This window comes from Lactuca serriola, chromosome 5 (assembly GCF_051521515.1).
Source record: "Lactuca serriola cultivar US96UC23 chromosome 5, Lser_US96UC23_V15, whole genome shotgun sequence".
In the NCBI taxonomy this organism is placed as follows: Eukaryota; Viridiplantae; Streptophyta; class Magnoliopsida; order Asterales; family Asteraceae; genus Lactuca; species Lactuca serriola.
In genome coordinates, this window is record NC_136412.1 from 283,312,970 (window position 1) to 283,385,058 (window position 72,089).

General features: G+C 36.8%; 2 protein-coding genes across 4 annotated transcripts; both read left to right on the plus strand.

Moving 5' to 3' along the window:
- The first annotated feature begins 20,021 nt into the window (after nucleotides 1-20,021).
- Nucleotides 20,022-26,412, plus strand: LOC145054487 (beta-galactosidase-like). Of its 2 annotated transcripts, XM_079002697.1 has the most exons (19): nucleotides 20,023-20,494; nucleotides 20,647-20,742; nucleotides 20,829-20,941; nucleotides 21,038-21,104; nucleotides 21,184-21,276; nucleotides 21,368-21,511; nucleotides 21,641-21,729; nucleotides 21,822-21,927; nucleotides 22,027-22,114; nucleotides 23,084-23,202; nucleotides 23,291-23,455; nucleotides 23,607-23,779; nucleotides 23,871-23,980; nucleotides 24,068-24,177; nucleotides 24,335-24,445; nucleotides 24,576-24,686; nucleotides 24,840-25,045; nucleotides 25,119-25,455; nucleotides 25,904-26,412. In XM_079002697.1, exons 1-19 carry the CDS (start codon nucleotides 20,318-20,320, stop codon nucleotides 26,012-26,014), a joined length of 2,526 nt encoding a protein of 841 aa, XP_078858823.1. In that variant the 5' UTR covers nucleotides 20,023-20,317; the 3' UTR covers nucleotides 26,015-26,412. The 2 variants fall into 2 exon arrangements, with proteins under 2 accessions (XP_078858822.1, XP_078858823.1); XM_079002696.1 differs by having other exon boundaries at nucleotides 20,022-20,494; nucleotides 23,871-24,177.
- A 5,283-nt stretch (nucleotides 26,413-31,695) lies between these two features.
- Nucleotides 31,696-36,178, plus strand: LOC145054488 (transmembrane 9 superfamily member 7). Of its 2 annotated transcripts, XM_079002698.1 has the most exons (7): nucleotides 31,696-31,864; nucleotides 32,719-32,883; nucleotides 33,005-33,114; nucleotides 33,217-33,325; nucleotides 33,418-33,530; nucleotides 33,631-33,781; nucleotides 34,663-36,178. In XM_079002698.1, exons 1-7 carry the CDS (start codon nucleotides 31,751-31,753, stop codon nucleotides 35,818-35,820), a joined length of 1,920 nt encoding a protein of 639 aa, XP_078858824.1. In that variant the 5' UTR covers nucleotides 31,696-31,750; the 3' UTR covers nucleotides 35,821-36,178. The 2 variants fall into 2 exon arrangements, with proteins under 2 accessions (XP_078858824.1, XP_078858825.1); XM_079002699.1 differs by lacking the exon at nucleotides 31,696-31,864 and having other exon boundaries at nucleotides 32,778-32,915.
- Nucleotides 36,179-72,089: the final 35,911 nt, after the last annotated feature.

The window sequence follows — 72,089 nt, forward strand, 5'->3', positions numbered from 1 at the left end:
TTTTTGCTAAAATATCTTTATTTTTTTTGTTGAAATATAATTATTTTTTGCTTAAATATCATAATTTTTTACTGAAATGTCATATATTATTAAATTTTCGGTATTAAAAAAAGATTTTTTGTTTATAAAATTAGTTTATTTTAATTTTTTTAATATCTGCAGCAACATGCATATGTTAAAAAAACAAACATGTTTCTTATTACAGTCTACAACCGTTTTGTCCACCTCTTCTACTGTAGAGGATTGCAGAGGTGGTCTGCAGACTTTATGAATTTTTGTTTCATAAAAACAAACAACACCTAAATCATTCCAAATCGAAAAGAAAGTTAGGAAGGAAAGTCATTCTTCCATTTCATTTCACTTCCTTCGTATAATGAAACTCGGGAATGAGGTGTTAATTTAGTTAGTTAAAAAGTTATTTATTTAATTGAAAAAATTAAAAATAACTTGTTTTGATTGGTCAACATGGTGTAAATCTCCGTATTTTTTACGATGTTATTTCCCCTCCTCTAGTCACTTGCTAGAGGTTGGTCTTATTTATATATGGGTGTTGCTAATAAGACACCCCTTAAACATCTCATTGACCATTTTTTAAAAAGTCAACCAATAATTAACTGCTTATAATCAACTTTTCCGGAAAACAATGCAATTCCAGCCAATAAAAATATTTAAAAAAATTAATTAGGGTGTCCATATTACAATATGAGATGTCTTTTTAGCCAACCCCTTTATATATTTGCCGGTTCTAAAAAAAGTATACCAAATACAAAGCGACAAGATAGTAATGATGACTAGATATTTAAATGACACTATTTTTTTATGACAAATATATAGATACACCTCGTAGCTTTATACACATTACCATATTTATCATAAACGTTTGTTGCGAGTTGCATGATATTTTGAATTTTAATTTCATAATTTAAATATGAATTATAGTATATATTAAAATATTATAATCTAATGAAAGCAGAATTATATAAAAGAACGGACAATGATCGGAGCAGAGAATCTTATTGGACAATTGGACAATGAATAGTGAAAAGTGGCCGTAAAAACTAAAAAGTGTTTTCCCCGTAACAAAGGGACAACTTTATAGCTTGTACGGTACTATCCATCAATTTATTATGAATAATCAAATCAATTATTTCGTATTTATATCTATAACTAATAATAAAGTTTCCAAAGAGTCGATAAATGTTATAACTTAAAACTATTAATATATTATTCTTTTATTACTTTTAACTATTAAATTATATATATATATATATATATATATATATATATATATATATATATATATATATATATATTCTGATGGTTAAATTTTTATAATAACTTTTAAAAATTTAACTATTTATCTAAGTTTTTTTTGTAGAACTTACTCATTTTAACTGGCTTTTATAACATCCATCATATTTAATAAAATTGGTAGACATTAGAATTTACCTTCTATAAATAAAAATTATTAAATATTTCATAAATAAATTAATTAGTAATAAACGATTTATCTATTATATATCTAACCTAAAAGTAAAGTTTTCAAATAGTTGATTTTATGTTATAACTTAAAACTATTGATATATTATTTTTTATTAATTTTATCTGTTGAATTAGAAATATTCTCATATGGTTACCTTTTTATAATAACTTTTTAAAATTTAACTAATTATAATTATTTATCACTTCTTTTATAAAAATTATTCATTTCAATTGTTTTTTTATAACATACATCTTATTTAAAAAAAAATGGTAGACGTTAATATCTACCTTTTATAAATAAAATATTATTAAATATTTGATAAATAAATTAATTAGTAACAGATGATTTATCTATTTTATATTTATAACTAACAATAAAGTTTTTCCATTTTATGTTACATCTTAAAGCTATTGATATATTTTTTTTTTATTAATTTTGACTATTAAATTAGATATCTTCTCTTGTGGTTAATTTATTATAACAATTTCTAAAAGTTTAATTGATTATAATTATTTATCTATTTATTTTATAAAACTTATTTATTTTAACTGTCTTTTTATAACATACATTATAAATAGTATTGGTAGACATTAAGATTTACCTTTTATAAATGAAAAATTATTAAATATGTGATAAATAAGTTACTTAGTAAAATAAAATAAATCTCTCAAATTTAAATAAAGTTAATGGTAAAATAAATGGTTATTGACATAAAACTCCTTTAAGGTTGTCAAGTTTTGTTTATATGACGTTTTTTTGTTCGTTTATGTTCTTGTGTTTTCAAAGTTTTATATTTTGGTGATTTTTACATGTAATAGTAGGTTTCCACGTTATCATGAAATATTATTTGTAAAAAGCCATTAGGTTTATAAATATTTTACGTTTTTACTCTAAGTATGTTTTTTTCTTCATATTATATGAATTAAGGTTTTTTTGAACGACTCAATGCATTAAAAAATCATACTCTAACAAAGAGCTAGGGCAAAAACGAACCAATTACTTCAAATTTAAAAGTGGATTTTAAAGCAAATCATTCCATTTAACTTTGAACTTATGCTTCCTATGAACTAAACTAAAAACAATTGAAACTATGTCATTAAAAATTCTATCATTTCTCGGTTTTTTGTATCAAAGACGCATCAATTTCTAAAATTCCAAACTAACTACCATGTGATGATTATGATCACCTCTAAAAATGTTTTACGGGCCACAAACATATGTAACAAATCCAAAAAATATGGTAAATCATGAATAAAAATAAGATTAGATAAATCTATATTACACCAACAACTTATCTTGAGAAGAATCTGGGTCACCACTTTACACTCCACGAGCACATGTCGGATCTCTTATGTAGAGTTGATATAAATCAGGCATAAAGAACAATGAATGCCAATACCATGCTAGATAAGTTTGTTTTGGTAGACAAGCGGTCTAACGCAGCTCTTCATCGAAATATATTAACTTTACTAGTAAAGATTATATTGAATTCGATCTTTATAGGAAGCGATGTCACTACGTGTTTGTCAATACAAATTTGAGAATCTTTAACAACATATTCTTGACCATTACTAAGATTTATAAACTTAAATGTTATATTTTTTTTGCAAAAGATTTGTAAGCTTAAGGGTTTTTTGCAAATTATATTTCATGATACCCTGAAAACTTGTTATTACATGTAAAGAACAAAAAAAAACGTGGAAAGCTTAAGGCTATAAACGAACAAAAAATTGTCATAGAGACCAAACCAACAAAACTTGACAAACCTAAGGACTTTTATATCAATAAACCGTAAAATAAATATCATGGGAATAATGTAGCATCCGGGATTTTCCAGGTATTATTACTATTCATTATAATTGAGGTGTGGTGTGGTGTGGTGTGGGTTGGGCTTGATCTTTGGGCCTTGCTAGTGGGCTGAGGGAGTTGCGTATGCGGGGCGTACAATGCCGGGTACGCCCATCGTACTCATAGAAAGGAAGCGCGGAGGTCAAGCACGTACGCCCCGCGTACGTGTGCAGATCCTTAAACCCAAAAAATCATAGTTGCTCCATATATAAAGAGCATAGCCCCTGTTGGTTCAGCCTCCCTTCACTCTTACCCAGCCACCACGAAAACCCTAGCTCCCTTTGTATGTCATTGTGTTCTAAAAGCCATTTGAGAGTGTTTGTGTGTTATTCTAGTGATTAAAGAAGAAATGAGCTTGAAGAAGGAGCAAGGATCCACCAAGAGCTTGTAGATCCAGATGATTGACACCATTTATGACTCTTTTGAGGTATCAAGCTTCATACTTGACTATTGTATGCTTATATTTGATTATTTGGGGGTTTTATGCCCTTTTTGGACCCCATACTTGGGAGTGTTTGAGTATTGTTGGTTCCAGAGCTTAAGAGCTGTCCTTTTGGACTCTTGGAAGCACCTAGAGTCATAAAATCGGATCTTGGTGGTTAAGCCAAAACTATGTAAGGGCTAGATGCTCATAAAGTTGGAACAATAATCCAAAATCATGTTTTTACCCCAACCTTGCATGCAATCACATAAAGTTCGCAACTTTATGGTCCAGGAGGTCTAAGAAGACCTGGATCTACATTTTGGACGTAAAAGCTTAATGGATTAAGTATAGATGAAGGCCCAAGGAAGTTGGCCAGTACGTTGGGCGTACTCCCTGGTACGTCACACGTACTGGGTCAACTTCCCGTATGTCGTCATTTTACCCCAGGTAATGTTATAGAATCTGATTGAGTGTTATGTGTCTCTGATTGTGATGTCCCATTTTCACGGCCAAAAAGAGACCGATTTTGTTTATGCTTTATAAAAATCAGAGTAGTTCTTTGAATAAAAATGTTGCGGAATTTGTTCCCAGAAAAACATGTTAAATACGTTATCAAAGCATTTCCTAAGAAATGTATTTTTATTCATTTAAAACATTTGGGATGTCATTGTCAATACAGAAACATAAACATAAACAGAACTTACATTTATTTACACTAGTGATCTACATCTCTTTTAAATCTCTCAGTGCAAAGTAGCTTCATATCGACACCTGTGATGCAAATAAGCTGGAGTGGGTCAGGTTGGGAAACCTGGTGAGTACATAGGGTTTTCAACCCACAATAATATAATTATTATATTTAAACATCAAACAATCAACCCGATTAGCCATCCCCGTTATCTTCTTTAATATTCCTTGAAGAATTATCTTAAGGGTCATCTCCTATATCATATCTACCTCTCATCTTAAGGGTCATCTCCTAATACGTAGTTACAACGTCACCTGAACTCGTAATTCATAGTAAGGGTTAGAGTATCATCACATGAATATACAGTCACAACATCACCTGGACTCGTAATTCATCACCTACAGGTTATAACTCTGCTGGTGTTTCCACGGGTTGTCTAGAATAGTCCGTGGTCGCCATCTATACTCTAGTAGATGACTACATCTCCAAATTGTCGGACAAGGTTATAGTATCTTTCATCCTACATCACCTATCCATCACCTAATTATCATCACATTCCTATCATCACCTATCTCTCATCATTTTATTTCATCTACCCATTTTTTATCCCAACATATTTGTAGATATAAAATAAATATATATTTAAATCATTTAAAACATGTATAAAATCATTAATTCATCATATACAACAAGTATTCAGATAATATGCACACATAGCACGTAATTTATATAAAATACTTCATATCTATGTTTAAGATGAAAGGGACCATGCACTCACTTGAAAAGGTGGTGATTCCGAACTCAGACAACGCTTCGCTTCTTAAAAATAATTTCCTTCGACGAAACCTAGTATTATTACCACTAGAGTTTAGTCTATTATTTGCCGAGACTAATTAATAGTCTAGATATTATTACTATTATATAAGCATTATACAATACTTATATAACCCATAATAATAGCCCAAGTACTTATTATAAGTTCCTAATAACGTTACGATAATTAAATAAAAGCTATATTAAAAATAGCGTAGGCGTAGCTCACTTACAACGGGTTTATAGAAAACCGGGTTTTGCTTGGAGCAGCATTCCCGAGCCGAAAAGCTCTTCTTATCGGAGCTGTCGAGCACTCTGGGGCTTCCGCCTCATGCTAGGGAGGTTCCCTAGGCTTTTTGGGGGTTTTGGGGCTAGAGAGAGGTTCTAGAGAGAGAGTAAAGAGAAGAAAGAATAGGAAAGGTGTGAATAAAACGAGGGTGGGAGAGGTTCTATTTATAGGGTGAAAATGGCTGAAATTGGTGCCACATGTCACCATCTAGTGGCAAGACTTGGGGAGAAAGCAATGGCCAAGATTGTGCCACATCACCCATTTTCGCACAGCACACTTCCGATTTCTAAAATCCGTAACTTTCACATAAGACCTCCGTTTTGACGTTATTTATTTCCACGCATAGGTAAAAATAAGATCTACAACTTTTATTTTGGCTTCGTCGGCTAATTTTCGACTGATCTTAAATTTAACAGTACGAGGAGATTGTACTGTTAAATGTCCACGTAAAATTCATAACTTCTACATACGGACTCCGTTTTCGTTTGTATTTTTACCGTTGAGTTCCTATTAATGAGATATTTAACTCTCATTTAGGTCACGTAGGTCAAAAACCACTCGAACTAAAATTCGAGTTTCGGGTCGTGTACTACTATGCCAAATGTTAGAAAATTCATAACTTCATCATACGAAGTCAGATTTGGGCGTTTTTTTTATGGACGCTCTCAGTTTAACATATTATACGAATTTTTATTAGATTAATAAGGCTAAAAACTCCTCTATCGTAAATTCACTATTTACATCGCGCCGTGTCGTGCCGGTTTTGCCGTAAAACTTCGACGAGTCATAACTTCTTCGTTATAACTCGGATTTTGGCGTTCGTTATATGTACGGAATCATTGTAATATATGCTACAACTTTTATCAATACTATTCCTTCTAAATAATGTTCCATCAAAAACTCATTTTTGATGCTCATTGTCTCTAAATTGACTAGCCCAGATCTGCGGACGTTACACTGATAGTCGGGAGTCATCGGAGCAGCTGTTAGAGATTTCCTCGGCGAGATTCGACACGTGGTTTACAAGGTGAGTTACCTTCCAGTAGCGGTGGGTCTACGGCCACAATGTCGGCCCACTAGTAGGAGTTGTATCTTAGATGATTTTCTTTGTGATATTCGTCTAGGTTTGCTGCTACCTGTTATGTTTTATGTGCTAGCATGATATGACGTTATGTGATAGTGATAGTAGTATGGGGTGAAATAGTCCCCAGTTACTGGTCGAGAGGACCGAAGGGGCAGGCCAACACCCAGCTATGCTAGGCACGGTCACCGGTCGAGAGGACCGAAGGGGTAGGTTGGGCACCCAGATATGCCTGGCAGTATGTATGTGTTATGATTGTATGGTATGTGGTATGACGGAGGAACTCACTAAACTTTATGCTTACAATTTTCAATTTGTTTCAGGTACCTCTTCAGCGAAGGGGAAGGAGCCGGCGCGGTAGCTGCACATCACATTCACACAGGATTCCACACTTTGAGATCTATGGGATTATACTCTGAGTTTATTACTATTTTATGACATGTTTTTGAGACATGTTATGATGGTTTGTGGATTTATTTTGATATCGACAATGTTTTCAGTAAATGATTTTATAATTTACTTAATTAAAAACGAAATTTTTGGTCTTAAACATCAGGATGTTACAAGTTGATATCAAAGCCAGGTTTGAGGGATTCAGATACACTCTCGGGTGTGTCTAAACTAAAACTGAGGACTTGGTATGATTTTTTTTTGAAAATTCATTTTATGAAAAGAACTTGAAAAGAGAAAAGAACTTTGAAAAAGAACAAGATGTGTGATGTGCGCAACCGGCCGAGCTCAAGTAAGTTTTCCCTAAGATACCCATGCATATTATGTTATGATATGATATGATTATGAAAATTGCATGCTAGATTAGGGCTAAGGGTCTAGGAAGGATGCCTTATATGTCTGTTGTATATGTATGAGAACTACATGCTAGAATAAGGCTAGAGGATCTAGGAAGATGTCTGATATGCATGCTATATGTGTTTATTGAGCTTCAAGATAATACTGATTAGTCAGTTATATGATAGCTTGGATAGAGTATGTCAGATTGTGTTACTCAATGCCCGAATGTTGTTGCTTTGTGCTTCGGGAGTTCTAGTTATCTTTAGCTAACCAGTAAACGAATACATTAAGTTACATTTTGCGAGGGCGAAATAATTCTAGAGGGTTAGGTCTGGCCCTACTACGCAGCTCTTGTTTGAGTCCAACCGCAGTGGGGTAGGACCTTTCATTCGAAGAATTATCTGGTCTTAGTAATATGTAATGGTATTCGTCAGCTAGTTAGGTAAATGTAGCAGGGGTTCCTTATGCAGCTGATGGTGGAGAGTAGGTCGGAGAGCTACCCTAGGGCGAGCCTAGGATGAGTTTAGCAAAGAGTGCAACAATATTCGAAGGGACTTGGTGAAGTCGAAGCAATCCTTGAGGAAGGTACGGATAAATGTGGAAGTTAGTATGGGACCGTACTACTGAAAACAAAGGATCCGTACCCGAGTCCAGGGGCTGAGATGGAATCAGGGAACTGTAGAGTGTATGAGTTTTCCCGAGTGTTATGTATGATTCTGACGATTATGTGTTATGTGCAGAATGGTGGTGATCACACATCACGGAGGAGGAGGTTCAGCGTTAGGATTAGGTTTGGGATCAGGTGTCGAGCCAGTTGATGAGGGGCTACATGAGTTCATTGCTTCTGAGATCACTAAAGGCATCCTTGAGTCGACGTTGGTAATTTTTGGGTCGATGAAGGAGGGGATCATAAAGCTTATGGAGGATCGCCTCAGGGCGTTCAGGAGCGACATGGCACTCAGCCAATCAGGATCACACACACCGTCCTTCAAGGACTTTAGGGGCAGTGGCGCGCCGGATTTCCATGGGGTGAAGGACCCCATTGCTACCAGATGATGGATTGCATACATGAAGTCTGCACAGCTGACGAGCTTCTGCCCTGAGGGGTTGAAGGTTCGTTATGCTGCGGGATGTTTGAGGGACTGAGCTAGATACCGGTGGGAGTCTGTTGGTGATTCCTTGGGAGCCTCAGCCATTGAGGCTATGACCTGGTCTGACTTTATGACTAAGTTTAGGGCGGAGTTTGCACTGCCTGTGGAGCTTTAGTAGTTGGCCAGGGAGTTCATTGACATGAGGCAAACAACTGAGTTAGTGGTGGAGATCACCATCAAATTCTGGGAGAGGGCATTGTTGGTGCCCCAGTATGCAGGGGACGAGGAGATGTGGAGGACCCGCTACCATGACATGTTGAGACCCGACATCTGGGAGCACGTTAGCTTCTCGGCATGCCCGACCCTGGATTCCAGGATTGCCAAGGCAAGGGAGAGGGAGATTGACTTAGAGCACTTCAGGAAGAGGAAGACGAAGGAGGGCATGTGACTGGGGCTTCGGGGAAGAAGCCCAAGGGATCTGACTCTAGGTCGAAGGGTCAGCAGGACTGGGGCCACTGCGGAAAGTGCAACAAGACTCATGAGGGGGTTTGTAGGATGGGATCATCAGGCTGCTACAAGTGCGGCAAATTAGGGCACTTTAGTAGGGATTGCACCGCCCCTGCGCCCACTTACCATACATCGGAGTTGTTGTGTTTCCACTGCAACCAACGAGGCCATAAAAAAGCCAATTGCCCACAGTTGATAGCAGCAGCGCCAGTGAAGGCGCCAACTCCAGCGACCCTGCGGATCACTGATGGTCGGCAGGGCAAGTCTGAGGCTCCAGTGGTGTGGAGCCGAGCCTTCCAGATAACTACTAAGGAGGCACGCGCCACACCCGGTGTGGTGACAGGTATGATTTCTTCTCCCTAACTCTTATTTTGTGTTGCTATGATATTTATGTATGTGTTTTATGTTTGGTCTAGGATCGTTTCATATGAACGATATCCCAGTTCAGGTGTTGTTCGATTCGGGTGCTACTCGATCATTTGTCTCCCTTGCACTTAGCAAGAGGTTCCCTGAGTCTTCGGGCATGTTGGATTGCCCTCTAGAGGTCGAGATTGCCGATGCCCAATCAGTGCGAGCATCATCGGTTTTCAGAGGTTGTGTTCTGAGACTATTTGAGGAGCGCTACCTGGTAGACTTGGTTCTCATTCCGTTGCGTGGGAACAAGGTGATTATAGGCATGGATTGGTTGAGCCCCAACGAGGCAGTGATCGACTGCGCGCAACAGTTGGTTTGGATCAGGACCATGAGTGGAGGAGAGTTGGTGATCCAGGGCGAGAAGCAACAACACGGACCAGCCTTATGTTCAGCAGCGAGGGCTATGCGTTATCTACAACAGGGTTGCACTGGGTATGTCGCCTATATCATGGATACCCGAGAGGCGGGTAAGGCAATGGTGAGCGATGTTCCGGTGATGCGAGATTATGCGGATGTATTCCCAGAGGAGCTGCCTGGGATACCTCCGGAGCGACAGGTGGAGTTCAGGATCGACCTAGTCCCTGCTGCGGCTCCGATAGCCAAGGCACCATATCGGTTGGCTCCTCCTGAGATGTAGGAGTTATCTATGTAGCTACAGGAGATGTTATATAAGGGATTTATCAGGCCAAGTAGTTCGCCTTGGGGAGACCTGATCCTGTTTGTCAAGAAGAAGGACGGGTCGCATCGCATGTGCATAGACTAATGGGAGCTGAACAAGGTAACGGTGAAGAACCTTACCCACTCCCGAGGATAGATGACCTGTTCGACCAGCTTCAGGGAGCATCTTGGTTTTCCAAGATAGAACTGGTGTTAGGTTACCATCAGATGAGGGTCAGGGATGAGGATATCCAGAAGACTGCTTTCCGAACTCGCTATGGCCACTACGAGTTCGTGGGGATGCAATTCGGGCTCACCAACGCCCCTTCCGCGTTCATGGACCTCATGAACCGTATGTGCAGACCGATCCTGGATCGGTCTGTGATAGTTTGCATTGACGACCTCTTAGTTTACTCCAAGATGCAGGAGCAGCATGAGGAGCATCTACGAGAGGTTTTAGATACCTTGAGGAGGGAGAGCTTGTATGCCAAGTTCTCCAAGTGCGAGTTTTGGTTGCGCAAGGTGTAGTTTCTCGGGCACCTTGTCAACCAGAACGGGATATTGGTTGACCCGACCAAAGTGGAGGCCGTGATGAGATGAGAGGTTCCGAAGTCTCCATATGAGATTTGGAATTTCCTCGGATTGGCAAGCTATTATCAGAGATTCATTCAGGACTTCTCCAAGATAGTCACACCTCTGACCCAGCTGACGAAGAAAGCTGTTGTTTTTCGTTAGGGGCCTGAGCAACAAGCAACGTTTAAGACATTGAGACAGAGACTGTGCGAGGCGCCGATCCTCGCCCTACCCAAGGGCATGGAGGATTTCGTGGTGTATTGTGATGCATCCATTTCGGGTTTGGGCGCAATTTTGATGCAAAGAGGGCATGTCATCACCTGCGCCTCGAGGTAGCTGAAGCCTCACGAGGTGAACTACCCAAAGCATGATTTGGAGTTGGGGGCGGTCGTCTTCGCCCTCAAGATTTGGCGACACTACCTCTATGGGGTCCGTTGTACCATCTACATGGATCACAAGAGTTTGAGGTACATCATGGACCAGTCGAATCTGAACATGAGGCAACGTCGGTGGTTAGATGTGGTGAAGGATTATGATTGTGAGGCCCTTTACCACCCGGGGAAAGCCAATGTTGTGGTCGATGCGCTTAGCCGCAAGGCAACGCCGATCAGAGACATCTGCATGAGGATGATAGTGGTAACTCCGCTGTTGGACCGGATTCGAGAGGCCCAACAGGAGGCTATGAAGGAGGAACATCGGAAGAGTGAGCGCATTGTGGGGCAGGTTTCCTCCTTCGATTACGACAACAGATAGTTATTGACACTACATCGTAGGGTATGGGTTCCCTATCATGGGGGTGTACGCCAGGTTTTGATGGAGGAGGCGCACAAATCCTGATTCTCAATTCATCCTGGGGCGACGAAGATGTATAAAGATCTTCGACCCGATTACTGGTGGCCCTGCATGAAGCGGGACATTGCCTGGTACGTGGAGCGGTACTTGACCTGTAAGAAGGTTAAGGCCGAGCACCAGAGGCCACACGTCAAGATGCATCCGTTAGACATTCTCATGTGGAAATGGGAACATATTACTATAGATTTCATCACCAAGCTTCCCAGGACTACACGGGGAGTGGATTCGATTTGGGTCATCGTGGATCGGTTGAACAAGAGTGCCCACTTCATACCGATCCAGGAGAGCATATCGGCCGAGAAGTTGGCCGATATTTATATCCGAGAGGTAGTATCTCGGCACGGAGTGCCAGTTTCGGTGATTTTGGACCGAGACGTACGATTTACTTCCAGGTTCTGGAAGAAGTTTCACGACGAGTTGGGTACTCGTCTGCACTTCAGCACGACGTTCCACCCGCAAAAAGATGGTCAGAGTAAGCGGAGCATCCAGACTCTGGAGGATATGCTGCGGGCATGCGTTCTAGACTTCGGTGGTAGCTGGGATACCTACCTTCCATTAGTTGAGTTCTCCAACAACAACAACTATCACGCGAGTATCGATCACCCCTTTTTCGAGATGTTGTATGGGAGGAAGTGCAGGACCCCAATATGCTGGGGTGAGGTTGGTCAGAGGGTCATGGGGAGTACCGAAGTAGTATTCAAGACTACAGAGAGGCAGGTTCGGAGCAGGCTTCAGACTGCTCAAAGTCGGCAGAAAAGTTATGCCGACAAACGTCGATCAGACCTGGAGTTCCAGGTCGGGGATATGGTACTCCTGAAGGTGTCTCTTAGGAAATGCGTCATTCGATTCAGGAAACGGGGCAAGTTGGGCCATAGGTACATCAATCCTTTTAGGGTTGCGACCCGGGTGGGCAAGGTGGCATATAGGCTGGATTTGCCAGTCGGGCTTAGCCATATTCATAGCACCTTTCACGTCTCCCAGCTGCGAAAATGATTGGTAGATAACTCTGCAGTGGTACCTCTCGAGGATATTCAGGTGGATGATAGCTTGAACAACATTGAGCGACCGATAGCCATTCTAGATAGGAAGACGAAGACGCTGAGGAACAAGGAAGTAGAGCTAGTGAAGGTGCAGTGGCAGCACCGCAAGGGCTCGGAATGGACTTGGGAGCCGGAGGATGAAATGAGAGAGCACTATCCCGAGTTGTTTCCAGCAGCAACAACGGACTTCGAGGACGAAGTCTAATTCAAGTGGGGGAGATTTGTAGCATCCGAGATTTTCCTGATATTATTACTATTCATTATATTTTAGGTGTGGTGTGGTGTGGGATGGGCTTGATCTTTGGGCCTTGCTAGTGGGCTGAGGGAGTTGCGTACGCGGGGCATACAATGTCGGGTACGCCCAACATACTTGTGGAAAGGAAGCACGGAGGTCAAGCATGTACGCCCAACGTACATGTGCATATCCTTAAACACTAAAAATCATAGTTTCTCCCTATATAAACAACATAACCCCTGTTGGTTCAGCTTCCCTTCACTTTTACCCAACCACCACCAAAACCCTAGCTCCCTTTGTGTGTCATTGTGTTCTAAAAGCTATTTGAGAGTGTTTGTGTGTTATTCTAGTGAGAAAAGAAGAAAGGAGCTTGAAAAAAGGAGAAAGGATCCACCAAAAGCTTGTAGATCCAGAGGATTGACACCATTTCTGACTCTTTTGAGGTATTAAGCTCCATACTTGACTATTGTATGCTTAGATTTGAATATTTTGGGTTTTTATGCCCTTTTTGGACCCCATAGTTGGGAGTGTTTGAGTATTGTTGGTTCCAGAGCTTAAGAGTTGTCCTTTTGGACTCTTGGATGCACCTAGAGTCATAAAAATCGGATGTTGGTGGTTAAGCCAAAACTATGTAAGGGCTAGATGGTCATAAAGTTGGAATAATAATCCAAAATTATGTTTTTACCCCAACCTTGCATGCAATCACATAAAGTTTGCGACTTTATGGTCCAGGAGGTCTAAGAGGACCTGGATCTACATTTTGGACGTAAAGGCTTAATGGATTAAGTATGGATGACGGCCCAAGGAAGTTGGCCAGTATGCTGGGCGTACTCCCTGGTACGCCGCACTTACTGGGTCAACTTCCCGTATGTCGTCAAGACCAGCGTACGTTGGGCGTACGTGCCAGGTACGCCGCGCGTACGCATGCAGAGTGGATTCCTTGGGTTTTTGGGCCTTAGAGGGTTGGGTATGGACTTTTGGGCCTTATAGCCCACTATAACACATAATTTTGGACCTGGGAATCTGGAGTTAGAAGCGTTTGGCCATTTAGGATTATTTTGTTTTGGGCTAAAGACTTAGTAGAAATTACGAAAAGGCCCATTTGAAGGGTTGGGCCCAATTTGGATAATTGGGCCATTTGTGGACTTATAGGGAGTCTTGATGGGCCATGGGTGCGTTTGATTTAATGCGCTAGAGTGGGGTCTTTTAAATGTTCTCAAATTGGACTGAGGGGTAAAATGGTCATTTTACCCTAGGTAATGTTATAGACTCTGATTGAGTGTTATGTGTCTCTGATAGCCGGGAGTCATCGGAGAAGTTGTTAGAGATTTCCTCGGCGAGATTCGACACGCAGTTTATGAGGTGAGTTACCTTCCAGTAGCGGTGGGTCTATGACCACAATGTCGGCCCACTAGTAGGAGTTGTATGTTAGATGATTGTCTTTGTGATATTCATCTAGGTTTACTGCTACATGTTATGTTTTGTGTGCTAGCATGATATGATGTTATGTGATAGTGATAGTAGTAGGGGGTGAAATAGTCCCCAGTTACCGATCCAGAGGACCGAAGGGGTAGGCTAGCACCCAGATATGCTAGACAAGGTCACCGGTCGAGAGGACTGAAGGGGTAGGTCGGGCACCCAGATACGCCTGACAGTATGTATGTCTTATGATTGTATAGTATGTGGTATGATGGGGGAACTCACTAAGCTTTATGATTACAATTTTCAGTTTGTTTCAGGTATCTCTTCAGCGAAGGGGAAGGAGCCGGCGTGGTAGCTGCACATCACATTCACACAAGATTCCGCACTTTGAGATCTCTGGGATTGTACTATGATTTTATTACTATTTTATGAAATGTTTTTGAGACATGTTATGATGGTTTATGGATTTATTTTGATATCGACAATGTTTTCAGTAAACGATTATAATTTACTTAATTAAAAACGAAATTTTTGGTCTTAAAGTTCGGGATGTTACAAATAAGTTATAAGTTTTTTTGAACCGACAACTCTAATCTACTTCAAAACTAACAACATTTATTTCACCTATGTCCACAACGAGACTTTAACTCTCGACATCGAAGAGTGAGAACAACATCAGATACCATTGGAATAAGTTAATAAGTACAAAACCAAAAAATTAAACAGTAAATATATATTTCACGAATAATAAAAACAATATACATTTCATTGGTTTGAATGATAAATCAAGTAAATCCCACAATAGAGAACTGTAACAACCCATTATTTCCAGTTAATAAAAGTCAATGAAAGTCAAAACCAAAAATTTAAAATAGTAAACAAAGTCAAACCAAAGTTAAATAATTAAAATTATTTGATTTAATATAATGGAAATAAATTTGTTATTCATGTCTTTTGATTTTTAGAATTTAATCACCTAAAATTGAATCAAATGCAAGGACTGAAATCGCCCCACCGAAAACTCCATGCGAAAGTCTTATCCTCTGACTGAAAACAGGTTTGTGGTCAAGACCGCAAACGTGCAAAGCTACCTCTTATCCAGACCGCAAACAGTAGACCGCAATCATCTTTAGGACCGAAAACCTTGACCGAAATCAAGGTGATTTCGGCCGAGAACTCTCCCATTTTTATCTTCTGGCACACATTTTAAGATGAATTAATTATATTATATCAAGTAACCACCTATCATTTTGCTTTATATTTAAGATACATAATAGAAAACACTTTCATTTTTCACTTACTCTAGTGCCGAAATTCTCTCTCGAATACTAAACCCATTTCATTCATCCTTTTAATTCAAGCTCGAGGAGATCATTCTCCTTCCAAATAAGTTAATCTTTTGGTAAGTATTTAATATAAACAAGTGTTAGTTAACACTAGGGATGAGCAACGGGCCGAACCCGGACCGAACCGGCCCAAAGACCGAAAACCCGAAGACCGAAAATCATGAATTGCCTTACCCGAAAACCGGACCGTTTTTGGGTGTAGCGGGTCCGGGTTTGGTCCGGTCCGGTTTCGGGTACTAAACCGGGTTTTGGGTTTTGGACCGAATTAGACTTTAGTAGTATTGTTTACGGTTTCGGTCCAATCCTGTACCAAACTAGGTTTCGTATGTTTGTTATTTACGGTTTCAAGTTTTGTTTGTCATGTCACTCTCTAGCATAGTATTTCAAATTATAATCTTATTACGTAACATCCATCATTCGTATCTTTGTTGTTTGCACAATTTAACTAAAAAAATACATAAAAGATGATGAATACAATGGTACGATGCGAGACTCTAATTAGAATACGTGCAAATGAGGTGTATGCAAACAAATAAAAACGTTAGTAAAAAGTCACACTATTTTATTAAAAAAAAACCTACACTATTTATATATAAAAAATTTACACTTAACATCACTATTTTTATGTAAAAAACTGCACTATTTTTATTAAAAAAAATACACTTAACAACATTATTTTTATTAAAAAATACTATTTAAAAAAACTGCACTATTTTTATTAAAAAAAATGTAGTAGGAAATAACTTTTGATTTTTCGAGAAAAAAAATCGACACCATAATACGATCAAGAGAAGAGGTCGAAACAAAAAAAATTGACACTATAATGTGATCCACAGGAGAGGCCGAATCAATTCAATCGGACAACATTTTTTTATTTTAGTAATTCTCGCTTACTGTTTGTCGATAAAAAAAAAAAAGAAAATAATTTTTGGTTTTCCGGTCCGGTCCGGTCCAGGTTAAATCCTTTAATTCGGGTACGGTCCGGTCCAAACCCGAAACCCGATTATTGATAAAAACCAAACCCGAAAACCAGTCCATTAATATGATAATCCGGTTCGATCCAGGTCCGGTCCCGGTTTTTTTCCGGTCCGGTTCGGTCCCATAGGTTGTATGCTCATCCCTAGTTAACACTTTAATTTATTAGATTAACTATTTGGAACACAATATTATGTGTTTTTATATTATTAGAATTTCAGTTAGGGAAATCTCCAATAAAGTCTTAAAATTTTGGCTTGGTTTATGTTTTAGTCCTAAACTAATTTTTGTTTACGAAAAAGTCCTAAAAACCGGTAAAAGTTTGTATTTTGACCCCTTTTGACTGGTTGGAACCGGGAACAAATTAATTTGGGACTATTTCATAAATTGACCAAAAATATTGGGACTTTTCTACAAAAAAAAATAAAATATTAGGGCTTTTCTGCAAATAAAAAAACCTTATTATTATTATTATATTAAAAATATAAATAAGTTTCCTATTTTTTAAATTTATTATTATTAATATTATTAATAATACATATAAATACATTTAAATTACAAAAATATTAAAGACATTTTATAAAGGTGAATGTTGAGCGGATGGTAATGCTTTAAGCATTGAAATCATGAATGTCTGTTTGTATATTCTAACTTTGTATATTGTCATTTCACATTTGTTATTATTGTTTTTAATTCAGAATATTAACATTTAACAATTTAAAAGAAGCTACTGATTTTTAAAATTGTTTACAAATAGCGAGTGTGTGATATGCGTGTATGTCTTGTGTGTAAGTATTTGAATTACCAACATGTGTGTTGCACTTTTTCATTACTTTATCATTGTGCTTTTTTTGGACACATAGCAGATATAGTGTGATAAAGCAAAACAAGTCATATTACTTTCTATTAAAGAATATATTGTAATTAATACTTTCAATTTTTGATATGGACCACCAATGTAAATATTTATTGTAGATCTGTTGGATTTGAAAAGAAATCATTCTACATTTAAAACTTTTATATACAAAGTGAGAAATCTTTTTATCTTAAACTATTTGTACACAAATTTTCAAATAAACAACTTCTTTTAAATTGTTAAGTGTTAATATTTTGAATTGAAAACAATAATAAGAAATGTGAAATGATCATATAAAAAGTGAGGACATACAAGCAGATATTCATGATTTCAATGCTTAAAACATTGTCATCACCACCACTTCCACCTTTAAATAATTTCTTTAATATATATTTTTTAGGTGTATTTATATGTATTATTAAAAATATTAATAATAATGAATTTAAAAATCAGTATACTTGTTTATATTTTTAATATAATAATAATAAGGTTTTTGTTTGCAGAAAAGTCATAATATTTGTTTTGCAGAAAAGTCCCAATATTTTGGGTCATTTTGTGAAATAGTCCCAATATTTTGGGTCAGTTTATGAAATAGTCCCAAATTAATTTGTTGCCGGTTCCAACCGGTCAAAAATGGTCAAAATGCATATTTTTGCTGGTTTTTATGACTTTTCGTAAACAAAAATTAGTTTAGGACTAAAACGTAAACTGAACCAAAATTTTAGGACTTTATTGGAGATTTCCCTTTCGGTTAATAATACGTATTCTATCTCAGGAATCATCGCGACCAAGTTGTACCAAACTAAAAACACGCAATCAAGATGGGTTTATACCCTTATGTTTACAATAAATATTGTGTTTAAAAATATAAAATTTCTTATTATGTTTCCTTACTGTTAATAAGAAATTTAATGTGAAATTTACCAAATACGCAAAATATCGTTACTATTAAATTCACAGATGATTTTACTAAACATATTAAGACGCAACGGTTTTCACAACAACACGGAAACAAACATATAAACTATAATAGTTATAGTTTATGGAACAAAGATACTATTTTACAAAATTCATGTTACAATACGGAAACAGGCTTATAAACTATAATATGTATAGTTTATGGAACAAATGATCTATTTTACAAAATACAAGTTAACATATAAACAAAAAAGGTTTTCAGATAACAGATAAACAAAAAAGGTTTTCAGTTATTACTCGTAAAAACGTTTAAGCAATTTGTGAGACGTCTTCGTGTACTTATCTAAGCATTGGTAAAAGTCATGACTTATAACCAGAGTCTCTTGTAGGGAGAGCGAGATATTTGTGTATAGGTCTATTTGGGGCTGACAATCCCACATCCCGACTGTTAACTATAGTCAGCTGATAGGCCTGGGGTGACAAATGTCGTTAACATTCCGACGCCTGAAAAAGGTCGCGATCAGGCCAACTGGGTTAGTATGGTTATAAAAACTCACAATGAGAAAACAACGACTTATTTACGAATAATATATTTTCAAATAATTATTCAAAAAAAGTTTTTTTTACCGATTTTGTATAAAAAGCTTTTTTTATACAAATGTTTTTTTTACCGATTTTGTATAAAAAGCTTTTTTTATACAAATGTTTTTTTACCGATTTTTATACAAATGGTTATAAAAAAAAGTTTTTTTACCGATTTTGTATAAAAAGCTTCGATTTTTTCAAAAAAAGTTTTGTGATCTCTAAGTATTTGTTTTATGCAATTTTATGATTTTTAGGGTTTGTTTTGTTTTCCAAATAACCCTTCCCTATATGGAAAAGTTCAATAGAGAACCATAATCATTGGTTCTTCAAGGAACCAAATCTTTTTTTCAATTTCTAGAGCTTATTCTTTATCGAAAAAAAATCTAAGAATATCTAAATTCATATATTAACATTGTGAATGTGAAAAATATTTTTCGGATTCACCGTGTGAATCCGGATTCACGTTGTGAATTTTCAAAGATTCATATTGTGAATTTGACGTAAAAAAAAATTTGAATTTTATATCATTGGAAAAAGGATAAAAATTTATGAATTTCTGTATTTTTAGTTTTTTTTTTGATAAAAAATAAGTTTTAAAAGCTGAAAAAAAGATTAATTCCTTAGTTAATTATGGTTCTCTATTGAATCTCATCATATATATATATATATATATATATATATATATATATATATATATATATATATATATATATATATATATATATATATATATAGTTCGTTTGGTTTTTTTGCACTAAACCATAACCAAATCCACCAATAAAAATTTGTTTTTCCGAAAACCAAAGAAACCATTCGGTTTGAAATAGTTTTTTGATTTATTAGTTTCGATTTGGCTTTTGTTCAACCATATACCGGTTTTGATGTTTTGATGGAAAATATAATCAGAAAAAAATTTCTTACATTTTTACAAATATTTTATTAAAAAAACGAGTAGTATTATAATAAGATAGATTGTTTAGAACTAGGGCAGCTACCGAATAATTTGTTACTTTGTTTAGACATTTTTAAATTTACAATCTAATGAATCCGCGTTACTACGACCGAAAAGTAGGACCCTCCTTCTTCGCTGCAGACAACCCAATCTTTCTTTGCTTAAATGCAGCTCCAAAGCACTCAAAATTTTCAAATCTTTCACACACCCCTCTCTCATTACTCACCAATCACCACTTCCCTTTTATCCTAAAATATTTATACAAGAACCAAAAGTTCACAAAGAACTAGAATCTTTTCTTTAGTCTCTCCATAAAAACACACACATTTTACACGATTTTTAGTGTATGTTTGTGTGTTTCTTGGTATCTTTCTTTAATTTAATATACAGAAAGCAAGAAAGAGCAAAGTAGAAATCGGCATAAAAGCTAATTTATAAGGGAAAAAACACAGGATTTTTCTCTGTGTCGAAGATTTCTGATGGATATTGGGTTTGTTAAAATGCCGAGGTTTAATTTACTGTTGATGGTGTTATTGTGTTCATGGGTTTGTTTCTGTAACGGGTCTGTTTCATATGACCACAAAGCTATCTCCATTAATGGCCAAAGAAAAATTCTTATTTCTGGATCCATTCACTATCCAAGAAGCACTCCAGAGGTACAACTCATCAATGCACTTCATGTGTTTCCTAAGTATCTTAATTTCCCCCTTTTTGTAATTTCATCTTTCTATCTAGAATCATATTCTGGGGTTTATTATTTACCTTGTTTCTGAATCTTTTTGTTATATTATATACTTTGATGTTTCAGATGTGGCCAGATCTTATCCAGAAGGCAAAAGAAGGAGGATTAGATGTGATTCAAACTTACGTTTTCTGGAATGGACATGAACCACAACCTGGTCAAGTAAGTATTTTTTGAAATAAAATAATATTTTATTTTAATTTACTATATCATTTTCTTAATTTCAAGATTTCTTTTCTTTTTCCCAGTATTATTTTGAAGATAGGTATGATTTGGTGAAGTTCATTAAGCTGATTAAGCAAGCTGGACTCTATGCTCATCTCAGAGTTGGTCCTTATGCTTGTGCTGAATGGAATTTTGGGTAATTAATTTTTTTTTACAGAAATAGTAAAATATTTACTTGTAATTTTTAACAATTTCACAAATAAGTTACACTTTTCTGTCGTTTCAATTTCAGGGGTTTTCCTGTTTGGTTGAAATATGTTCCAGGAATCAGTTTCAGAACAGATAATGGTCCTTTCAAGGTCAAATCCAAGATTTCCCAAATTTTCTTCCAAATGTCCTAAATGATATGATTATATATATTTATATTTACTATTATAGGCTGCTATGGAAAAATTCACCAGACACATAGTGAACATGATGAAAGCAGAAAGATTATACGAGACTCAAGGTGGTCCAATTATTTTATCTCAGGTAGTCAAAGTTATTCATTTGCTTCCGTTTTTACCTTAAAATTTTCGTAAATCTGTGAAACAATCTTAAAATTTTCGAAAATCGGTGACAGATTGAGAATGAATATGGACCGTTGGAGTATGAACTTGGAGCTCCGGCTCGAGCTTATACAAAATGGGCGGCTTCTATGGCGGTGGGTCTAGGAACCGGAGTTCCATGGGTGATGTGCAAGCAAGATGATGCTCCTGATCCAGTTGTAAGTGACCCGACCCGATTGTATTTTCTTTTAAAGCGTAAAAAAAACATATTTATGCAATAAAGATGTACTTTTTCCCTTTTTGGCTTTATAATTCAATAACGATTAGATATTTTTTGTTAACGACAGATCAATACTTGCAATGGATTTTACTGCGACTATTTCTCTCCCAACAAAAATTTCAAGCCCAAAATGTGGACAGAAGCTTGGACAGGATGGTAATTTCACTCAACATGATATTATTTATTATTATTATTATTATTATTATTTTTTCAAATTTATTGGTTAATTTAACTTATATAAAATGTAGGTTCACTGAGTTTGGAGGTGCGGTTCCTTATAGACCAGCTGAAGATTTGGCATATTCAGTTGCTAAATTTATTCAAAGCGGTGGATCTTTTATTAATTACTATATGGTAAATAAAAATGTTTTTCTTGTAATTTATTTCTTAATTCTTCATTACTTGATAATATCACATTGAAATTAATTCTTTTGTTGTATTTTGATTTTACAGTATCATGGAGGAACAAATTTTGGAAGAACTGCAGGTGGTCCATTTATTGCAACAAGTTATGACTATGATGCCCCTCTTGATGAATTTGGTATGTTATAAAGCTATTTTACATTTCATAATTCATATTAGCATGCATGTGGAAATTATCTTACTAATATAAATTTGAATATTAAGTTGGCGGGGTTTCTTTTCGAGTTAAGTATATGGTTTATTTAACATACTTTAAAGCGTTATTCAGTCAAAGGGTAACTTAATAAAAGACTAAAAGTACACACTATCGTTTTCACAGACATTGTATCATTTTTTATATTCATTTTGTCCAAGACAATGACAATAGTTTGTTTCATGGAACGTTTTTTAAAGTTAAAATTACATATTTGCCCATTATCGGTGTTGGATATCAACCGAACCTCTTGATTTTCGCTTGTACGATTCTCTTTTTTTGTCTTTATTTACGATTATTGACATTCAAAATAAGATTAAACATTCTTATTTTATCATTATTCTAAACAGATAGATTGTATTGACTTTGGATCATAAGATTCTTTCGTCTACTCTTTATAAAATGGCATTTTAGATATTTCACAAAACAATTACTATAAGTAGAAACTTTTTTTTTGATGTAATACACAAATTTTCTTTTCATATTCCACTCTTTCCATATAAAAAAGTAGTAGTAAGTTTGATGGTGGACATAGATTTATTCTATGACAGAGTCAAATAGGTGTGACCACAAACATTTTTCTGTCCAGTTGTTTGAATGTATGATTTATGAATAATTATTAAAAACCACAATCTAATGATAATAATCTAATCTTACAAAAGCAATTGAGAAGGTTGTATGCATATGAATGAGTACACTTTGTGCGATTTTTGATCTGTTTTCTATTTAGGTAAAGCTTTTCATTTTAACATTTAACTAATACAATATGCAAGTAAATTATTACAATTATTCAAAGACATGGAGAGAGAGAGAGAGAATAGATAAGTTGTTTCATTACGTAATATTCCTTACTAAATATAGATAGAGTAAGTTCAATGCATGTTCTATTTATAGGACTAAAACGGGAAGCTAAGTGGGGACACCTAAAAGATCTTCATAGAGCAATAAAACTATGTGAGCCCGCTTTAATAAACAGCGACCCCTCTATCATCACCCTTGGAAACTATCAAAAGGTTGGATTTATTTTAAACTTTTAATATTATTTATCCATGTCATCAGTGGACCCCACCTCTTACATTCGATAAACCGTAATCTTTTTAGGCATATGTTTACAAATACAAAACTGGAGGCTGTGCTGCTTTCCTTTCAAATAACAACCGAGCTGCTTACGCGACAGTAAGCTTTCAAAACCAACGGTACAATCTCCCACCATGGTCCGTCAGCATCCTGCCTGACTGCAAGAACACCGTTTACAATACCGCAAGGGTAAGAAAAATTTATATTAATTTTTCGTTATTTTTGTTTCTTGTTATAAAAGAAGTCAAAGGCTTTGGTGTCAAAGTGACCAGATCCAATACACTTGAAGTGTTATTATAGAAGGGTATTTTAGACATTTAACTATGAATGTAACTTATAGGTTGGTGCACAAACCGCGTTGATGAAGATGACATCAGCAGGGAGTGGATTTGCTTGGCAGTCATACAACGATCAAACCGAATCCTATGATGACAACTCGTTTACAACAGTTGGATTATTGGAGCAACTTAATGTCACTAGAGATTCTTCCGATTATTTGTGGTACATGACAGAGTAAGTGTGACGTTTTTCTTTTTCTCATATTAACATTGTACTTTGGATTTATAAGAGTTGACTAACATATTGACTTTTTCTTGTTGTTCAGTGTCAGGGTGGGGTCCAATGAAGGGTTCTTAAGAAGCGGGAAGTGGCCTACTCTTACTGTCCAATCCGCTGGTCATGCTTTGCATGTTTTCATCAATGGTCAACTATCAGGTCAGAAGAGTCAAACAAGGAATAAGATTTTTTTGTCATTACACTTATTGTGTGTGATTTTCGTGACACTTGTTTGTTTTTTTACAGGAACTGTTTATGGAAGTCAAAAAAATCCAAAAGTAACTTTTAATAAACCAGTAAATCTAAGAGCTGGATTGAACAAGATTTCTTTACTAAGCATTGCAGTTGGTCTCCCGGTATGTTCTCTCTCTCTCTCTCTCTCTCTCTATATATATATATATATATATATATATATATATATATATATATATATATATATATATATATATATATATATATATGTTGACTGAGTTTTTGATTATTATAATTTACTGTTTTTATTTAATTTGGTAGAATATTGGTCCACATTTTGAGACATGGAATGCGGGTGTTCTTGGTCCAGTCACACTTTATGGTCTCAATCAAGGGAAGAGAGACTTGACATGGCAAAAATGGTCTTATAAGGTTTGTCTTTTTATGAATATTTCATTTTTGTGAGCCTCAATCACTTCTTTTTGCATTAAATAAATGAGACCCATGATTACATTTTTTGCTACACGCCACTCTCTTACTTGACCTTTGACCTTTTGACCAGGTTGGCCTCAAAGGCGAAATTCTAAGTCTTCACTCACTCTCTGGTAGTTCATCTGTTGAGTGGATTCAAGGTTCATTAGTGACTCAAAGACAACCGTTGACATGGTACAAGGTAGTTCCCATTTCATGTTACACATTTTCTTGAAATCATATTGACTTTTTGTCAAATACCCATATGTTCTTTAATCATGTACACAAATCTTTACACCCAAAACTTGTAACTTTTACATGATAAAATCTAACTTTTTTTTCTTTATGTTAAAAGACTGTTTTCAATGCTCCAAATGGGAACGAGCCTTTGGCTTTGGACATGAGCAGTATGGGAAAAGGTCAAATATGGATAAATGGTCAAAGTGTTGGACGTTATTGGCCTGCATACAAGGCATCTGGTTCTTGTAGTACTTGTAGCTACGCGGGTTATTTTGATGAGAAAAAATGCCTAAGTAAATGTGGTGAATCTTCACAAAAATGGTAAGAAAGTTTCTATCTTTTTTTTTTTCCCTTAGTCAACAATCCCAAATTACCTAACCATGGTTTGTTTTAGGTACCATGTACCCCGATCATGGTTAAAACCAAGAGGAAACTTGTTGGTTGTGTTTGAAGAATTGGGAGGAATTCCTTATGGGATATCATTGGTGAAAAGAGGGGTTTACAGTGTGTGTGCGGATATATACGAATGGCAACCTTCATTGATGAATTATGAAATGCAAGCTTCTGGTAAAGTCACCAAACCATTGAGGCCAAAAGCTCATCTTTCATGTAGCCCTGGTCAGAAGATTTCATCTATAAAGTTTGCTAGCTTTGGAACACCATTAGGGGGTTGTGGTAGTTATAGTGAGGGTAGCTGTCATGCTCATAACTCCTATGATGCCTTCAATAAGGTAACTTATTTTTCTCATTCTTGTTTCTTTTTGTTTCCATTAAATGCTTGGGTAGATAAAGTGATGTTTATATATATTTGGGAAAATCATGGCATGCTTCGGAAATGAAACAAAAAAAATAAAGGGTTAAATGCAGAAAATAACAACGTATTTTCATTGATTTGTTTATTGTAGCATCCTGCTTTCATTTCTTCCTATTACAACATTGTACGTAGCAATGCATTGGTAGATTTTTCAAAATATAATGTTGTAATAAGAAAAAGAAAGTACAAGTCATATAATTATTTTTCATAGGACAATGCCTTGATAATAAAGAAATTGAAAATACAATGTTGTGATAGAAATAAATGAAAGCACAAAGCCATATAAACAAATAAATTAAAGTTCGTTGCTATTTCTCGTGTTTTGACAAAAAATATTGATATTTTTGGTATTGGAATATTTGCAGTTATGCGTTGGACAACAAGCATGCACAGTACCTGTAACACCTGAAATATTTGGAGGTGATCCTTGCCCAAAAGTAATGAAGAAGCTTTCAGTTGAGGCCCTTTGCAGTTGATGATGAAATTATTTCAAATATCTATAGTTATATTATTTATAAAATTTATATGAATATTTGGTAACCAAGAATAGCCGTTATGCGAACAAGGTCGCTACACGGCCATATGACAGGCTTAGGCCAAAGGTGAAGTTGTACAGATATGCAACACACCGTTGTGGTTCAAGAGCCTTGTAATGTATACGGACTTTGAAGATTGGTGTATATATAGTTCGCTTATGTGCGGATGTAATATTAGTAGGAAAGCACGTTGAGACTCGTGATTCGAGTCCATGAGCTTATGTTTTCATTTTGGTTATTTGAAGGGAAATGTAAAAGCCTCTGGCTTTTCGTGTCTTTGTTTATTTTGTGGATGTAAAAACGGTTGAAAATGGTAATTTTTAATTTGGTTTCTTGAATTTATGTTGTTTTTTTTATTTGTGTTTGCATTGTTTAGTTTCTTGATGTTTTATACCAAATCCCAAAAAGGTTGAATCGGTCCCAGGCTCATTGTGTAAGATAAATTAGGTACTCATTGTTTGTTAATTGTTATGGTTAAGGTCGTGGAAATTACCGGAGCCTCACTGAGAAGGGAAACTACAAACTACAACTAAAATATCCCCCCATGTTTGGTTCATATTAGCTTCCCTAAATTATCATCCTGAAACCGGACTTATCTATATCTTAGGGATTCTTTCTAGACGTTAGATATTCCATATCGCTATGTCATTTCTTTCTAACTTTCCTCTCACTTGCCATTAACCAAAAAAAAAAATATTAACTCACTTTCCTCGCCTTTTTTTAATAAATAAAATTATAAAACAATAACTTAAAAAATATATAAATATATGATTTAATTATAATAATATGAATTAGTAAAAGTATTTCAAAATAAAAATTACATAGAGTTTACAAGAAACTAAAACATGACCATAATTAAAATATGATATAACGTTGAAAACAAGTGTAGTCGAGATATATATAAAACAAAAAACATTTTTAAAATGCAAAATAATTGAAAATTTTTGAATTTTTTTTCAAATATTATTTTTGGAATTTATATTTTCCAAAAAAATAAAAATAAAAAATACCAAAAAAATATAAAAAAAATAAAAAAAATACTTTTTTTTTTTTACATATTCTAGTAGAATAAATAGAATATTCTACATATATGAAAAATCTAGTATAATATTCTAACATTTTAAAAATCACATTAGAATATTTACAGTGTAATATTTTATTAGAATATTTCACGTATTAAAAAAAAACGATAATTTTTTAATTTTTTTTAGATAATTAAAGTTCCGAAAATAATAATTAAATTTTTTTTTTGGATTTTTCCTTTTATTTTGCATTTTAAAATTATTTTTAGATTTGGTCGCATGGTCTCATAAAATTAGTATGGTCTCAAATGAACCTATATATATATATATATATATATATATATATATATATATATATATATATATATATATATAATTTCAGCATTCACCCTTTAAAACCATTTCGAGTCTTCTCCCGAAAAGTTGTTGGCGTTTTGTATCAAAAAGTTCATATCTTGGATGCGTTGTTTTTCATCAAGTGTTTTTTTTTTGCATTTATTCATACGTTTTTTTTTGCCAATTTCTTTTTATCGAATTGCAAATGTTCATTGAAATTCAAATTGTATTTTTCGAAGTTAATTGTCATCTTTTGTATTTTCTCTACCCGGTTGAATCCCAATGCACTAGAAAAAAACACATCTTTTTCTCTATCCTACTGGTAGACAAATTTTTCTAGTTCGAGCTCGTCATAATCATTTAAGTCTAATTCGATATCTGCATCCGAGGAAGTTGTGTAGCTTGTCAAAATGTTTTTGTTCTTTTTGATGCATCGTCTTCAACATTTTTCTTCTCTATATCTCGTCATCTTGGACTACGGTTACAACGTTCTAAAACTCAATATATTTGAACGGTGTTATTTTTCAAATGGTGTATTTCTAGCATCGCCTTGGAAACAACTTCATCGGTTTGGCTTCTTTTGTGTTGACTTTTTAGATTATTGTAATCCCGTCGAACTTTGTAACTGTCATATTCACCTCCCGATACTTTGTTGTCAACCAGTGTTTAGAACGGTAGTCACCAAGCCCCATTTCCATATGAAAAATTTCTATAACGCAAATCCAAAAATGTTCAACCGCTTGTGAATTTCCGGTCTTCAGATCTTCCGATATGTCGACCTACGAACGTGACAACATGAATTCTTCCATTGGAGTCAACAAATGAGGAAAGGAAAATTGTTTCTAGTAAGTGTGCTTGAACTGGTACCATGAGATTTATTTTCGACCATATTTTGGGGTGAGGTTGTTGGAAGATTTGTTAGAATCTATTTTGATGAAAAAAGGATTGAAGAAAAGAAAAGTGATAGAAGTTGGTGTGAAATTGAAGGTTAAAATGTTAGTGTTTATAAAGTAGTAATTTTTCTGAATATATAATTTCTTTTTTGAAAATTAGATTTCGAAAGGCAAGAGAAAGAACAAAGATTGAAAGCGACTATGATGTGTTTGTGTTATGCTAAACGGGTCATTGTATTGTTTTCACCATCCGATGTGGTGTTACCGCATATATACAATGTCATGTGGCACTATTGTGTGTGGTTTAACCACACCGCCGCCCTTAGACATTAACGTATACATACCACATGCCATATATATGACTTATGTGGCGTGTGTGGTGATGTGCATATCATTCCCAACTTAATGTGGCACACCACCCGTGGTGAAATGTGGTCGAAACAAACATGAGACCACATCCAATCCATTTATTTATTTTTATTATTTTTTATTTCTCTCAACATTTTAATTAATTTAAAAAATATTTTTCATTAAACAATTAAAAGAATAAGAAGGATATAATGATAAAGAATGATACATATTTTACAATGATATGGTTTAGATATAGCATCGTTTTGATGTTGTGGTGTTGTGGATATAAAAGTATAAAACCCATGAACTTTATAGAAATCCATATCTTCTAAATCATAATGATTTAACCTTTTATAATAGAAATCCATACCTTCACATCGTAATAAATGCACACGTTTTCCATCATAACAACCATTCCTTTTTTCATCAAACATATAATGTCACATAACTTCATATAAAACATTAAATGCATGTATATGCTATGCAATGTAAAACTAAAAGTTATAATTTTGATATGTATTTCCTTTTGAACTTTTCATCAATCATTATCACATTCTGTTTAAATATTAATTAAAACCCAAATTCTACAACTCTTTATATTTATCAAGAACTATATAAAATCATCATAGCATAACTTTAGGATAATATCCCTATATTATTGTTAGCGTATTAACTATATTGTTGTATAGTCGGTCTGTCATATTGATCCGTTTTCCTTAGCCCAATATCTATTTGTAAATAATACTTATATGCTAATCAAGGAGAAATCATTATGGGAAATTAATTTAGATTCCATGTTATTAGTGACAAAATTCTCTCTCATTATCTAACCATACGTGTCGGCTGTCGACTTCCTCATAGCCGACCCTTCTCTGTCCTTCTTTTCTTCTTCTTCGAAGTTACTTAATAGCAAACAATACCGCAGTTAAAAAACCCTATGGGAATACTAGCATAAAACTGTATGTTCCAAACTCACTGAATTGGCTATGGTGTTTCTGTTTGTCTTGATGGATTCTATCGTGAAATTGTGGATTCTATCGATTTCGCAACGTCCTTTACTCTTTTTCAGATAATATTGAAAAATGTTACTACAAGTCAAGTGTGGAAGAATCTTGAAAGTTTATTTGAGACAACAAAGATGCAAAAACGATCAAACTTGACAATGAGCTTCGAAACATCCATTGACGATAACGATTCATTTATCGTGGAGTATTGTACCCGAATTAAATCCATTGCTGACCTCCTTGACAACACAGATAAATCGCCATCTATCTCCTCTTCCGATATTTCTTGAAAATAGTCGATGTTATTTCGAGCAACGAATGAACAAAGTTCAAGATGTGGCGACTATATTATTAAAGTGTTTCATTATTCTATATTTCCCTATTTCTGTTTTATTGGATTCAGTCGGGCCTGAACTACTGAACAGGATCAACGCGTCAAAACACCAATGTGCAACTATCGGTTAAGAAAACCCCAACACTTGGGTGGCAACTTGTGTGGCTATGTCGGTGTTCCAAATAGCAAAAAGGCAAAGACTTGCAAGTAGCAAATGACTATATTACAAAACTAGTACCTTACCTATTTAAAATCATCAATATTAGTCTAATTACTATTTTTTTGTACTTTCGATTCAATCTAAAAGTCAATGTTATGGTTTCCTCCATCGACTATGACGATAAACTATTTCACATGACAGGTGGTAGGCATCGGACCATGATAAATGAAAACGCCAAATGGTTTATCCTCATGTTTTCCCTTTTTCATTTTCTTTAATTTATATTATACATTAATATAAAAATGGGGACAAAGAAGAAGAACATCCTTAACTTACACAAAAATGGTGGAAAACTACAAATGAGGACGCTAGACTTATAAGGTAAATGATGGTAGCTACGAACCAATGATAAGTTATATGTATTTTTGACATGTCAAATGATAAGATAAAAAAAGTTTATAAATAAAACAAATCCGCTTGAATCAAAACAAAATTTATCCTGGTTCATACTATTTTTCTAACTTTTTTATATTATTTTTTTGTAACGATAAATCTAATCTACAAATAAATTATTCATGATTTCACATGTCTTAGACTTATATTTTAAACATAACTTGAACTCTCATGTGAAGGAGGAAAGACAAAAATAGACTTGTGAGACTAAGACTTGTTTCATATAGGAAACAAGATGGAAAAATGAATAGTTATAAACCTTGTTGAATTGGTGACTAACTTTTGAAATTGGACAAAGGTAGGACTAATGGACATAGGTTTGGATTTGAGGCATTGGGTTAGCCAAATTAGGCTTGACTCTTGACTTTTATAAACTAATTAGTTATTGTTTAAATGTCTTGAGTTGTGATAGTAAATTACGGTTTTGACAGTTCATAATTGTCATATTGCAGCCTATATAAAGATAAACACTTGACAAATTTGTGGCCTAATCTTTCGGATATGCTATATCTCATTTTTCCCCTATAATCATGGGAATATAAGATTTTTTCGGACAAATTTAAGATTTGTTTCATGGAATTTAATTATTGTATCTTCAAGAAACTGGCTTAGAACACTACATCCTTAAAATCTCCATGCTTAGTCCTTGTACTTTCATGTTTTATAAAATGCTAACATATTTTATTTTTTTTTGGTTTTTATAATATTATTTATTATTTATAAGAATTGTTTCTATTTTTATTTAATCTGTTGATTGTTGATCGTGATAAATGAGTGATCGACTCTGATAGAATAACTTATCCAAATAAATATTTTTTAACAGATTAAATAAAGTTGTTCAGGTGAGCAAAAACATATTCTGTCTATTTCTTGAAATCATTGTTATATAACCAAAAAAAGGCCAAAACTAATAAAATTCTGTTCAACATGTGGCAAATCTTTTGTTGGACTAAAACAGAAGATCATTAAATAGTCCAGGGAGAACTTTTGTAATTTAGTCCATTTGGAAATAGCAAAAGTAGGTGTGGAGTTAGATTTGGAGCTCGTCTATATTAATTTGACGACACACGAAACACGGATTCGTTCTACCCACATACCACCTCACTGGATCGAGATCTCGAAAATGGAACGGAGCTCCAGTGGAATCTGGTTTACTCTATTCATCTCAATCGTCTTCCTCATCTCATCTTCTGAATCATTCTATCTCCCCGGCGTTGCGCCCCGTGATTTTCAAAGGGTATGTACTCCGGAAGCCCTCGATCTCCTTTCCTTTGGATCTAGCAGTAGCATTTTCGTTTGATTTAATTTAGTTAATGTAACTCAAATCGGCATCTGTGTATAGATTTAACGCGAATGATTTGTCTCTGTTGCTCTGATTTCACTTCAAAATCTCAGTCTATAGCGCATGATCCGGACCAACCGAGCTTAAATCTAGGGTTGTTGCTTTGAGGTTAAATTTCAACTTCCAATGCAAGTCACTGATCTGTTATACACAGATTTGGTGCTGGTGGATAGATCTAGTTAGTTGACTTTTAGCATGCGCAATGCCGAAGAATGATTTTCTTCTTTCTGTTCCTAGACTGTTCGTGTTGCCTGCCTAATGCCGGATTTATATTATTGACAAAAGAAGTCGTCAATGTTCTTTATGTAACATGTGGCATGCTTTAAATGATAATTCTTTCCTCTAGGGTTACAGGGTAGATGCATTTGTAGTGATAGTTAGTCATTGTAAAGTGAAGATCACTTCAGTGTTAAATGATGGTTAAAATTTGTAAAGTACAGATCAATGTCATTGGTGAGTACTGGTTTAGTCAACACGGTTTTTATTGACCATCTCATTTCCAGATCTGATTGACTTGATAGCATTAGGACTCATAAATACGAGGGTTCTATGTTTTTGTGACTAGGATATTTTAGCCTTATGATATAAGGCAATTTGACACTGTTATACTAAAATAGATTCCCCCTTAAAGAAAATAGAGACTTTACCATTCATTAAATGTGCCATTCTACCGGACCTTGGAGATCTGAAATCTTTCCAGCTAGTTGTTTTCTGTACTCGTTTTTCTAAATTGCTGATCATCTTGACAGGGTGATCCTCTTCAAGTTAAAGTCAACAAGCTTTCTTCTACAAAAACACAACTTCCTTATGAGTACTATTACTTGAATTACTGTAAACCTAAGCATGTTGAAAACAGTGCTGAAAATTTGGGGGAGGTGCTAAGAGGTGACCGCATTGAGAATTCAGTCTACACGGTGAGGACCTTCCCATCCAATTCCTGGTCAAGGTTAACATGACCTCTGTAGTCTGTTCTATTATTCAACATCACTTTTACCCCTTGTGTATTTTCACCTAACTTTCTATTTCCTGTTTCAGTTTCTTATGAGAGAGGAACAACCATGCAAAGTTGGTTGCAGAGTAAAGCTTGATGCTGAAACTTCAAAGAAATTCAAAGAAAAAATTGACGATGAGTACCGAGTTAACATGTAAGTGTTAAACTTACTTTTTCAAGGGTTCTTTTTCAAAATCTATTTAAGATTCAACTACTTCTTTTGGTTTTTGTATTTGATTTTTACTCTGCATTGCAGGATTTTGGATAATCTCCCAGTTGCTGTTCTTAGACAAAGACGTGATGGTGTTCAATCAACTACTTATGAACACGGTTTTCGTGTTGGTTTTAAGGGAAACTATGCTGGGGTAAGTTTGATACAAAAAAATAACAACTTTACCACTTGTTTGATTCGTATTAGTATATTACCTTGAATTTTTAACCTTTCATTTACTTACAGAGCAAAGAGGAAAAATATTTTATCAATAATCATTTGAGCTTTAGAGTCATGTTTCACAAGGATCTTGAGACTGATTCTGCTCGAATTGTTGGGTTTGAAGTTACTCCAAACAGGTATTTGCATCTTGTTTCTAATTTATGCATGGCCACTTTAAAAATATTAGTACCATGTTTTATAAAGTTTTACTTATGTTGTTGGGTTTGAATTTAATAGTATCAACCATGAATACAAAGATTGGGATGAAAAGAACCCTCAATTGTCGACATGCAACCAAAACACAAAAAATATAATTCAAGGAAGCACTGTACCTCAAGAAGTTGATACAGATAAGGAGGTCGTATTTACATATGATGTTACTTTCAAGGTACACTATCTATTCAACTTATAGCACTTTTTCCCTTCACTTTTGTAATGTTGGTATGCGGTAATTGAAGAGGGAATGGAATGGAAAAATCTGTTTATTTGCCACATAGGAATGGAATGGAGCATTCCTCATGGAATATGAACCCTTCTCTTGGGCTGATTTTGTTCAAAAGTGGAATGGAATGATATATTATCATTATAATAAGAAGAAGTTTTTATACAAAGTTACAATAATTTAATTAAATTTTTTTATGTTATTTTCCAAAAATAACTAAAAGTATTTTTTGGTTATGATTATATTTTAAGCTTTCATGTTATTTTATTACTTTTTTATTTTATTATAAACATTTTTATAAAGTGATAAATGAACTTTATATAAATTTTGACTTTTGAAATATATATCGTATATATTTTAATCTATATGAAATTTGTTTATATGTAATTTATTTATCGCTATTTCTTTATTAAAGTGTTCTATTATTAAAAATATATATTTTTTTTCCTTTTTATATAAATTTATTTCATCTAGTTTTTTAGTGTACATAAAGATAACGTGTTAGAATGACTCATTCCATTCCTTAAAGTGAATGGCAACGATCTGCTCCAATACCTTTTGCTCATTTCATTACTTTCTTCATTCCATTCCTTTACCAAAAGCACCCTATTGGAAATGTCCAAGACCCTTAGGTAGTGTTTGGTTTGATGGAATTGGAAAAGGAATGGAATCGTTGATTCCATCGGAATGAAAAACAGTTATTTATATTGCCTGATGGAATGGAACGAACCATTCTTAAACACGATTCCTTTCATATTGTTAATTTTCATGTTTGTTTTTATCATTCCATGATTCCATCAAAACTCATCCAATTCTGTTCTTCCCAGGAAAGCGAGATCAAATGGGCATCACGATGGGACACCTACCTCCTCATGAACGACGACCAAATCCACTGGTTCTCAATCATCAACTCCCTAATGATTGTCCTCTTCCTCTCTGGAATGGTAGCCATGATCATGATGCGAACACTCTACCGCGACATTGCAAACTACAACCAACTCGACAACCAAGACGAAGCCCAAGAAGAAACCGGATGGAAACTCGTCCACGGTGACGTATTCCGACCTCCACTCTATTCCGGCCTCCTCTCCGTCTACGTCGGAACCGGTGTCCAACTCTTCGGAATGACACTCGTCACCATGATCTTTGCCTCCCTCGGATTCCTCTCCCCCTCCAACCGCGGTGGCCTAATGACCGCCATGGTCCTCTTATGGGTCTTCATGGGACTCTTCGGCGGTTACACCTCCGCAAGAATCTACAAAATGTTCAAAGGCACCGAATGGAAAAAAAACACTCTAAAAACCTCCTTCATGTTCCCCGGTATTCTATTCGCAATATTCTTCGTCCTCAACGCGCTAATCTGGGGCGAAAAATCATCCGGTGCAGTCCCTTTCGGAACCATGATTGCGCTCGTGTGCTTATGGTTCGGGATTTCCGTCCCGTTGGTATTCGTCGGGAGTTACTTGGGCTTCAAGAAACCCGCAATGGAAGACCCGGTCAAAACAAACAAAATCCCAAGACAAGTCCCGGAGCAAGCTTGGTACATGAAACCAGTGTTTTCAATCCTCATCGGTGGGATTTTGCCATTTGGAGCGGTTTTCATCGAGCTGTTTTTCATCTTGACTTCGATTTGGTTGAACCAGTTTTACTACATATTTGGGTTTTTGTTCATTGTGTTTGTGATATTGATAGTGACATGTGCGGAGATAACAGTGGTGCTGTGTTACTTCCAGTTGTGCAGTGAGGATTATCATTGGTGGTGGAGGGCGTACTTGACGGCTGGTTCGTCTGCCTTGTACCTTTTCCTTTACTCCATCTTTTATTACTTCACTAAGCTGGAAATCACAAAGCTTGTTTCGGGGATTTTGTACTTTGGGTACATGTTGATTGCTTCGTATGCATTCTTTGTGTTGACTGGGACGATTGGGTTTTACGCGTGTCTCTGGTTTGTGCGCAAGATCTACTCCTCTGTGAAGATAGATTGATGAATGTTATGATATAAACAAGAAATAGGAACGGAAATATGGAATGAAATGGGAAAAAAGATAGAAAGAAGTGTAGAGATGAGTTGGGTTATCAGTTATGCTTGAATTGAGAATACACGGTGAATGAAGAAAAAATGTGTACTGTTTTAGAAAATTTTCGAGCCCGTAAAAGGACTTGTATGATTGGCTAGTCTTATTATTTTTTTTTTGGTTGTTTTTGTTTTGAATATTTGTTGTATCTTATTATATGAATTCATCTGATAGCATTGTTGTGTTGTTAGTTTTCTTACTTAAAAGTAGAATTGTATTGGGAAATGCGAAGCTTTAAACTTAAATGCATAAACCTTATTTTGTTGTATATGCTGGGTGATTGATGTGTTTATTTATAGCTTAGTTGTAACGAGAGTTTGATAGATCCCTATTTTAGTTGTAAAAAGCTTAAAACCGTGTTAACTTTGATACTGAACTTGATTTGATCTTTGGGAGGTTATCACAGTTATTATGTGAATATAGTTACGAAAATTTGGTCCTTACAAATTATATATTCATCTAATATCGAAAAGACGTTTAAGTCCTCGTCTATAGGTGTTCTTGGCTAAAGAAACAACGATGCCAGTAAACAGATACCAGTGGGCTTGGTTGTAACTGCAATTGCTTTTTTTTTTTTCCCCTTAATTTATTGAAACATCATGATCGGTTCTGCATGATCTAGCACATACGATTTGTCGAATAGAAAGGGTTCAGTAGGGGTTTAACTAGTTAGTTGATTTCCATGTCATGTTTAAGAAAAATATATAAAGGGCACGTAAACGAGGGTTGCTGGTTCAATTAGGTTAAACGTTTTCAAAAATTTTGAGGTGCCTAAGTCAACAAATATGAAACTTGAACTAATATGCCAATCATGTAGTAAGATAGTATGAGTGTGTAAGTTGTTTTCTTAACAATATGGTAGTTGATAGTTAGTAGTGATACTCATGTCTAACCCAATCTTCATAACTACGTACGTTGATAGTGTTAGGGTTTAATCACTTCAATAAATGATTAAACCATTTCACACACAATGTAATAATGTAAATGAAAAACATAGAACACAGTATAACTTGGTTCATACGATCAGAGTTATCGGTCACGAGGAAACACGAAGAAAGTCTTTATTGATACTGTTGAATTACAATAATACTATCTTAGCTTAGTTAGCTTGCTTAGGTTACATGAATTGTAAGAGAACAATATATTATCATCTCCAACTGCTACCATGATTATCCAACATTGTGTACAATATTTTTTCATCATTGTCAATCAAAATTTTATGCAAATAAATCTCCATTCTAATAAGAAACTGTTAATATCATTAGATTGGTAATTCCAATTGAAAAGAAGGTTTTGTTACACCGAAGGGAACATCCATGCACCATTCGTGTTGGCCAAACTTGTTAAAGGCTATTTTGTGAAATATCTATATACATTCATGAAATAGCAATATAAATGAAAAGTTACAGTCATTTGCAAGTTTTAATTGTATAAATCATTAGATTATTGAAAAATAGGTAAAATGGCAACAAAAAAACCATAGCTTGTAAAATTTGTTAAACACTATCTCACGAAATATCTACACATTTGTTAAAGGTATACAATCTCATGTGTATATTGAGAACATAACCATTTTTTTTGCCTCAACATCAACTGGATTAAATGGTACAGTTAAGTTAACAAATTCAAAGTTTTCCTAATTGCCAAAGGGTTTAATAATGAATATGACATTGACTACTAAGAGACTTTATAGTTGCTCATATCACCGTGGTTCGCAGTTATTGCAGCCCGTTGTAACGTTGTTGGTCTATGTATTAAACAAGCTCCTAATGTTTGGTTCTAGAAATTCATTACCACTTTATTACAGTTTACATACCGTCATCATATGGTCTAATGGTGATCATTTGGTGATTTTAACACTCCAAAATAGAATGGGTTTAATGTTAGAATCTCACACGCTTCATCTTTGAAAAAAATCATTTACAAAACTTTATTATTGATCCTTAATATTATGAATTTTCTATCAGGGAGTATAAATGAGTCATGAACCATCTATTGCTTACAAATTTGAAGACTAGTAATGTTTATATGTTTAAATTTTTGTTGTTTGAGGCAAGTAAAAAGGACAATACAATCAATTATTCCCATGTGCTATCATGATTATCCTTTAGGGTGTAACACCACTTTTTTCATCACCAATTGGTGCATACTCAATTTTAAGCAAATAAATCATTGTTCTTATCAAAATACTAGTAATTACTTTTATTTGGTTAGAAGGAGTGGCTCGACACCACTCATCTACATTGTTGCTTGTTGAATAAATGATTGATTCTCAAAAAAACAATTACATAAGAATATATAGAGAATACCTAAAGACTAATGGCTAAATCCTAAAGGGTTGGGGCCTAAACCCTAATCACTAACATTCCTCACATTTTGATCGGTGGAGACGATTAAACTGAAAAAATAAACAAAAAAAAGAAAACATAAAAACCAGATGAAGATAGCGGCATCGGCGGTGGTAGAGCTCTAACAACGGCGGCTAACATTGACTGGTTGTTAGAGAAGAAAAGAGAAGAAACGACAGCCATAATTGATTCCGTTGTAGAAAAAAAGAAAAAGGGCGGCAACGGTGATGATCATGCAACCAACGGCAGAGGAGTCCGGAGAAAGGTAGCGAGAAAGAAAGAGGGCTCGAGCTGCGGCGGACGGAGCCAACTCTGGTGAGATCGGCAACTGCAATGTTGCCATGTTGATAGAAAAAGAAACGAATACATATCAGAGGTTGTCCGACGGAGAAGGTGCCATCAGAGGGAGGCAACAACAACATCAGAAGGGGCTGAATCGGAAAAGATATATGAAGAAGTGGCCAGCCGAGGAGGCAGAAGGCCCAAAGGCAGGGGTCATCTGAGGAGGAGGTAGAAGTAGACGAGGTAGTGGAAGAAACCGATGAAAGAGCTCTAATTTGGTGTCAGTGGCTATTTTATTATTTAGGCGGAAAAGAATAGAAAATGAAAAATATGGAACATAATAAAGACACCATCGACGACCGACTCATTGTGATAAACATTGTTCCTACCCCTACATTAGGCTTAACTCGACAAGTGGCTACCGAGTCTTATTCTTCGCTAAGCTTTGGTTGATATTTGCTAAGTTGGGAGGACAAAAAATAATGTGGATGAGGAGGTGGCTTTGACACACCTAGACACCACTCCTCCCAGTCTTATAATAGATAATTTAAACAAAAAAACCATCTTAAATTAAAGGTGAACGTTCATGAACCACTCTCGTTGGCCAAACTTGAAATACAAAATCTTTTATACATGCATATCATCTATATGTATGTAGATTATATGTACATATATACATGATTTGCAATAAAAATGGTCGAGTTTGTGTATATCTTTCCGAAAGGGTAGGAATAGTTATGGTGGATGATGTTGTATGTGCGAAGTGTGTTTGTGTGCATGGAGCAAAGTGAGTATGGTTCTCTAGTGGTGGCGTGCCCAGAGTTGTAAAAAACGCTCGACGTTAGCTAGTTGGTAGACTGTGTAACATCCCAAAAGTTACAAAGATATTTTTCATTTGAAACAAGGTTAATCAATTATAAAAAATTAACTTAAAAGCAATAGGTAACATTCATTTGTTTGAAATCATAATGTTATCAAAGTTGATTTACATGACGTGGTGACCTTTTTGCCGCGTTGTGGACATGTACATACAAAATAGTCGAAAGATTGAACCCCACCACGATGTGGTGACCTCTTGGCCACGTCGTGGTTATTGCCAGAAGCCATTTTTTCGCATTAAGGACTTAACACGTTAAGTTCTTTGTTCCAACTTTCCAGAAGAATCCTTTCCCTCAAACGAGTCATAAAAATCCTCACTTTATGGACATGCATGTCCAATGCATGTCTCTCCTAAAACTTAGGTCAAAATCGTAAGAAATGGAGTCAAATCTCCATGCATGGCACCAATCAATATGAAAGACTAGATATGAAGCATATGATGGCCAAGGGACTAGGGGTGTTCATGGTCTATTTTTATTTATTTATTTATTTATTTTTGGTTTTTAGTTCAAAGCGTGGCCAAACCGTTAGTAATGATTTTTTTAATCGAAAAACAAAGCCAGTCCATTGAAAAATAAAACCAAACCAAACCAGATTATCGGACCGTTACTAACGGTTTGGTTTCAAGATTTGGAAACGTGAATGTGCATCGATAACTCATTCAAAATCGGACCAACTCAATCCAAACCATATCAAAACCCGTTGATTTTGTCAAAATCAGAAAAAAAAAGGTTCTGAAAAACCACTATAACCGGATTTTTAAAAGATAATTTATTTTTACTCTCCTCAATAGAATTTAAGAAAAGTGGGTGACTTATTTAAGCAATAAACCTATTTCATAAGAAACCTGTTGAAGGCTCCAGTGTGTTTAAATCACAAAGGCCCATTTCCTATATATAGTGGAGCTTTTTGATTTCCTCTTACCAATGATGTGGGGGGTGGTGTGGGAAATGCAAAGCCAGAGTGTCACAACTAGGAATTCTGATGCTTGTAAACACTTAACAAGGATAACATTGTAACTAAAACTTGAAAGCATGTATGGTGCTTATTCAATGACAACAAAATTCCATCAAACAATCTATACAAACATTCAAATAGTCAACAAAAGGTTGGAAACCCTAAAAATCCTGGTTTAAGTCCATTTTGGACTAGGATTTCCTTATTGGGCCTAATGGACCAATAAGCTTCCAATTTGACTATTTTGGGCTTAGAACTCTTAAATGGGACCTAATTGGACCCATTTGCATGAAACATAACATTTTGGGCCTTATAACCCTAAAATGGACTAGTTTATCTTTGATGGGCCTTATTGGGCCATAACAAATCTAGTTAGCCCTAACGGGCCATAAAACTCATTCTTTGATGTATATTGGGCCGTGAACTACTTTGAAGGCCAATGGGCCGAAAATCATCAAATTAGGCATCATATTTTCGGACTCAAGCACTAAAGGCCCAAACCACCTCTCTCCTTTCCCCCTCTCGGCCCAACATATATATATATATATATATATATATATATATATATATATATATATATATATATATATGAAGGGGAAATGGAGGTTGACTTTGGAGGTGCCACCTCCATATTACACAACAAATAATAAAGCAATTGCATCCCATACTTCCATGCAAGCTTGTATGATCCAACATGCATCAAGGTCTCTTTCCCTCTCTCTTTTTCTCCCTCTCGGCCGAAGCTACCCACACACACATCACCATTGCAAATTACTTCAAACTCTCTCTAGAACACCTTCATCCTTCCTCCAAATTTTCGAGAACCATAAGGGCTTCAAGAAGAATCTCATTCAAAAATCACTTCCAACTACATACTGGTGGTAAGATCTTGCAAACATATTTTCCTTCTACACTTAATCACTCTTCTTACAACCTTAAATTCTTGATCATACTCCATAGAACTCTTCAAATTCGAGGTCTCTTCAAGGAGCTTGCTAGGACCAAATTTTCTTCATTTCTTTCTTCAAAACTGTAAGCAACAAAGAAAGGTGAGTTCATACCCCTCTATTTTCGGTTTTCACAAGTTTTATGGGGGAGAATACAAGTAAAATGTGTATATCTATGTGTATTTGTATGTTATGTGTGATTTCATGTGTTTATGTGGTAAATATGTGCCAAAAATGAAAGAAATCTCGAGATCTATAGTTCAAGGAGGAAAAACACGTGATCTAGGAGGTATTACACTTAACAAGTCAAGAAAAATTATCATATAAGGTTATAATAAGCATGTTACAACATAAAACTCATTTTTGGGTTATTTTTGTCAAATAAACAAAAGTTGGGAAAAAGGTTGTCATTCACGGTTTTTATAATGATCAAAAGGGTCAAAACAGTTAAAATAGAATTTTTTATGAATATTATGCTCTTCAAAGAACTAAAAATGTAAATTGTAACCTATTGGGCCAAAATTTGGGCTTTTCGACCCATAGGCCCAAAATTTGCGAAAAAATGGGTTTTAAGGGGCTGAAATGGTAAGTTTCTCAAAACAGCGGGTAGAAATTTAAATAAAACTATTTCAGTGGTTAAAATGACCTTATTTGCCAAAAAGTATTAAAAATGTAAAGTTTTTGGATTTTGGGTCAAATTTGTAAAAGTTGCGAAAAGTTGGGATTATAAATGAAAATCTTTTATTAAAGGGACTGTAACTGCCAAAAAGTAAAATTTGGGCTGAAAACGTCTTTTAAATAAGTCTTTGGGCCAAAATATCAAGAAAAATAGTTTAAGGACCTAAAATGTCATTTTTTCATAAAAAGGGACTAAAAGTGTCATTTTTCTTAAAGAAGGGCTGAATAGGTCAAACCAATATTTTTGAGTCAACTATTTTATTATTAAGGTATTGGGTCAAAAATACCAAAATCCTAACTAGGAATTTAGAATGGAAAAATGTGCATATATTTTCATTAATTTAAATATCGTTATAAAACAATCGACAAACTTCGTGCTTTTGCGATTTAATAATTGATTAATCAGACCTTCCGACAATTATACCATACTTAAAACAAGTAAATATTCAAACTGTTGGGCTTGAAAGATTCTAATCATGCTTATTGGGCATTCGTGACCCATTAACATGACTTTTGGGCCTAACAATAATAATATATGTTTATTGGGCCTTCTGTGATCCAATTACATGCTTAAGGGACCCTCAATGGCAACTACATGCTGTTGGGCCTTAGTGGCCCACTAGCATTGCTAGTAAGGTCCAAATAAATCATATTGCGAAGTAGGCCAACGCGCCCTTCGTATACTCGACAACCTTGGATAACACACGCGATTAGTGGAACCTCGCAGTCCTCTTCTCCTTGTCTGTTAGGCTTACCTTCTATTTAAGTAAACAAAAATCATGTCGTTAATCAAGGGTAATCAAATTCATTTGGATTAAGTGAGTAATAACGGACGACACCTTTAAGTGTCGGTCGTAGTCTGTAGTTATAATCAAAGTCTCCTGGAGGGAGAACGAGAGTTTGTGTATAGATCTATATGGGGGTGACTCCCCCACACCTCAGTTGTTCGCTACAGTTAGAGTCGGCCAGTCTAGGGTGACAAAATTTTAAGATCAATTACGGTGTTCACTAGAATGTCAAGATAAACGAACTAGTCATTATCATGCATGGTTATAACGACTCGCATAAAAATCCAATACCATCTATGTAATCAAGGGAAATCATATTTAGTCGTTGTGATGATATAATAATACAAAACGATTAGACTACTTATCGGAAAACATCGTTTTTTTCAGGGGAAATCAACATTAGTCACTTGTACTTTCAATAACTATAATGCAAAACTTCTCATTTAAACACGTTTTGAAATCATTCATGCATAAACCTATGGATCTTCACACTTTTTGTATAAACAATTGACGTTTCAGAAAATATCGGATTTTCTGGGTTTTTATAAACTACACAAAACATTTTCATATCAAACCTGCTTATGAACTCACCAACATTCCATATGTTGACGTTTTCAAAATAACTTGTATTCTCAGGTAACAGATAAACTGAAGAACAATACCAAGTGTATTAGGATGTTATGTTTTGAAAAACTCTCAAACAATTTGCTGTGGAAATGTAGTATTTAGACAATGTACTTGATGTGAACAATGTCAGTTGTAATATATTGATGCATGGTGATGTTTATGTTATGTTTCATGTATATACATTGTGATGATATTTCAATTTAAGTCACGCAAACCCTCGGACGTTTCCGCCGTCTGGTTCAGGGGTGTGACACAGAGGGACCTTCTCTAGATCTTTTTGCATACATACACATTCTTACTTTGGTTTTACATACAACCTAACACACACTTTCATGTATATACCATATTTTTAATATAAAAAATAACACATTGCTTAATTGCTCTTTTATTTTCAAGCCATGAAATATAAATTATGTGAGTTTTAAATTATATTATTTATCTATAAACTTAATATATAATAAAACTATATACAATTATTTATATATATATATATATATATATATATATATATATATGCACACACATATATACATGCACATACACAGATATCCTACGGTTCGGTCCGATTTTATACACTTTGAAATTTTTGAAATGCAAGTCCTTGGACGTTTCCGCCGTATGGTTCGGGGGTGTGACACAGAGGGACCTTCTCCAGATCTTTTTGCATACATACACATTCTTACTTTGGTTTTACATACAACCTAACACACACTTTCATGTATATACCATATTTTTAATATAAAAAATAACACATTGCTTAATTGCTATTTTATTTTCAAGCCATGAAATATAAATTATGTGGGTTTTAAATTATATTATTTATCTATAAAATTAATATATAATAAAACTATATACAATTATATATATATATATATATATATATATATATATATATATATATATATATATATATGCACACACATATATACATGCACATACACAGATATCCTACGGTTCGGTCCGATTTTATACACTTTGAAATTTGAAATGCAAGCCAAACTGTATAAGACAATATAAACCACAAAACCAAACCGATGACCGGTTTGGTCAGTTTCTCGGTTTCAAACCAAACCATGAACACCCCTATAAGGGACCTCAAGAAGTGATAAATTGCCTACTTTATCAAAATCATCCATTCATATTAACATATCATGAAGGAAAGGAGCTCAAAACCTAGATCTACAAAAGATGAACAAAAAATATGAGAACTTGGAGGCTTACAAGAGTCCAAAAGATGCACCAAGAGATAGAAATGAACTTGCTAGCTAATCCTTAGATCAACATAGCCTTCCTTCAACCTTCAAGTGACCAAACACTATTGAAGAGCTCCCAATAAAAGATGAGAGGCTTGGGTTTTGAAAAGGAGGAATGAAGGCGGAAAAGGATTCCTTAATCTCGGAGTTAGTGGCCTTAAATATGAGGAGAAATCCTAAAAATTATGGACTTGGGTTGCAACAGCCACCATGTTGTGGTCTCCCTCTTGCCACGTCGTGGTGTTCATCAGAACATGCGATCCAGAAGTGTCATGCCACATCGTGGTATTCCATACACCACAGCATGGAATAAGATTTTCTACAAAAATATTATCTTTGTCCCCTTTAAATCTTCGACTGATCCATTCTGGGAAACGGGTGTTACAACTCCCCCCACTTAAATTAGATTTCGTCATCGAAATCTGTCTTTACAAATTACTCTTGAAACACCCTCCGAATCCCTTTTGGTTTTTCCAAATACACTCCTTTCTACACGAGTCAACGCTACTTTGAATGCCATAATCTGTAACTACAATCACAAGGATTTACAAACTCATGCGCATGAGCCATTCTCAAATGGAAACTTTCAAATGTCAAAATCTCATCCACCGTAGCACGGGAACAAAACCCTAAATAGACAACCTCATTTCGACACTAAAAGATGAACCAATTCTTGGCGATAACGACGTGACCCAACGAAGGAATGCATACCAACATCCAAAGGCACATAGTCTGCAAACATAATTTGAGATCTTTTAGATGGTGCTTGACTTCAAGATAAACAGAGCCATCCCACACATCAACCATGCTAACCAAAAACTCACAAATCTGATCCGCCTAAGACCTCCCTTGGCCTCACGCCGACTTACTGATAACGTAAGAATGAAATCCACGACCTACCGTCATAGTCGATAACCTCACACTCAGACGCAAGATCGAGACCCCAAACAGAAAAACTGTAACACCGTGAATTTCATAATATTTTTTCACAAATTATAAAAACATTTCTCATTTAACTTTCATAAAAACATTAAGTTAGAATCCCAATTCACATCATACAAATCCCAAGATCATATATATATATATATATATATATATATATATATATATATATATATATATATATATATATATATATATATATCAAAAATCCCATGCGTGTGTACAGATCAAGCCGGCGCCTTCCCACGGTCATCACTAGTACCTGAAATAAACAACACTAACACTGTAAGCACAAAGCTTAGTGAGTTCCCCAAAATACCACATAAACATATATTAGCCACTCGAGGCTATAACTCTATGGGTCCGTGCACCCAAGCTCTGTGAACCCTCAGGTTCTAACTCTGGGAACCTTCCGGTTCCAACTCTATAAACATGCACAGCATAAATCACATAGACATCATGCAGTACAATACATAGCATACACATACTCTTGACACATAACTCTGATTACCTACTCAAGGTAAAGTATAGTGAGAAGACTCACCTCGGGTATCTCGATAACTTGCGAATCCTGGAAATCACTCGTGCTCGATCCTCCGAGCTATAATCCTCCTATAACATCAAATATCTCTTAATTAACACTTTTACCACTAAGGTTGACTACCCCTATCAAGTCAACACTGGTCAACTCTGGTCAACGGTCAACGGTCAACTTTGACCAGACTCGGCGAGTGTACTAGGGCGACTCGGCGAGTCTATACGTATTCACCAACTCTCTAGGATTCTCTTTTGACACGTCGAGTACTCCCCTGACTCGACGGGTTCCACCTGGCATGAATCGCGGGGCCACCACGACTCAACTCGCCGAGTCTCAAGTACAACTCGGCGAGTCCCAACTCGACTCAGTCCACCTGTCAACCCTCTTTAACTCTCCCTGACTCACCGAGTCAACTCATAACTCGGCTGGACCACTCACTGAGTGGTTAAGGTCAATCTTCATGCTACTCGCCGAGTCTGTTCTTCAGACTCGGCGAGTCCATGCCATGCATCAACTCAAACTTGCTTCTGAGGTCAGATCCGCTCCAACAACTCATAGATCTGGCCTTCCTAAGCTTATTTATCACGTAAAGTCCACATCTTGGGGCTCATAACACACCCCATGACTCATAAATGGTGTTTTGACCTTAAGCACAAGAGACCCCAATCCAAAACCCCCCATGGATTCATAAAAAGCTTGGGCAAAGGGACACTCAGGACCTCCAAAGGTCCAGATCTAGAACCTAACTCGCTTAAGGGACCAAGGAAGCACTAGATCTAGCCACAAAAGAGTTCAATAAGCCCTAAATCAATATAAACATCAACATAACAGAGAGTAGCTCGAAGGTAGTACCTCAAATGTGATGTTCTGGTCCTCAAATCTTTAGGAAGTGGCTCCTCTTGATTCCCCCTTAGCTATTGCTTCCTTTCCCTTGCAATATAACACCTCCAAGGTCAATAATGGCTCCTTGCTTTGCTCCAAACGCTCAAACTCGCTAGGATTTCACTCAGGGGTTTGGTGAGCAAAAATGACGGCCTTAAGGCCCTTTAAATAGGTCCCAAACCCGAGAAATTAGGGTTTCATTAAACAGCGCGGACTCGCCAAGTCCATACCTTGGACTCGCCAAGTCCAGGTGCGAACCCGCGTCCAGAACCGCGATCCTACTCGGCGAGTTTGAGCTCCAACTCGCCGAGTCCCCTCACAAAACACCAAAAACATAAGCATAAAAGATACCTGGAAATCTGGGCTGTTACAACTCTCCCCCACTAGAACTAGACTTCGCCCTCGAAGTCTCGCTCTGAAAATAGCTCCGGATGCTGCTCACGCATCTCACGCTCTGGCTCCCAGGTCATCTCTGATCCCTTCCTGTGTTGCCACTGGACCAACACCTGGGGTACCTCCTTGTTTCTCAGAACCTTGATTTTCCGATCTCTGATGGCCACTGGTCTCTCGGCATAATTCAGGCTCACATCCACCTGAATATCCTCTAATGGAACCACTGCCGACTCATCAGCTATACACTTCCTCAGCTGAGACACATGAAAAGTGTCGTGAATCTGCCCCAACTCTGTTGGCAAATCCAAACGATAGGCTACCCGGCCTACCCTCGCGATCACACGGAATGGACCAATATACCGAAACCCCAACTTGCCCCTCTTCCTGAATCGAATCACTCCTTTCTAAGGAGAGACCTTCAGGAGAACAAAGTCGCCGACCTGAAACTCAAGCTCGGACCGGCGCCTGTCTGCATAACTCTTCTGTCGGCTCTGAGCGGTCAACAACCTTTGTCTGACCTGCTGAATCAGCTTTGTCGTCTGAAGTACGATCTCTGTACTGCCCATCACCCTCTGCCCAACCTCTCCCCAACAAATGGGGGTCCGACACCTCCTCCCATACAACAGCTCAAAGGGCAGCATACCAATGCTCGAATGATGGCTGTTGTTGTAGGAAAACTCTGCCAAGGGTAAATACGCATCCCAGCTACCCCCGAAATCCAACACACATGCTCGGAGCATGTCCTCAAGCGTCTGAATCGTCCGCTCACTCTGACTGTCTGTCTGGGGATGATATGCGGTACTAAAATGCAGTCTAGTACCCAACTCCTCATGAAATTTCTTCCAAAATCTGGAAGTGAAGCGCACATCATGGTTTGAAACAATCGAGATCGGCACCCCATGCCGAGATACCACTTCTCTCACATACACCTCCGCCAATTTCTCTGCTGAAGAACTCTCACTGATGGCAAGGAAGTGAGCGCTCTTCGTCAACCTGTCCACAATCACCCAAATTGCATCAACTCCTCTGACAGTCCTCGGCAATTTGGTGATGAAATCCATAGTGATCTGTTCCCACTTCCACTCGGGAACCTCCAATGGCTGCAACTTGCCATGCGGCCTCTGGTGCTCGGCCTTAACCCTACGGCAGGTCAAGCACCTCTCAACAAACCACGCAACATCCCTCTTCATACAGGGCCACCAATACTCCTTTCTCAAATCCAAATACATCTTAGTGGCCCCCGGATGGATCGAAAATTTCGACCGATGAGCCTCCTCCATCAAAATGGTACGCGTTCCTCCCACAAACGGCACCCAGATATGCCCCTGAAAAGTCATAAGCCCCCGACCATCGGTAACGAACTCTGAAACCAAACCAACAACCCGTTCCCTCTTCCGTATCTCAGGTTACACAGCCTCGGCCTGTGCCCCGCGAATGGCGTCCAATACCGGAGCTATCACGATCAATCTCAAACATACATCCCGCAGTGGAGTGCTCTCCGCCCTGCGGCTCAACGCATCGGCTACCACATTAGCCTTGCCTGGGTGGTATAGGATCTCACAATCATAATCCTTGACCACATCCAACCACCTTCTCTGTCGCATATTTAGGTTGGGCTGATCCATCAAATACTTCAAACTCTTATGGTCCGTGTATATCGTACACCGAACCCCATACAAGTAGTGACGCCAAATCTTGAGGGCGAACACCACTGCCCCCAACTCTAGATCATGGGTGGGATATCTCGCCTCATGAGGCTTTAGCTGCCTCGATGCATATGCTATCACATGCCCTCTCTGCATCAGTACCGCTCCCAGTCCCAAAATCGATGCATCACAATATTCCACAAAGTCCTCCATCCCTTCCGGGAGGGCTAATACCGGGGCTTCGCACAACCTTTGGCGAAGTGTCTCAAAGGAGGCCTGCTGCTCGGGGCCCCATGAAAAAGCAACACCCTTCCGGGTCAATCTGGTGAGTGGCACTGCGATCTTAGAGAAATCCCTGATAAACCTCCGATAATACCCTGCCAACCCTAGGAAACTCCTGATCTCGGAGGGTGACTTCGGCACCTCCCAACTCATCACCGCCTCAACCTTGGCCGGATCGACCAATATCCCTTCCTGGTTAACGAGATGTCCTAAGAACTAGACCTCCCGCAACCAGAAATCACACTTGGAGAATTTGGCATAAAGCCTCTCCGATCTCAGAACTCTGAGAACCTCTCTCAGATGCTCCTCATGCTGCTCTCTAGATCTCGAATATACCAGAATGTCGTCGATAAACACAATCACCAACTGATCCAACATCGGCCTACACACTCGGTTCATGAGATCCATGAACACCGCCGGGGCATTGGTGAGCCCAAAAGGCATCACCAAAACTCATAATGCCCATAACGCGTCCTGAACGCTGTCTTCTGGACGTCCTCATCCCGCACCCTCACCTGATGATATCCAGACCTCAAATCGATCTTGGAGAACCAAGATGCTCCCTGTAACTGATCGAACAAATCGTCGATCCTCGGCAATGGGTAACGGTTCTTGACCGTCAGCTTGTTCAACTCCCGGTAATCAATGTACATCCAGTGTGAACCATCCTTTTTCTTGACGAACAGGATAGGCGCTCCCCACGGCGAGCTGCTTGGCCGAATAAACCCCTTCCCCAGCAGCTCCTGGAGCTGTGAGGATAACTCTTGCATCTCTGGAGGTGCAAGGCGATAAGGCACCTTAGCGATAGGCGCAGCCCCCGGAACCAAATCGATACTGAACTCCACTTGCCTCACAGGAGGCACACCCGACAACTCCTCGGGAAAAACATTCGGGAACTCACGCACCACCTGAACCTCCTCAACTGAACTCGGCCTCTCGGAAGCCACCCGTGTATCCATCACATATGCCACAAAACCCTTACAACTCTGCTGTAGACACTGCCTCGCCCTAGCAGCCGAACAAAACGCTGATCCTGAACGTGTACCCTCGCCGTACACCGAAAGAACTCCCCCACTAGGGTCTCGTATGGTCACCAGCTGACGCTCGCAGTCGATAACCGCACCGAATCTGCTCAACCAGTCCATGCCCACAATGACACAGACATCACCCATCGCAATAGGAACCAGATCAATCGGGAACTCAACACCGAAAATCTCGACTACGCAACCTCGGAGAACCTCCGTGGCATATATCACTCTCTCATCAGCTATGGAAACTCTCAGAGGCCGACTCAACGCCTCATGACGAACACTGATATGCTGACTAAAAGCCAAAGATACAAAAGACCGACTCGCACCCGAGTCAAATAACACCAAGGCAGGTACAAAATTCACAAGAAAAGTACCTACGCATAACATAACATAAGCATAATATCTCAACATCAAAATAAATACATGAAAGAATACATACCAGCCACGACATCGGGCGCTGCGCGGACCTCCTCCGCGGTCAGCTGAAAAGCTCTCCCTCATGCCCTCGGCGCCTCGGCCTTCACCGGCCGACTCTCTGTAGCTCTGATGGCGGCAGGGGCAGATCCCTGAGGTGCTCCCTGAGATGACCCTCGCAACTGCGGACACTCTGCCTTCTGGTGTCCGGTCTGATTGCAGTGGAAGCACACTGCAAACCCCTTGGGGAAATCCTTGGCCATATGCCCCTCCTTGCCACATTTGTAGCAAGATCCCGCTCTGCACACTCTATCGTGACCCTTGCCACACTTCCCACAAGTGCGGCCCTTCTGGCTCCCTGGTTTGGGATCAGCGGGCTTGGCCCGCTTGGCTGCCGGCTGAGACTATGCCGGTCGCCGATCCCTCCCCTGAGACTCCGCCTCCTCCCTGGCCTGAGTCTCCAGCTCAATCTCCCTCTTCCGGGCATTTTCCTGAAGCTCAGAAAATGTCCGGTACGAGGAGTTCGCCGCGAACTCCTGAATGTCTCGCCTCAAAATACTCAAATATCGGCTCATACGTGCCTGCTCAGTGGACACGTGCTCAGGGCAGAACATCGCCCTCTCATGGAACATCCTGGTGATCGCTGTAACTGACTCAGTACCCTGCTTGAGGGTCAGAAACTCCTGTGCCAAACGCTCCCTCTCCACCTGGGGAACGTACTCATCTCGGAACATGACAGTGAACCTCTCGCAGGTCACTGCCGCAAGCTCAGCAGGCGTATAATGCGCCGTCACAAACTTCCACCAGTCCTTCGCTCCCAAGCGAAGCTGGTTCAGCGCGAACCGAACCTTCAAATGCTCAGGAGATGAGCAAGTGAAGAAACACCCCTCTATATCATATATCCACCTCATAGCTGCCACCGGATCCTGGGTCCCATCAAACTCTGGTGGTTTTGTGTTGCTGAACTCCCGAAACAACAACGCATCACCACCTTGCGGCCTCGCGGCAGCAATCGCTGCGGTGGCCGCTGCAACAGCAGCCTCAGAAAGAGCGGCATAACGCTCGTCAAAGGTCTCAATCAGCGTGGTCTTTATAGACCCAAACATCTCCGGTATCTCTGCCCTGATGGCCGCAGCCACCTCCTCCTGGATGATCCGACGGATCTCCTCATCACTGGTATCACTGCTCTCAGGCATCAAACATGTCCTCACCATGATCTACCTCTAAAATACAACATACAAAAAATTAGAACCCCTTCGAGCATACTCACACTCGACAACTCATTCCTCCTTGATCCTTGGTATTCCAAAGATTCTTACTTGGGCTGTACACTGCTCCGGTGCTTTCAGTAGTACGGGCCCAATACTACCGTGCACACCGTACCAGAATACACCCCAAGTCCTACTCTTCGGATCCCAAATTCCAAGTACTCTATCATGCATAGACCTTCCTCTAATAGATCTCTCACAAGCCCCTCGCTGCTACCTACCCACTCTCAAGCATCTCATAGCAGCTCACCTCTTCCTAGGCTAAGGCATCACAAATCAGGCCACTCTAGTCCTAATAGGAATACCTAGCCTACTCTAGCATGCGGATACATCATATCAATATCAATATCACATAACATAAGGGTATTTTGGGAAATCACCGTTCGGGCGCGGACTGATTGTACACACAACTCTGCTTTGCGTTTTTTTTTCAAAATCTTTTATTCTTTTTGAAAATACTTCTCAAATCCTCAGTTTGAGTTCAAATACGCCCGAAGGTGTACTCGAATCCCTCAAACCAAGGCTCTGATACCAACTTGTAACACCGTGAATTTCAAAATAATTTTTCACAAATTATAAAAACATTTCTCATTTAACTTTCATAAAAACATTAAGTTAGAATCCCAATTCACATCATACAAATCCCAAGATCATATATATATATATATATATATATATATATATATATATATATATATATATCAAAAATCCCATGCGTGTGTACAGATCAAGCCGGCGCCTTCCCACGGTCATCACTAGTACCTGAAACAAACAACACTAACACTGTAAGCACAAAGCTTAGTGAGTTCCCCAAAATACCACATAAACATATATTAGCCACTCGAGGCTATAACTCTATGGGTCCGTGCACCCAAGCTCTGTGAACCCTCAGGTTCTAACTCTGGGAACCTTCCGGTTCCAACTCTATAAACATGCACATCATAAATCACATAGACATCATGCAATACAACACATAGCATACACATAACATACACATACTCTTGACACATAACTCTGATTACCTACTCAAGGTAAAGTATAGTGAGAAGACTCACCTCGGGTATCTCGATAACTTGCGAATCCTGGAAATCACTCGTGCTCGATCCTCCGAGCTATAATCCTCCTATAACATCAAATATCTCTTAATTAACACTTTTACCACTAAGGTTGACTACCCCTATCAAGTCAACACTGGTCAACTCTGGTCAACGGTCAACGGTCAACTTTGACCAGACTCGGCGAGTGTACTAGGGCGACTCGGCGAGTCTATACGTATTCACCAACTCTCTAGGATTCTCTTTTGACACGTCGAGTACTCCCCTGACTCGACGGGTTCCACCTGGCATGAATCGAGGGGCCACCACGACTCAACTCGCTGAGTCTCAAGAACAACTCGGCGAGTCCCAGCTCGACTCAGTCCACCTGTCAACCCTCTCTAACTCTCCCTGACTCACCGAGTCAACTCATAACTCGGCTGGACCACTCACTGAGTGGTTAAGGTCAATCTTCATGCTACTCGCCGAGTCTGTTCTTCAGACTCGGCGAGTCCATGCCATGCATCAACTCAAACTTGCTTCTGAGGTCAGATCCGCTCCAACAACTCATAGATTTAGCCCTCCTAAGCTTATTTATCACGTAAAGTCCACATCTTGGGGCTCATAACACACCCCATGACTCATAAATGGTGTTTTGACCTTAAGCACAAGAGACCCCAATCCAAAACCCCCATGGATTCATAAAAAGCTTGGGCAAAGGGACACTCTGGACCTCCAAAGGTCCAGATCTAGAACCTAACTTGTTTAAGGGACCAAGGAAGCACTAGATCTAGCCACAAAAGGGCTCAATAAGCCCTAAATCAATATAAACATCAACATAACAGAGAGTAGCTCGAAGGTAGTACCTCAGATGTGATGTTCTGGTCCTCAAATCTTCAGGAAGTGGCTCCTCTTGATTCCCCCTTAGCTATTGCTTCCTTTCCCTTGCAATATAACACCTCCAAGGTCAATAATGGCTCCTTGCTTTGCTCCAAACGCTCAAACTCGCTAGGGTTTCACTCAGGGGTCTGGTGAGCACAAATGACGGCCTTAAGGCCTTTAAATAGGTCCCAAACCCGAGAAATTAGGGTTTCTTTAAACAGCACGGACTCACCGAGTCCATACCTTGGACTCGCCGAGTCCAGGCGCGAACCCGCGTCCAGAACCGCGATCCTACTTGGCGAGTTTGAGCTCCAACTTGCCGAGTCCCCTCACAAAACACCAAAAACATAAGCATAAAAGATACCTGGAAATCTGGGTTGTTTCAAAAACTAAAATCAAACAAAGACCAGATGAGTCTACACATCCACTCGGATCTAAAATCCCTCGTGACTACCCACAAGAAAAATAAACAATAATACTGCCTTTTCATCCAACGAGTCTATTTCAATCCAAGTGAATGCTACGAGTCAAATCATAGTCTTAAATTACTCTTGCAATGATCTATGTCAACCCATGGGGCTAGTTCAACCCAAGTGAATACTACGAGCCAAATCATAGTCTTACATCACTCCTGTAATGATCTATTTCAACCAACAGGTCTATTTCAAATCAAGTGAATGCTACAAGCTAAATTATAGTCTTACATTACTCGTGCAATTGCCATTGGCTCCCCATGGTCTTTCATACAATACCACAAGGATAAACTAGCATACACCAACACTACATGGACCCCTAGTCTACTAGACCCTATCAAGTGTTTGTATCATGCTTCGAACCCCAAATCCTTCATTAAACAAGAACAGGCAGAGAGGCCCTCACACAACCCTCGACCTGAGCCTAAAAACTAACTCAACCTTATGTTTCTACAGATGCTTCGAGTCTTCTAGACGAGATGACCTCGAATCTTCAACGTCTTCTTCCTTGGTCACAACTGTTGTTGATAAAAATTCCTTGCATAAGCTTCATTCTTGATAAGGATCTGAACCTTCTATCCTTTTACCCTTGAATATGAAACTTCAGGATGACATGCAACTATGAAAAATTTCCATCTAATAAAGCGATTCTCCCCCACTTTGAGCTGGCTAGAATCTGATGACGTCATAACCATTCAAAATTTCGACCTATTTCCATAACTTCACCATTTGGTTCCTAACAACCATACCTGACATCAAAAGCCATAAGAGAATCTGAATCCTCCAAAAAAATAACAAAGAGTTCCAACATACATCTACAACCCCACAACAACAAGCAATCCAACCATACATATGTTGTATTAAAGTGTCTAAGCTCATAACTAAATTGGTGTATTATTAGTGACTAAAAGCAAATTCCTTTTTGGGTTGTCCTCATAACTAGAAGTAAGCTAGGAATGATATTAGGATAGATAGAAAAATGGTTTGTAATATATTATATGATTAATATATTAATTATAAATAGATAATAGATTTGTTAATTTATTATGAGATTATTAAATTAATATGAGACCGATAATTAAATAATTGGTTTGTTGTCTTATATGATTAATAAGTTAATATGAAATCAATAACAATTAATTTAGAATTAATCAGAATTAATTAGAATTAATTTATGGATTAATTAGAATTAATTAAAGGTCCAATGGTTGAATTGTAATTATTCTTAATTGAGAAATGAAGGAAAACTCTAGAACCCATAAGATAGTGGATGATTTTGATATGGTTCCGGAAGGTTTCTGAAAGCTTTCTTACTTGATAAAGATCACCATATTTGAATAGATAAAATAGTATTATTTTATTATTCAAATCCAGGGTTTCCCTTATTACATCCACATTATAAATGTGACCCCAATGGGCCTCAATTTTGTTTATGACATTCCTAATAGGTTACTATGGCCGAAAATCGTTCTTCTCCTCTCTCCTCTTCATTCTAGGGTTTATAGGGTTTGGGTGTGAGCCACTAGAGGCATAATCCTTTTGGTGTTAAGGCTTTCCAAAGATCAACAAGGGAATCAAAGAGTATTGTTTGCTATAACAATACAAAGATATGTAACCCAAATCTTATGATTTTTTATTATAACCCTGTGTTTTAGTAGTTTCATTGTATGTTGTTTTGAATGTGTTAAGACATAGATCCAATAGGTTGCGTTTACCCTTAATTATATTTTTCCCACAAGTACATAATTTAAATAACTTATGTGACATCCCTAATTTCACGGCCATAAAAGACTGATTTATTTATGCTTATTTAAAATTAGAGTACTCTTTTTGAAAAATAATATTGCAAAATTTGTTCCCAAAAACACGACACTAATATTATCAAATCATTTCCTAAGAAATGTTTTTTATTTACATTAAAAACATTGGGATGTCATCGTCAATACAATACATAAGCATAAACGGAAATAATACATGCCTTACAAACATCTATTATTCTACTGACCTATAATCCATAAATATCTCATATGATCATCACACTTGTGCTATCGTGCCACTACCTATAATACAAGAAACTGAGTGGGTCAGGCTTAAAGGCCTGGTGAGCACATATGGTTTTCAACCCACAATAATTAAATTCTTTTAATTATATATTTTCTTTAAATCATTTAACCTGATTATCCATTCACATTACCCTCACTTCCAGTCCCTAAAACATCTAATTCAAGGGACATATCCTAAAGATCATCTTCGGATAGACAATAATGCTCAGGGGATTCCTTAGCAATATATGTCAATAAGGAAACCGTGGGGGATGGAGTACACCTGGTGAACACTTAGTTCAAAAAGACTTACATGTTGCGAGCATGCTAGTGTTCCACTGGACTTTCTAGAATAGTTTGTGGCCGTCATCTATACTCCGCTAGATGACTGGATCATATTTAAATCAAGGCCTCACATCATGTATTTTATCTTTCATCTCTCATCATCTCTCATCATCTTTTATCTACCCATCTCTACCTAATATATTTATATATAAAATAAATATATAGTTTAAATCAAGTAAAACATGTATAAATTGTTCATCTAGCATAGATATCAGGAACACATATAAAATGCACATATAACATGTAATTATAGTAAATACTTCATATCTATGTGTAAGATGAATGTAACTATGCACTCACTTGTTAAAATGATGACTCGAAACTCAGATAGAGCTTTGCTTCTAGCAACTGATTTTTCCTTTGATGTAACCTAACATTCTCTATAACTGAAAATAGTGTAGACCTATCAATCATTCCAATGAACGCCGATAGTTCTATTAAATACAGATCAACCAGGCAGGATAGTTGGGAGATAGGATCATTTCGACGTATAACCTTTATGAAATCCAACAACCGAGCCAACATGGACATTCTAGTCACATCTCCCACAAGTAGATCAATCATTATTATTGATTGGAATGACTGATAGTTCTTATTTATAAGTTCATAATAATGAATTATGACTATAAATATAAGTTACACTGAAATAACTAGAGTTTAGCTTAACTTATAGAGGTTCCTCCGAACCAAAGTCCATAAATCGCACTCGTAGGGCTCTTATTTGATGGATACTCCTCACTTGAGTACCTCAAGAGTTCTAGGACTTCGCTCGAAACACAAAAATTCAAGAAAAATAGCCTAAACGTGAAGAATACTCGAGAGAGAGAATGTGTGTAGCAGTGTGGGGGTGGGGGGGGGGGGTGAAAACATATATGAAGTCGTCTATTTATAGGAAAGATAAAAACATTTCGTTCTGCACAATAGGGTGATGTGGCTCCTCAGATGCACTGACATGTGTCCAAAAAGGGGTGGAGCTGCATGGCTGACTTCAGGAACATGCTGTATGTACCACACACACGCGCGTACCGATTTCTAGATTTTCAAAACAGTGCAACTTCTTCATATAAGCTTCGCTTTTGATGTTATTTATATCCACAAAAAGTTGTTGACGAGATCTACAAGTTTCCTTTAAACTCCGTCGACTAATTTTGAATTTATTTATTTTACATAGGCTTAGACTATTAAAGCCCATATAAAATGCATAACTCTCTCACGACTGTCATATATCGTTGAACTCCTATTAACGAGATATTCAATTCTCATTTAGATCGTTTCGGCTAAAAATCGACCAATCTAAAATTTGATTTCTATGCCCACATTGTTGCACTGAAACTTCGAAAAATCATAACTTCCTCTCATGAAGTCAGATTTGGACATTCTCTATAGGCACGCTCTTAGTTTAACAACTACTACGACTTCCATTTAGATCTGTTAGGCTAAAAAGTAACCTAATGAAAATTTATTTTTATGGAGCATTTCCATATCAGGTTGAATCATGAAACTTTAAAGGATCATATCTTCTTCGTTCTAAGTCCGATTTAAACGTTCCTTATATCTACAGAATCCTTGTTAAGACTACTTCAAATTTCGTCAAGGATATTTGTCCTAATTATTATTCTATTTAGACACGTATTTTATATTCCTATTTATAGTATTGCTATAAACACATAGTATATACATATAATATTCACATAATTCTCCTTGATTACTTCAATTAATATAAAATTATTGACCCTAACTATTACATCATCTTATTAATGTGTGACATCACCATTTTTTACGGCCAGAAAAGACCGATTTTGTTTATGCTTTATAGAAATCAGAGTACTTATTTTAAAAAAATGTTGCAGAATTTGTTCCCAGAAAAACTTGATAAATGTGTTATCAAAGCATTTCTGAAGTAATGTATTTTATTCCTTTTAAAACTTAGGGATGTCATCGTTAATATAGAAACATAAACATAAACAGAACTTACATTCATTTACACTAGTGAACTACATCTCTTTTAAATCTCTCAATGTAAAGTAGCTTCATATCGACACCTATGATACAAATAAACTTGAGTGGGTCAGTTGGGAAACCTGGCAATAGAAGCACTCTGCTTCTTTGGGATCAGAAGAGGGTTTAGCAGGGCCAACTTTGGTCCCACTCGAGGACGAACCATCACGAGGCTTCACCTTATGGTGGCTCTTACATGGAGCCTTCCTCTTTTTACCTTTTCCTTGACCTATTGCCATCACAGGAGCGGCCACAGCAGGGGACGGTGCAACGGATTTGTCCTTGAGGTTGCTCTCAGCAGTCCTCAAGAGTCCTTGGAGCTTGCTCAAGGTGACCTCCTCCTTTTTCATGTGGTAGGTCATCCTAAACTGGTTGTAGCAGGAGGGCAAGGAGTGGAGGATTATGTCGATAGCCAAATCCTCATCAAACTTAACATTAAGTTTGAGAAGACGATCGACATACCTTTGCATTTTCTGCAAATAAGAGGTTAGGGATTCTCCACTCCCCATCTTAGCAGTGATCATGTTAATGATGATCTCATAGCGCTCTTGCCTTGCGCTCTGGTGATACCTGTCCAGAAAATCATGATGCATTTCATACGGATACATGTCCTCATAGGACTTTTGGAGTTCGAGGTTCATGGTGGCCAGCATGATGTAGTGAACTTTCGTAGCATCACGCTCGTGGGCCTCAAAGGCGGCCAACTCTTCAGGAGTAGCAACATCTAGGATGATCTTCTCAAGCTTCTCATCGATGACATATTCTTTGTCCTCGTAGTGTGTGATCATGCGAATATACCTCATCCACTCGTTGAATTTTTAACTATCAAATGTCACTTTCTGACACAAGTTCATCAACGAGAATGACCCATAAGTGTTGTTGTTGTTGTTGTTGTTTGCAGACATCTGAAAAAGAAAGGAACAAAGTTTGATTAGAAATAAATCCCTAATTAAACACCCAAATGAGAAATTAGGGCTAGGATCCAACAACATTATTTACAACTTAGAAAGGGATGCCGTACTCTAAAAGTAAATAATTCGAAGGTAAGTGAATGACGATTCACTAATTCTCATCATGAAAAACGAAAAAGTAATTTAGGTTTTTAATGTATTGAAAACTCCTAGATCTTTGAGATTCATTGAACTTTTCAATGGCATGTTTAAATCTCGATATGCATTTCAAATTTGCGACTGGGATACCGTGGATCGCAAACAAATTTGTGAATAACCATGCGAATCAACATGGTGCACTCAATGTCTCAATCACCTAATCAATGTGCCGGTAAACCACACACGCTCCATTGATCTATGACAAACATCGAGTCACCCTTCGCTACCAATGTCATCCCCAAATTGATGTGCCGGTTAACCACACGCGCTCCATCAACGTTTGACAAGGGTACGAAGTGTAATTCCATGGATTAGCATCATTTTCACATTTTACCCTAAAGTAACTAGGATTGGGAATTTGTAAAACATGTAGTTACTTTATATCTAACATTATACTTTTAATGAGTAGAGGGTTGCCCTATCCTACCAGTTCGGCTAACGACCCTCCACCAGTCAAGCAAGCGGTAGGTGTGAGTGTACACCCATTAAGCGCCATTTTATAGGCAGCAACCTTATACCCACCTTATAGACTGGCTTCGTGAATGAGGCATACTAACGGTAAGACTAGCATTTTAAGTTATACATATGTATATGTGTATATATATATATATATATATATATATATATATATATATATATATATATATATATATATATATATTAAGCTTGTAATTATATATAATAGTATAGGGTTGAATTTTAAACTTGTAAAATTCTAAGGGTTTGAAATTTAAATCATTCAAAATTAAACTTTTAATCACAAAATTCAAATTTCAAAACTTGAGGGCAAGTTTTGAACTTTTCAAAACATAAGGGATCAAATAAAAAATCATTCAAATTAAACAATTAATTTCATAATTATCTATATTTGACCTAATCTTATTTTAGTCATTAGATAATTACCAAATAGTTTTAAAATAATCCATATTTATCATATAAACAACCAATATTCAAATGATTTGAAATTATCTATTGTTTTGGCAAGGATAATCATTAATTTAAGATAACAATCAGATTTTAACTCCAAAAAACGATTTAGGCATTAAATCCGAGTCAAAACAGCAGCTAAATCCCGAAATACCCTCTGTCTGACGCTCGAACTCGCCGAGTCAGCTCTGAACTCGCCGAGTAGGGGCCAACTCGCCGAGTCCAGATACTGACTCGCCGAGTTGAGTCGGGCAGAGGTAGAAAACTCAATTTTCAGCAAACAAAACAGTTAAGCATCACATAAAATTGAAACCAATCAAGTCTCTGATACCACTGATGGGTTTTATGCATAAGAAACATTCCTATGTGCTCATAGAAACCCTAATGCTTGGATCTAGGTTTCTCTATTGAACATGCTTTGAATCCAAGACTTACAAACCCTAATCTAGCATAAAAATATCAACACTAACATATAGAATCAGATCTAGATGTTTACCTCTTCAAATATTGGCTTAGATCTTCTTCTCTTGAGCTTAGAGTCACAATTGTAACCCCTTTAATGGCTTACAAACACCACAAGCAAGAAGGAAACTATATGAGAGAGGTAGGAGGATGCCAAATTCGGCCCTAGGGTTTCCTTGGAAGCAAGTGGTCGAATTTGGGAGCTAGGGGTCCCTATTTATACTGTTGGATGCTAGGGTTTCAGTCTAAACCCTAATGGACAGCTTATTGACCAAGCAACCCATGGAACCTTCTGGATTAAGGCCTATGGACGAAATTTTGATGGATCCCCATCATAATTTCGTTCTCCCTTTGATCCATTAGGTTTCCCAGCCCATATATTCAACTATCAAACATTTGACAGTTTATACTCCTTTATTTAATTAGTCTCTTTTAGCCACCAAATTAATTCCCAATTTATTTATGACTAATACTAGTTAAACAATATGATTTCTCCTTTAATATATTATTCTTATAATATATTAATAAATCATAATATCCTCTCTCTCTCTCTCTCCATAAATTACCTTGTCAAGTTGCTCTGGTGAAGGCAACCCAAAAGGACTATGCACAACCGAGTCAAGTACATACCAAATATACTTAGGGGCTTAGACACTATTCCAACATAAACATCAAACAATCAACCCAATTACCCATCCCCATTATCTTCTTTACTCTTAAGGAGCTACCCTAAGATTCAACTATTCCTCGTTCATTCATCCTTAAGGATTATCCTAAGGAATAGGTAGGAAGTCCATCGTCACCGGGGTTTATACAACAGGTGCTAAGTCCATAGTCGCCAGGGTTTATCTCATTTATTGACAATATTATTTTCGAGAGTCCACTCGCAATACATGTCAATGGGTTTTTAGAGTACACCGGGTGAACACATCGTTCACAACACCTACAAGTTGCGAGCCTTCTAGTGTTCTACTGGACTGTCTATAATAGTTGATGGTTGTCATCCATACTTGTGACAACCGTTAATTTCCAGGCAAGTCAAAGTCAACTAAAGTCAACAAGTCAAACCGGCCAACTTATCTAACCCTTGTATGCTAGGGTTTTCATTATGTTTCTTATTAAACAACTCGCACTCTTAATGCAAAGTATCACTTAGAGTTTTCATGTGTTTGGACCCTACTCGGACTGCATCGGATCTCGCCTTCGGACCACAGTCATGCGACCAAGCCACTTCGGATTTAGGCTGCTGATGACCCAACCCCCTCCTGACTTTGGATTTGCCACTTTTCTACCCGGTTTTTGACCACAACTCCGTTTTAAGCCCGTTTTTAATTATTTTAATGCGGGATTTTCTCCAAAAATCATATCTTAACATATAAGACCCTAAATATTCATAATTTAAACATATTTTTATGGAAATATTTATTTAAGAATAAAATCTAGTGGGTGAATATTTGAGGTGGAGTGTTGACTTTACCTTAGTGTTAGACACAAGCAACCACCCCCATACCCACTCCATGACTAACCCACACCTCTCCCCATCATACCTGGTCATTCAAGGGTACTTTCCCCACCATTTGACCAGCCATACTCTTAGTTAAAGGCTGAAAACCCACCCTCTCTCCTCACTCACTCTCACTCATTTCTTTCATTTCCACCAAAGATCAAACACATCTTTTCTCTCAAATTCTCTCATACAATTTCAAGATTTCCAAGTCATTTTTCAAGCTTTCCATCTTCATTTGGTAAGTATCATCACCCTCCTTATGGTTATTACATTTTCTTTTACTCAAATCATTGATTCCTTACGCAAACTCCATCATTATTGTGTTAGATTCTCAAATCTTCAAGTGATCCTTCAAGTGTTCTTGACCCACTGAAATTATATAAACCGAGTTCATACCCCTATCTTTCATGTTTTTCTTAAGTTTTAAGGAGGGGGGGGGGGGGGGAATACAAGTTAAAACACCAAGAACACAACTAAATTCATTTATCAGCCTTCATCAGAAAAGTTCAACTTCATTCACGGACTGTTTTGGTCAACTTAAACATTTTTTTCAAAACTGTATTAGATGCAAATAGTTCAGGTTTATACCTTTAAAATGACTACTTGCACATCTCCATACGATTTTTTTGCGATTTATGGTGTTTTTTACAAAACAGCCTATCATTTCAAGAACAAATCCGGACCAGACTGTGAATATGGACATTTTAACACAAGTTAAAGACTTCCCAAAATCATGATAAAAATTATGAATAAACTAGATACATTTTAGGAACTCTCAGAATTTATGGATTCAGTTTTCGACTCCGTATGATTTTTCTATGATTTTTCTAAAACAGCGCAGAAAGGTTAAAAACTAGTTAACAGCTTATAACTTTCATAACACTTTGTATTATGTTGAGCAAAGTGTATAGCAATAATTTCTGAATATTGAATGTGTTTTCTTGTTAGTTTATCATCATAAACTGAAATTTAGTCATTCATGATAAGATTCTTCATTCATTTAGAACACATATATTAAGCTATAATAAACATAGTTTATGGATTCATAGCACTAATGTATTTTCATAAAAGAGTTCTTTTACATTACAAACGTTTTGGATAAACTATAATAGGTATAGTTTATGTATTATTTACTTTTCAAACTTATTTATCAAAGGTTTTTAGTTTAGTTCACGTAAATCTGTTAATGAATAAATTTGTGAGTCATTCGCTTCGGGTTACTTCCAAAGTAACAAAGTCAAAAAGTCCTTTAAATTGTAACCAGATTCTCTTGTAGGGAGAACGTGATAGTTGTGTATAGATCTATATTGGGTTTGACAAACCCACACCTGAGCTGCTTGCAACAGCTAGACCGACAGGTCTGGGGTGTCAAGTGTCATTTAACGGCGACGCCTGAAGAACGTCGTATTACGAGGCCGTCCATGTCAAGTATAGTTATAATAGCTCACATGTGGTATTAACAAATCATAAGATTTATGGGTTCTACTTTTAAATTAGCGAGTTATGTCAATTTAACTCACATGAATTACTTTAAGTATGGAAAAATACTTGTACGCTTTCATATCAAAAAGGGTTTTATGCCGATTTAAAATCACTTTTATATCTTTAAGTATGGAAAAATACTCGTTCATTTTCTGTCCTGGGATTTAGGACTACATGACTTTTATAGGGAAAATATTGGATTTTCTTTGGAACATATTCTATTAATATTACATCTCGTCTAGAATTGTTAGACTTCAACGGTTTATTTAACTCAATTTATATATAACTTATATACACCGAGTGATCATAGAGGGAACCTATGGGTCCTTCTAGAGTTCATTATCGCGTAACATAGAAGCATTCATTTGCACTTGATAAAGAAAATATTGGATTTTCTGGAAACATACTTGTCGTTTTTACAAAGAAAACGGTTTCATTCTCAAACAAAACTCTTATGAACTCACCAACTTAATTGTTGACACTTTTTCAAAACTACTTGTATTCTCAGGAAATCAGTGAAACAGGAAAACCAACAGCATTTTGAGGATGGGACGTTAAATCGTCAAATAGTTCATTTTGTCATCATAATGTAATTGATTTGAAACATGTAAACATATACTTTGGTGTAACTTTTACAATTATATTTATGATGGTCGTATTTACTTTGAGCACTATTATACACGTTGTTGTGATACTATACATGAAGTCCTCCACCCCCGGACGTTTCTGCCATCCTTGGTTTGGGGGTGTGACAATACTCTACTAAATGACAGGGCCATCGCTTGGTTCATCGCTTGGCTCATCACTTGGTTCATCGTTTGGCTCATCGCTTCTCACTATCTTTTATTCATATATCGTCGCTCATTATTCATTTCATCTTTCATCGCTCATCATTTATCTCATCTTTCATCACTCATCATTTATCTCATCTCTAATCTACCCATCTTTGACCCAATATATTTTGTAGATATAAAACACATATATAGTTTAAATCATTTAAAACATGTATAACATCGTTTATCAAGCATAGACAACAAGTATTCAGATAATATGCACACATAGCACGTAATTTATGTAAAATACTTCATATCTATGTGTAAGATGAAAGTAACTATGCACTCACTAGTTAAAGTGACGACTCGAAATTCGAGTAGCGCTTCGGTTCTTAACAATATGATTTACTTCGACGAAACCTAGTATTATTACCACTAGATTTTAGTCTAATATTTATTGCGACTAATTATTAGTCTAGATTCATCATTAACTCAAAGTCTACTTTCATGATCTATCAAGTAAGGAACAACCATGTAGGATCATATCGAAGGTAGGGTCCGTTTGGTATACGAAGTATACTGTTTGGAAATACCACTTTAAACACCTCACTAAATCACAACCTTGACATCATCCCCGTAAGTAGATCAATTAGTATAACGACTTGGAATCACTGATAAATCTTGTTTATATGTTCATAATAACGATAATGAACTTAAACATAAGTTATACTTAAAGTAAGGTAAGCATAACTCACTTACTATGGGGTTTGGTTAGGATCCGGGATCTGCGGGGGCGGAACTTCTGAGCCGAAATCTCTTCTTCTTGGAGCCTTCCGGCGCTCAGGGACTCACCTCTAACACCTAAGAGGCGCTAGGTAAGGGGGAAGAGGGTTTGGAGGTAATGGGAGAGAAAGAGTATGAATGGTGTGAGTTTTGGGGGTGATTTACGCCTCTATTTATAGGTTGTCTAGGCCGATTCACATCGTGAAAAAGGGTGCTCACGTCGTGAGCTTGCGTAGGCTCTAGGGATGAGATTTAGAACCGGAACCGGAATTATTAGAACCGGAATATATAGAATCGGTTTCGGTTCCCGATTTAAAAATTGGCTTTATCCGGGTTCCAGATAATCCAGGTTTGGGTCCATCGAGTCTGGTAAACCGGGTCTAAAAATCGGAACCGGTGTTTGGAACCGGAACCACTTTTAGGGCCATAACCGGTTTTTGTGAAACATTTAAAAGATGCATATCTCATTCATTTCAACTCCGATTGAAATGCGGTTTTTTCCAATAGGTAGTTTAGAGTTTGTACATGATTTTAGACTATAAATTTTCCATTTTTAGTTTTATATTCATTGACTTACACTCCCCCAAAGTCGAGATATCAAAGTTGAAAGTTTTTAGTTTTTTAGTTTTTTTGTATTCGGTGAAAGTTTCAAAACATGCACATATAATTCGTTTGAAGTCGAATTGACATGTGGTTTTTTCCAACATGTAGTTTAGAGTTTGTACATGATTTTAGACTATAAATTTGCCAAATTTAGTTTTATATTCATTGATTTACACTCCCCCAAAGTCGAGATATCAAAGCTGGAAGTTTTTAATTTTTTAGTTTTTTTGTATTCGGTGAAAGTTTTAAAACATGCATATCTAATTCGTTTGAGGACGGATTGACATGTGGTTTTTCCAACTTGTAGTTTACAGTTTGTACATAAGTTTAGACTATAATTTTTTCATTTTTTGTTTAATATTCGATGATTTACATTCCTCCGAAGTCGGGATATCAAAACTGAAAATTTTCAACTTTTCAGCTATTTGTTTTTGTAATTTGTATTCTGTGAAAATGTTAACACATGCATATCTCATTTGTTTAAAGTCGGATTGACATGCGGTTTTTTCTAGAGTGTATTTTAGAGTTTGTATATGATTTTAGACTATAATTATGTTAATTTTGGTTTCTTAGTCAATGCGTTACAGTCCCCCAAAGTCGGGATATTAATATGAAAATTTTCAAAATTCAACCCACTAAGTAGTAAGTAATTACCAAAAAATTCCGATTTTTCCAGGTTTTTCCGTTCTAAACCCACTTTATCCAGTTCCAATCTACCCACTTTGATGTTTTCGGGTTTTCTGGTTCTTGACCCACTTTACCCGGTACCATACCCGGAACCGAACCGAAACTGGTTCCTATATACCGGTCTGGTTTCCGGTTCTACAAAATCCCGTTAACCGGTTCCGGGTTTTCCGGGTCCGGTTCCATCTGGTCCGGGTTTGGACCCACTCTCATCCCTACTTTACAATAGCAGTTCTTTGTCGAGCTCTTCTAAGGCCTTGTTATATCTCCGACTTCTAGTGTTTTCTCGATCAAGTAGCGTTACGAATCTTAAAATTTGGGTTGTTACATGATATTTTTTGGTGGCTTATATCATTAGCTTATTTGAAGATCATTGTGACTTGGAGGGGGAGTTCTTCAAAGACAAGAAGTGATTCGGTTTCTTAATTCTGAAATGGGTTTTTATGATGGGTTTGACTTTATTGAAGAACCTAGGGATTACATTAGAAAATGAAGTTTAAAAACATTACTTCAGTTCTTGGTTTATATATATATATATATATATATATATATATATATATATATATATATATATATATATATATATATCCTAGAACCCGTTTTTGAAGACTATTGAAGAATCAAGATTCGTGGATTGCTTCAAATATTCCTCGTCGCGAGATCTTTTCTTATTTACTAGATGCTTGTTTTGGAAGTTGAAGCCTTGTCATCCATTCCATACTTTGATGGGGAGATTGTATGGCTTCAAAGTACTCCACGGATTATGGCAATGGGCCTCGTTGATGAAGTGTAGGTTAAAAGCCCAAGACTTGTCGTTTTCCAATAAATAGTCATGTATTATTCATAATTAGGGTTAAGAGTGAGGCAAAATGTAGCCGTCACATTGTGAGGTTTCTTATGTAGAGTTAGATTCTTTAGTCTATTCTGAAAGTGTAATCTATTCCTCATGTTTTGAATAAAATCAAGTGATCATTCGACATATCTTCATATTTGTGTTTGTTCTTATTTTCCGCATCTTGTTCATCAAATCACAATTAGGGTTTTATTCCCAACAGTTGTATATCTTTCATGGTTTGATATACTTAGTTCACTATAAACAATGCTTTGATACAAATCTGTCACACCCCCGAACCGGTAAAATGGTGGAAACGTTCAGGGGCGGATGTCGTCATGTACAGTATCATAACAACTGAATAATAGAGATCAAAGCATTACAACCATTACATTGATGAATAATATGCTTACATTGTACTAAAAACATTTTTTACATGATATCACATGTATATGACAAAATATAAGTAACGTGATACGACAACGTCCCATCCACCAAAATCTCTTGTGGTTACCTGTTTACTAGTTTCCTGAGAATACAAGTGATTTTGAAAAGTGTCAACACTTAAGTTGGTGAATGCATAAGCGTTTTTGTATGCGAAGGAGTTTGTAACTGTTGCGTGTAAAAAGATGATGTATACTTCCAGAAAATCCAATATTTTCTTTATAAACGAACTGTAAGTCTTAATCCAGAGACTAAAAATGTAAGTAAAGTTGTACTGAAAATAGTATTAGTAAGTTTTAGCTTTATATAAAACTACTCGAATGTATGTTAACCTCGTTGTAAGTCTTACCCAAAACAAATTGAAAGTAATGTTTTACTGGAAAATAGTATCAATAAGTTTTATCTTTACATAAAACTACTTGAATGTATGTTAATCTCGTTGTAAGTCTTACCCAAAACAAATTGAAAGTGATGCTGAACTGGAAAGTAGTAACAATAAGTTTTATCTTTACATAAAACTACTTGAATGTATGTTAATCTCGTTGTAAGTCTTAACCCAAGACTAAAATGTAAGTAATGCGGTATTGGAAAATAGTTCTAGTAAGATTTATCTTTTTTGTGAAAAACTTATTTGAGTGTAAGCTAGCATATAAACTACATGTTTCGTTAATACCCTATGTGAGTTATTATAACCATACTAATGCGACTAGTTGCCTGAACGACGTTCTTCAGGCGTCAGAACTGCTTACGACATTTGTCATCCTAGACTTGTTGGTCTAACTATAGCTAACATCTGAAGTGTGGGGTTGTGAATCCCACATAGATCTATACACAAGTGTCACACTCTCCTCCAAGAGACTCTGTTTATAATGTAGGTCTTAATTGTGTACTCTGGTAGGTACGGTGAAGTCAAATGTCTCACAACCAGTATCAACCGGTTTACATCTATCGTACTGAAAACTCATTTTCATGTAATTGAAATAATTATACTTTTAAATATTTATATGTTTCATCTGAAATGATAGTAAAAATGTTTGTCTTCCAAACTATACCAATATTGAGTCTATTTATATAATATTTTATATAAATACAAAGTGATTATCTTGTCTACTTTCAAAATGTAAGATCAAACATCATATTTTTTTGGGTGGTAACCCACAAAATAGTGAAATACTAGAATGTACTCATTTTTGTTAGAAAAACTATATTTTGATAAAAAGCTTCCAAAAATCATGTAGTTTTGCAAATCATAATTTTCCTTATGATTTTATAACATAGATTTATGTTTTATTTTTGTGAGTTTTGCATTTCATAACTAATATATCATCAATAGTTGACTAAAATCTAGTAATAACCATATCTCATGCAAATAATGTTTTATATTTACCATAGAGAAGAAATATGTAAGTATTTGTATAAAAACTAAAATTTACTTGTATTCTCTCCCCCCCCCCCCTAAAAACATGAAAAACTTGAAAATGTAGGGGTATGAACTCACCTTGAATGGATTGTGGGTTGTTTGAAGAGATGGTGTGAAGATTTCCAAGCCTAAACTCTTGAATGGGGTTGATGAACTCTTTGAATATGATATTACCCTAAGAGTTTTAACACATAATAAGGTGTGTAAATACAATGAAACTAGTGTAAATGTGTGTAAAAACACTAGATTAGTGAGATAAACTTACCAAATTACTAAGAACAAGCTTTGAGAATAAAACCTTGGAGGATTTGTGCTTAATCCTTGAGAGAATTTAGACTAGAATGGAGAAATGGAAATGGTGGGGATTTGGGTGTTTCCTGTCATGTATATAAAGGAGAAGATGAGGTGATGTTTACTTGGATATTTGTTGGGTAATAGCATGGATACATGATGGATATTAGTTTGCATGGGAAAAGATGGAAACTTCAAATCACCAAGTCAATTGACCTATTCTACTTTTCTAGCCGAAATCACTCTGGGAGGGAAATCAAATTGGCGATTTCGGCCAAGCATGACCGAAATCACCTTGTATACCACCAAAGTCCATGTGATTTCGGTCCTAGATCCTTCCTAGCTTGTGATATTGGTCCTAGTGCTTTTGGTCTTGGTGTTTTCAGTTTTGGTATCACCGATTAAATGGGCTTTCGGTCCTAGTGGTCTTAATCATGAGATTTCGGTTTTGTAGCACCCACTAAGAGGTGATTTTGATTTAAGCAAACCGAAATCACTAAGGTGGTGGGGTCCTAGGCCTAAAACTATAAAGCAAAGTCTTAGTTCATGATTTATATTCCAACTATTTGACCTGTATTGATTTGTTATAACTTGTTTACTTTCAAGAGTTTATTTTAAATATGATTTCCAAAGTGTATATATATATATATATATATATATATATATATATATATATACACACACACACACATACAACTAATGCCCTTTTGTCTTTCAAAATTTTATTACAACAAGGTTACATTGTGAATTCACTTATACATAGTTACAACTTAGACCTTGCTTGTTCCAAAATTTTCAAATTGTCACACTTCCTGAAGCGTATCACACCCTTCCAGGGTGAGACCTTCAGTAATACCATATCACCGACCCCGGTCATCATAACTCTTCTGCCAAATTTGAGCTATCTGTAGTCTCTACCTGATCTACTGAATAAGCTTCGTGGTCCCAAGGACTACTTCGGTCCTTCCCATAACCTGTGACCAACCTTTCCCCAACATATTGGGGTACGCCATCTCCGACCATACAAGAGCTCAAAAGTTGGGGAACCAATATTGGAGTGATAGCTGCTGTTGTAAGAAAACTCCACAAGAGATAGGTAGGAATCCCAACTCCCACCAAAATCTATGACACAGGCCTGCAACATATCCTCAAGTGTCTGTATGGCCTACTCACTCTAACCGTCGGTCTGCAGATTATAAGCAGTGCTGAAATGTAGCCTTGTGCCCAGTTCCTCGTGCAACTTCTGCTAGAATCGGGAAGTGAACCGAACATCTTAGTCTGAAACAATGGAGACTGGAACCCCATGATGACCAACAATCTCCCGGACATACACATCAGCTAACTTTTCGGCCAAAAAATTCTCCCGGATGGCCAAAGAGTGGCACTCTTGATCAACCAGGCCACAATGACCCATGTAACATTAAAACCCTTGGCAGTCTTCGACAACTTGGTGATAAAAATCCATGGTGATCTGGTCTCACTTCCATATGCAAAACTCCAAAGGCTACAACTTGCCATGTGGCCTCTGATGCTCGGCCTTGACCATCTCCTTCTTCACACACGGCCACCAATTACTCAATCTCAAATCCCAATACATCTTGGTGGCTCCCATGTGTATAGAAAAGCGAGACTTATGAGCCTCATCCAATAATATCTACCCGATCCCACCAAAAAATTGAACCCAAACCCAATCACACTAGGTCAACAACCCCCGACTATCAGTTACAAACCTGTCGATCTCCCCCATGATCCTTTCCTGTTTTCGGTTTTCCATCCTAACTCCCTCTTCTTGTGCCTCTCTGATCAAACCCAAAAATGGAGAATCAACGGATATCCTCATACACATCTCTCCAACTGAAGATCCAGCCGACTTGCGGCTGAAGGTATCTGCTACCACATTCGCTTTACTCGGATGGTAAAGGATATTGCAGTC

Coding starts and splice junctions, on each gene's coding strand:
- LOC145054487 (XM_079002696.1), top strand. CDS start 20,318: ATGGATATTGGGTTTGTTAAAATGCCGAGGTTTAATTTACTGTTGATG. Junction 23,780..23,870: donor TATTTGTGGTACATGACAGA/GTAAGTGTGACG, acceptor CTTGTTGTTCAG/TGTCAGGGTGGGGTCCAATG. Junction 24,178..24,334: donor GCATTGCAGTTGGTCTCCCG/GTATGTTCTCTC, acceptor TTAATTTGGTAG/AATATTGGTCCACATTTTGA.
- LOC145054488 (XM_079002698.1), top strand. CDS start 31,751: ATGGAACGGAGCTCCAGTGGAATCTGGTTTACTCTATTCATCTCAATC. Junction 33,115..33,216: donor GATGAGTACCGAGTTAACAT/GTAAGTGTTAAA, acceptor TCTGCATTGCAG/GATTTTGGATAATCTCCCAG. Junction 33,531..33,630: donor TTTGAAGTTACTCCAAACAG/GTATTTGCATCT, acceptor TGAATTTAATAG/TATCAACCATGAATACAAAG.